Raw genomic sequence first — 72,089 nt, forward strand, 5'->3', positions numbered from 1 at the left:
CATGGCCTTTCCCAACCATTTAAATTTTTCTCTTACAGGTCTAACACTTCCGAAAAACCAATACAACGCCCACCCGGAACAATATATAAAGCTAAACGAACCGTTCACTGGGTACTTATCCGTACGAAAATCCCTATTGTTTTACCTGTTTTTACAAGGAAATAAAATGTGAAAAAAATATTTCTACATCCCATGGCCTTTCCCAACCATTTAAATTTTTCTCTTACAATTCTAACACTTCCGAAAAACCAATACAACGCCCACCCGGAACAATATATAAAGCTAAACGAACCGTTCACTGGGCACTTATCCGTACGAAAATCCCTATTGATTTACCTGATTTTACAAGGAAATAAAATGTGAAAAAAATATTTCTACATCCCATGGCCTTTCCCAACCATTTAAATTTTTCTCTTACAGGTCTAACACTTCCGAAAAACCAATACAACGCCCACCCGGAACAATATATAAAGCTAAACGAACCGTTCACTGGGTACTTATCCGTACGAAAATCCCTATTGTTTTACCTGTTTTTACAAGGAAATAAAATGTGAAAAAAATATTTCTACATCCCATGGCCTTTCCCAACCATTTAAATTTTTCTCTTATAGGTCTAACACTTCCGAAAAACCAATACAACGCCCTCCCAGAACAATTTATAAAGCTAAACGAACCGTTCACTGGGCACTTATCCGTACGAAAATCCCTATTGATTTACCTGATTTTACAAGGAAATAAAATGTGAAAAAAATATTTCTACATCCCGTGGCCTTTCCCAACCATATAAATTTTTCTCTTACAGGTCTAACCCTTCCAAAAAACCAATACAACGCCCACCCGGAACAATATATAAAGCTAAACGAACCGTTCACTGGGCACTTATCCGTACGAAAATCCCTATTGATTTACCTGTTTTTACAAGGAAATAAAATGTGAAAAAAATATTTCTACATCCCATGGCCTTTCCCAACCATTTAAATTTTTCTCTTACAATTCTAACACTTCCGAAAAACCAATACAACGCCCACCCGGATCAATACATAAAGCTAAACGAACCGTAAACTGGGCACTTATCCGTACGAAAATCCCTGTTGATTTACCTGATTTTACAAGGAAATAAAATGTGAAAAAAATATTTCTACATCCCATGGCCTTTCCCAACCATTAAAATTTTTCTCTTACAGGTCTAACACTTCCGAAAAACCAATACAACGCCCACCCGGAACAATATATAAAGCTAAACGAACCGTTCACTGGGTACTTATCCGTACGAAAATCCCTATTGTTTTACCTGTTTTTACAAGGAAATAAAATGTGAAAAAAATATTTCTACATCCCATGGCCTTTCCCAACCATTTAAATTTTTCTCTTATAGGTCTAACACTTCCGAAAAACCAATACAACGCCCTCCCAGAACAATTTATAAAGCTAAACGAACCGTTCACTGGGCACTTATCCGTACGAAAATCCCTATTGATTTACCTGATTTTACAAGGAAATAAAATGTGAAAAAAATATTTCTACATCCCATGGCCTTTCCCAACCATTTAAATTTTTCTCTTACAGGTCTAACACTTCCGAAAAACCAATACAACGCCCTCCCAGAACAATATATAAAGCTAAACGAACCGTTCACTGGGCACTTATCCGTACGAAAATCCCTATTGATTTACCTGATTTTACAAGGAAATAAAATGTGAAAAAAATATTTCTACATCCCATGGCCTTTCCCAACCATTTAAATTTTTCTCTTACAGGTCTAACACTTCCGAAAAACCAATACAACGCCCTCCCGGAACAATATATAAAGCTAAAAAAACCGTTCACTGGGCACTTATCCATACGAAAATCCCTATTGATTTACCTGATTTTACAAGGAAATAAAATGTGAAAAAAATATTTCTACATCCCATGGCCTTTCCCAACCATTTACTTTTTTCTCTTACAGGTTTAACACTTCTGAAAAACCAATACAACGACGACCCGGAACAATATCTAAAACTAAACAAACCGTTCACTGGGTACTTATCCGTAAGAAAATCCCTATTGATTTACCTGTTTTTACAAGGAAATAAAATGTGAAAAAAATATTTCTACATCCCATGGCCTTTCCCAACCATTTAAATTTTTCTCTTACAGGTCTAACACTTCCAAAAAACCAATACAACGCCCACCCGGAACAATATATAAAGCTAAACGAACCGTTCACTGGGCACTTATCCGTACGAAAATCCCTATTGTTTTACCTGTTTTTACAAGGAAATAAAATGTGAAAAAAATATTTCTACATCCCATGGCCTTTCCCAACCATTTAAATTTTTCTCTTACAGGTCTAACACTTCCGAAAAACCAATACAACGCCCACCCGGAACAATATATAAAGCTAAACGAACCGTTCACTGGGCACTTATCCGTACGAAAATCCCTATTAATTTACCTGTTTTTACAAGGAAATAAAATGTGAAAAAAATATTTCTACATCCCATGGCCTTTCCCAACCATTTAAATTTTTCTCTTACAGGTCTAACACTTCCGAAAAACCAATACAACGACCACCCGGAACAATATCTAAAGTTAAACGAACCGTTCACTGGGTACTTATCCGTAAGAAAATCCCTATTGATTTACCAGTTTTTACAAGGAAATAAAATGTGAAAAAATATTTCTACATCTCATGGCCTTTCCCAACCATTTAAATTTTTCTCTTACAGGTCTAATACTTCCGAAAAACCAATACAATGCCCACCCGGAACAATATATAAAGCTAAACGAACCGTTCACTGGGTACTTACACGTACGAAAATCCCTATTGATTTACCTGATTTTACAAGGAAATAAAATGTGAAAAAAATATTTCTACATCCCATGGCCTTTCCCAACCATTTAAATTTTTCTCTTACAGGTCTAACACTTCCGAAAAATCAATACAATGCCCTCCCGGAACAATATATAAAGCTAAATGAACCGTTCACTGGGCACTTATCCATACGAAAATCCCTATTGATTTACCTGTTTTTACAAGGAAATAAAATGAGAAAAAATATTTCTACATCCCATGGCCTTTCCCAACCATTTAAAGTTTTCTCTTACAGGTCTAATACTTCCGAAAAACCAATACAACGCCCACCCGGAACAATATATAAAGCTAAACGAACCGTTCACTGGGCACTTATCCGTACGAAAATCCCTATTGATTTACCTGTTTTAACAAGGAAATAAAATGTGAAAAAAATATTTCTACATCCCATGGCCTTTCCCAACCATTAAAATTTTTCTCTTACAGGGCTAACACTTCCGAAAAACCAATACAACACCCACCCGGAACAATATATAAAGCTAAACGAACCGTTCACTTGGTACTTATCCGTAAGAAAATCCCTATTGATTTATCTGTTTTTACAAGGAAGTAAAATGTGAAAAAAATATTTCTACATTCCATGGCCTTTCCCAACCATTTAAATTTTTCTCTTACAGGTCTAACACTTCCGAAAAACCAATACAACGCCCACCCGGAACAATATATAAAGCTAAACGAACCGTTCACTGGGGACTTATCCGTACGAAAATCCCTATTGATTTACCTGTTTTTACAAGGAAATAAAATGTGAAAAAAATATTTCTACATCCCATGGCTTTTCCCAACCGTTTAAATTTTTCTCTTACAGGTCTAACACTTCCGAAAAACCAATACAACGCCCACCCGGAACAATATATAAAGCTAAACGAACCGTTCACTGGGCACTTATCCGTACGAAAATCCCTATTGTTTTACCTGTTTTTACAAGGAAATAAAATGTGAAAAAAATATTTCTACATCCCATGGCCTTTCCAAACCATTTAAATTTTTCTCTTATAGGTCTAACACTTCTGAAAAACCAATACAACGCCCTCCCAGAACAATTTATAAAGCTAAACGAACCGTTCACTGGGCACTTATCCGTACGAAAATCCCTATTGATTTACCTGTTTTTACAAGGAAATAAAATGTGAAAAAAATATTTCTACATCCCATGGCCTTTCCCAACCATTTAAATTTTTCTCTTACAATTCTAACACTTCCGAAAAACCAATACAACGCCCACCCGGAACAATATATAAAGCTAAACGAACCGTTCACTGGGCACTTATCCGTACGAAAATCCCTATTGATTTACCTGATTTTACAAGGAAATAAAATGTGAAAAAAATATTTCTACATCCCATGGCCTTTCCCAACCATTTAAATTTTTCTCTTACAGGTCTAACACTTCCGAAAAACCAATACAACGCCCACCCGGAACAATATATAAAGCTAAACGAACCGTTCACTGGGTACTTATCCGTACGAAAATCCCTATTGTTTTACCTGTTTTTACAAGGAAATAAAATGTGAAAAAAATATTTCTACATCCCATGGCCTTTCCCAACCATTTAAATTTTTCTCTTACAATTCTAACACTTCCGAAAAACCAATACAACGCCCACCCGGAACAATATATAAAGTTAAACGAACCGTTCACTGGGCACTTATCCGTACGAAAATCCCTATTGATTTACCTGATTTTACAAGGAAATAAAATGTGAAAAAAATATTTCTACATCCCATGGCCTTTCCCAACCATTTAAATTTTTCTCTTACAGGTCTAACACTTCCGAAAAACCAATACAACGCCCACCCGGAACAATATATAAAGCTAAACGAACCGTTCACTGGGTACTTATCCGTACGAAAATCCCTATTGTTTTACCTGTTTTTACAAGGAAATAAAATGTGAAAAAAATATTTCTACATCCCATGGCCTTTCCCAACCAATTAAATTTTTCTCTTATAGGTCTAACACTTCCGAAAAACCAATACAACGCCCTCCCAGAACAATTTATAAAGCTAAACGAACCGTTCACTGGGCACTTATCCGTACGAAAATCCCTATTGATTTACCTGATTTTACAAGGAAATAAAATGTGAAAAATATATTTCTACATCCCATGGCCTTTCCCAACCATTTAAATTTTTCTCTTACAGGTCTAACACTTCCGAAAAACCAATACAACGCCCTCCCAGAACAATATATAAAGCTAAACGAACCGTTCACTGGGCACTTATCCGTACGAAAATCCCTATTGATTTACCTGATTTTACAAGGAAATAAAATGTGAAAAAAATATTTCTACATCCCATGGCCTTTCCCAACCATTTAAATTTTTCTCTTACAGGTCTAACACTTCCGAAAAACCAATATAACGCCCTCCCGGAACAATATATAAAGCTAAAAAAACCGTTCACTGGGCACTTATCCATACGAAAATCCCTATTGATTTACCTGTTTTTACAAGGAAATAAAATGTGAAAAAAATATTTCTACATCCCATGGCCTTTCCCAACCATTTAAATTTTTCTCTTACAATTCTAACACTTCCGAAAAACCAATACAACGCCCACCCGGAACAATATATAAAGCTAAACGAACCGTTCACTGGGCACTTATCCGTACGAAAATCCCTATTGATTTACCTGATTTTACAAGGAAATAAAATGTGAAAAAAATATTTCTACATCCCATGGCCTTTCCCAACCATTTAAATTTTTCTCTTACAGGTCTAACACTTCCGAAAAACCAATACAACGCCCACCCGGAACAATATATAAAGCTAAACGAACCGTTCACTGGGTACTTATCCGTACGAAAATCCCTATTGTTTTACCTGTTTTTACAAGGAAATAAAATGTGAAAAAAATATTTCTACATCCCATGGCCTTTCCCAACCATTTAAATTTTTCTCTTACAATTCTAACACTTCCGAAAAACCAATACAACGCCCACCCGGAACAATATATAAAGCTAAACGAACCGTTCACTGGGCACTTATCCGTACGAAAATCCCTATTGATTTACCTGATTTTACAAGGAAATAAAATGTGAAAAAAATATTTCTACATCCCATGGCCTTTCCCAACCATTTAAATTTTTCTCTTACAGGTCTAACACTTCCGAAAAACCAATACAACGCCCACCCGGAACAATATATAAAGCTAAACGAACCGTTCACTGGGTACTTATCCGTACGAAAATCCCTATTGTTTTACCTGTTTTTACAAGGAAATAAAATGTGAAAAAATATTTCTACATCCCATGGCCTTTCCCAACCAATTAAATTTTTCTCTTATAGGTCTAACACTTCCGAAAAACCAATACAACGCCCTCCCAGAACAATTTATAAAGCTAAACGAACCGTTCACTGGGCACTTATCCGTACGAAAATCCCTATTGATTTACCTGATTTTACAAGGAAATAAAATGTGAAAAAAATATTTCTACATCCCATGGCCTTTCCCAACCATTTAAATTTTTCTCTTACAGGTCTAACACTTCCGAAAAACCAATACAACGCCCTCCCAGAACAATATATAAAGCTAAACGAACCGTTCACTGGGCACTTATCCGTACGAAAATCCCTATTGATTTACCTGATTTTACAAGGAAATAAAATGTGAAAAAAATATTTCTACATCCCATGGCCTTTCCCAACCATTTAAATTTTTCTCTTACAGGTCTAACACTTCCGAAAAACCAATATAACGCCCTCCCGGAACAATATATAAAGCTAAAAAAACCGTTCACTGGGCACTTATCCATACGAAAATCCCTATTGATTTACCTGTTTTTACAAGGAAATAAAATGTGAAAAAAATATTTCTACATCCCATGGCCTTTCCCAACCATTTAAATTTTTCTCTTACAATTCTAACACTTCCGAAAAACCAATACAACGCCCACCCGGAACAATATATAAAGCTAAACGAACCGTTCACTGGGCACTTATCCGTACGAAAATCCCTATTGATTTACCTGATTTTACAAGGAAATAAAATGTGAAAAAAATATTTCTACATCCCATGGCCTTTCCCAACCATTTAAATTTTTCTCTTACAGGTCTAACACTTCCGAAAAACCAATACAACGCCCACCCGGAACAATATATAAAGCTAAACGAACCGTTCACTGGGTACTTATCCGTACGAAAATCCCTATTGTTTTACCTGTTTTTACAAGGAAATAAAATGTGAAAAAAATATTTCTACATCCCATGGCCTTTCCCAACCATTTAAATTTTTCTCTTATAGGTCTAACACTTCCGAAAAACCAATACAACGCCCTCCCAGAACAATTTATAAAGCTAAACGAACCGTTCACTGGGCACTTATCCGTACGAAAATCCCTATTGATTTACCTGATTTTACAAGGAAATAAAATGTGAAAAAAATATTTCTACATCCCATGGCCTTTCCCAACCATTTAAATTTTTCTCTTACAGGTCTTACACTTCCGAAAAACCAATACAACGCCCTCCCAGAACAATATATAAAGCTAAACGAACCGTTCACTGGGCACTTATCCGTACGAAAATCCCTATTGATTTACCTGATTTTACAAGGAAATAAAATGTGAAAAAAATATTTCTACATCCCATGGCCTTTCCCAACCATTTAAATTTTTCTCTTACAGGTCTAACACTTCCGAAAAACCAATACAACGCCCTCCCGGAACAATATATAAAGCTAAAAAAACCGTTCACTGGGCACTTATCCATACGAAAATCCCTATTGATTTACCTGATTTTACAAGGAAATAAAATGTGAAAAAAATATTTCTACATCCCATGGCCTTTCCCAACCTTTTACTTTTTTCTCTTACAGGTCTAACACTTCTGAAAAACCAATACAACGACGACCCGGAACAATATCTAAAACTAAACGAACCGTTCACTGGGCACTTATCCGTACGAAAATCCCTATTGTTTTACCTGTTTTTACAAGGAAATAAAATGTGAAAAAAATATTTCTACATCCCATGGCCTTTCCCAACCATTTAAATTTTTCTCTTACAGGTCTAACACTTCCGAAAAACCAATACAACGCCCACCCGGAACAATATATAAAGCTAAACGAACCGTTCACTGGGTACTTATCCGTACGAAAATCCCTATTGTTTTACCTGTTTTTACAAGGAAATAAAATGTGAAAAAAATATTTCTACATCCCATGGCCTTTCCCAACCATTTAAATTTTTCTCTTATAGGTCTAACACTTCCGAAAAACCAATACAACGCCCTCCCAGAACAATTTATAAAGCTAAACGAACCGTTCACTGGGCACTTATCCGTACGAAAATCCCTATTGATTTACCTGATTTTACAAGGAAATAAAATGTGAAAAAAATATTTCTACATCCCATGGCCTTTCCCAACCATTTAAATTTTTCTCTTACAGGTCTAACACTTCCGAAAAACCAATACAAAGCCCACCCGGAACAATATATAAAGCTAAACGAACCGTTCACTGGGTACTTATCCGTACGAAAATCCCTATTGTTTTACCTGTTTTTACAAGGAAATAAAATGTGAAAAAAATATTTCTACATCCCATGGCCTTTCCCAACCATTTAAATTTTTCTCTTATAGGTCTAACACTTCCGAAAAACCAATACAACGCCCTCCCAGAACAATTTATAAAGCTAAACGAACCGTTCACTGGGCACTTATCCGTACGAAAATCCCTATTGATTTACCTGATTTTACAAGGAAATAAAATGTGAAAAAAATATTTCTACATCCCATGGCCTTTCCCAACCATTTAAATTTTTCTCTTACAGGTCTTACACTTCCGAAAAACCAATACAACGCCCTCCCAGAACAATATATAAAGCTAAACGAACCGTTCACTGGGCACTTATCCGTACGAAAATCCCTATTGATTTACCTGATTTTACAAGGAAATAAAATGTGAAAAAAATATTTCTACATCCCATGGCCTTTCCCAACCATTTAAATTTTTCTCTTACAGGTCTAACACTTCCGAAAAACCAATACAACGCCCTCCCGGAACAATATATAAAGCTAAAAAAACCGTTCACTGGGCACTTATCCATACGAAAATCCCTATTGATTTACCTGATTTTACAAGGAAATAAAATGTGAAAAAAATATTTCTACATCCCATGGCCTTTCCCAACCATTTACTTTTTTCTCTTACAGGTCTAACACTTCTGAAAAACCAATACAACGACGACCCGGAACAATATCTAAAACTAAACGAACCGTTCACTGGGCACTTATCCGTACGAAAATCCCTATTGTTTTACCTGTTTTTACAAGGAAATAAAATGTGAAAAAAATATTTCTACATCCCATGGCCTTTCCCAACCATTTAAATTTTTCTCTTACAGGTCTAACACTTCCGAAAAACCAATACAACGCCCACCCGGAACAATATATAAAGCTAAATGAACCGTTCACTGGGCACTTATCCATACGAAAATCCCTATTGATTTACCTGATTTTACAAGGAAATAAAAAGTGAAAAAAATATTTCTACATCCCATGGCCTTCCCCAACCATTTAATTTTTTCTCTTACAGGTCTAACACTTCTGAAAAACCAATACAACGACGACCCGGAACAATATCTAAAACTAAACAAACCGTTCACTGGGTACTTATCCGTAAGAAAATCCCTATTGATTTACCTGTTTTTACAAGGAAATAAAATGAGAAAAAATATTTCTACATCCCATGGCCTTTCCCAACCATTTAAAGTTTTCTCTTACAGGTCTAATACTTCCGAAAAACCAATACAACGCCCACCCGGAACAATATATAAAGCTATACGAACCGTTCACTGGGTACTTACACGAACGAAAATCCCTATTGATTTACCTGTTTTTACAAGGAAATAAAATGTGAAAAAAAAATTTCTACATCCCATGGCCTTTCCCAACCATTTAAATTTTTCTCTTACAGGTCTAACACTTCCAAAAAACCAATACAACGCCCACCCGGAACAATATATAAAGCTAAACGAACCGTTCACTGGGTACTTATCCGTAAGAAAATCCCTATTGATTTACCACTTTTTACAAGGAAATAAAATGTGAAAAAATATTTCTACATCCCATGGCCTTTCCCAACCATTTAAATTTTTCTCTTACAGGTCTAATACTTCCGAAAAACCAATACAACGCCCACCCGGAACAATATATAAAGCTAAACGAACCGTTCACTGGGTACTTACACGTACGAAAATCCCTATTGATTTACCTGATTTTACAAGGAAATAAAATGTGAAAAAAATATTTCTACATCCCATGGCCTTTCCCAACCATTTAAATTTTTCTCTTACAGGTCTAACACTTCCGAAAAACCAATACAAAGCCCTCCCGGAACAATATATAAAGCTAAACGAACCGTTCACTGGGCACTTATCCATACAAAAATCCCTATTGATTTACCTGATTTTACAAGGAAATAAAATGTGAAAAAAATATTTCTACATCCCATGGCCTTTCCCAACCATTTAATTTTTTCTCTTACAGGTCTAACACTTCTGAAAAACCAATACAACGACGACCCGGAACAATATCTAAAACTAAACAAACCGTTCATTGGGTACTTATCCGTAAGAAAATCCCTATTGGTTTACCTGTTTTTACAAGGAAATAAAATGAGAAAAAATATTTCTACATCCCATGGCCTTTCCCAACCATTTAAAGTTTTCTCTTACAGGTCTAATACTTCCGAAAAACCAATACAACGCCCACCCGGAACAATATATAAAGCTAAACGAACCGTTCACTGGGTACTTACACGTACGAAAATCCCTATTGATTTACCTGTTTTTACAAGGAAATAAAATGTGAAAAAAATATTTCTACATCCCATGGCCTTTCCCAACCATTTAAATTTTTCTCTTACTGGTCTATCACTTCCGAAAAACCAATACAACGCCCACCCGGAACAATATATAAAGCTAAACGAACCGTTCACTGGGTACTTACACGTACGAAAATCCCTATTGATTTACCTGATTTTACAAGGAAATAAAATGTGAAAGAAATATTTCTACATCCCATGGCCTTTCCCAACCAAATAAACTTTTCTCTTACAGGTCTAATACTTCCGAAAAACCAATACAACGCCCACCCGGAACAATATATAAAGCTAAATGAACCGTTCACTGGGCACTTATCCGTACGAAAATCCCTATTGATTTACCTGATTTTACAAGGAAATATAATGTGAAAAAAATATTTCTACATCCCATGGCCTTTCCCAACCATTTAAATTTTTCTCTTACAGGTCTAACACTTCCGAAAAACCAATACAACGACCACCCGGAACAATATCTAAAGCTAAACGAACCGTTCACTGGGTACTTATCCGTAAGAAAATCCCTATTGATTTACCACTTTTTACAAGGAAATAAAATGTGAAAAAATATTTCTACATCCCATGGCCTTTCCCAACCATTTAAATTTTTCTCTTACAGGTCTAATACTTCCGAAAAACCAATACAACGCCCACCCGGAACAATATATAAAGCTAAACGAACCGTTCACTGGGTACTTACACGAACGAAAATCCCTATTGATTTACCTGATTTTACAAGGAAATAAAATGTGAAAAAAATATTTCTACATCCCATGGCCTTTCCCAACCATTTAAATTTTTCTCTTACAGGTCTAACACTTCCGAAAAACCAATACAATGCCCTCCCGGAACAATATATAAAGCTAAACGAACCGTTCACTGGGCACTTATCCATACGAAAATCCCTATTGATTTACCTGATTTTACAAGGAAATAAAATGTGAAAAAAATATTTCTACATCCCATGGCCTTTCCCAACCATTTAATTTTTTCTCTTACAGGTCTAACACTTCTGAAAAACCAATACAACGACGACCCGGAACAATATCTAAAACTAAACAAACCGTTCACTGGGTACTTATCCGTAAGAAAATCCCTATTGATTTACCTGTTTTTACAAGGAAATAAAATGAGAAAAAATATTTCTATATCCCATGGCCTTTCCCAACCATTTAAAGTTTTCTCTTACAGGTCTAATACTTCCGAAAAACCAATACAACGCCCACCCGGAACAATATATAAAGCTAAACGAACCGTTCACTGGGTACTTACACGTACGAAAATCCCTATTGATTTACCTGATTTTACAAGGAAATAAAATGTGAAAAAATATTTCTACATCCCATGGCCTTTCCCAACCATTTAAATTTTTCTCTTACAGGGCTAACTCTTCCGAAAAACCAATACAACGCCCAGCCGGAACAATATATAAAGCTAAACGAACCGTTCACTTGGTACTTATCCGTAAGAAAATCCCTATTGATTTATCTGTTTTTACAAGGAAGTAAAATGTCAAAAAAAATATTTCTACATCCCATGGCCTTTCCCAACCATTTAAATTTTTCTCTTACAGGTCTAACACTTCCGAAAACCCAATACAACGCCCCCCCGGAACAATATATAAAGCTAAACGAACCGTTCACTGGGTACTTATCCGTACGAAAATCCCTATTGATTTACCTGTTTTAACTAGGAAATAATATGTGAAAAAAATATTTCTACATCCCATGGCCTTTCCCAACCATTTAAATTTTTCTCTTACAGGTCTAACACTTCCGAAAAACCAATACAATGCCCACCCGGAACAACATATAAAGCTAAACGAACCGTTCACTGGGCACTTATCCGTACGAAAATCCCTATTGTTTTACCTCTTTTTACAAGGAAATGAAATGTGAATAAAATATTTCTACATCCCATGGCCTTTCCCAACCATTTAAATTTTTCTCTTACAGGTCTAACACTTCCGAAAAACCCATACAACGCCCACCCGGAACAATATATAAAGCTAAACGAACCGTTCACTGGATACTTATGCGTACGAAAATCCCTATTGTTTTACCTGTTTTTACAAGGAAATAAAATGTGAAAAAAAATTTCTACATCCCATGGCCTTTCCCAACCATTTAAATTTTTCTCTTACAGGTCTAACACTTCCGAGAAACCAATACAATGCCCACCCGGAACAATATATGAAGCTAAACGATCCGTTCACTGTGTACTTAGCCGTACGAAAATCCCTATTGATTTACCTGTTTTTACAAGGAAATAAAATGTGAAAAAAATATTTCAACATCCCATGGCCTTTCCCAACCATTTAAATTTTTCTCTTACAGGTCTAAGACTTCTGAAAAACCAATACAACGCCCACCCGGAACAATATATAAAGCTAAACGAACCGTTCACTGGGCACTTATCCGTACGAAAATTCCTATTGTTTTACCTGTTTTTACAAGGAAATAAAATGTGAAAAAAATATTTCTACATCCCATGGCCTTTCCCAACCATTTAAATTTTTCTCTTACAGGTCTAACACTACCGAAAAACCAATACAACGCCCACCTGGAACAATATATAAAGTTAAACGAACCGTTCACTGGATACTTATGCGTACGAAAATCCCTATTGATTTACATCTTTTTACAAGGAAATAAAATATGAAAAAAATATTTCTACATCCCATGGCCTTTCCCAACCATTTAAATTTTTCTCTTACAGGTCTAACACTTCCGAAAAACCAATACAACGCCCACCCGGAACAACATATAAAGCTAAACGAACCGTTCACTGGGCACTTATCCGTACGAAAATCCCTATTGTTTTACCTGTTTTTACAAGGAAATAAAATGTGAAAAAAATATTTCTACATCCCATGGCCTTTCCCAACCATTTAAATTTTTCTCTTACAGGTCTAACACTTCCGAGAAACCAATACAACGTCCACCCGGAACAATATATGAAGCTAAACGAACCGTTCACTGGGTACTTAGCCGTATGAAAATCCCTATTGATTTACCTGATTTTACAAGGAAATAAAATGTGAAAAAATATTTCTACATCCCATGGCCTTTCCCAACCATTTAAATTTTTCTCTTACAGGGCTAACACTTCCGAAAAACCAATACAACGCCCAGCCAGAACAATATATAAAGCTAAACGAACCGTTCACTTGGTACTTATCCGTAAGAAAATCCCTATTGATTTACCTGATTTTACAAGGAAATAAAATGTGAAAAAAATATTTCTACATCCCATGGCCTTTCCCAACCATTTAATTTTTTCTCTTACAGGTCTAACACTTCTGAAAAACCAATACAACGACGACCCGGAACAATATCTAAAACTAAACAAACCGTTCATTGGGTACTTATCCGTAAGAAAATCCCTATTGATTTACCTGTTTTTACAAGGAAATAAAATGAGAAAAAATATTTCTACATCCCATGGCCTTTCCCAACCATTTAAAGTTTTCTCTTACAGGTCTAATACTTCCGAAAAACCAATACAACGCCCACCCGGAACAATATATAAAGCTAAACGAACCGTTCACTGGGTACTTACACGTACGAAAATCCCTATTGATTTACCTGTTTTTACAAGGAAATAAAATGTGAAAAAAATATTTCTACATCCCATGGCCTTTCCCAACCATTTAAATTTTTCTCTTACTGGTCTATCACTTCCGAAAAACCAATACAACGCCCACCCGGAACAATATATAAAGCTAAACGAACCGTTCACTGGGTACTTACACGTACGAAAATCCCTATTGATTTACCTGATTTTACAAGGAAATAAAATGTGAAAGAAATATTTCTACATCCCATGGCCTTTCCCAACCAAATAAACTTTTCTCTTACAGGTCTAATACTTCCGAAAAACCAATACAACGCCCACCCGGAACAATATATAAAGCTAAATGAACCGTTCACTGGGCACTTATCCGTACGAAAATCCCTATTGATTTACCTGATTTTACAAGGAAATATAATGTGAAAAAAATATTTCTACATCCCATGGCCTTTCCCAACCATTTAAATTTTTCTCTTACAGGTCTAACACTTCCGAAAAACCAATACAACGACCACCCGGAACAATATCTAAAGCTAAACGAACCGTTCACTGGGTACTTATCCGTAAGAAAATCCCTATTGATTTACCACTTTTTACAAGGAAATAAAATGTGAAAAAATATTTCTACATCCCATGGCCTTTCCCAACCATTTAAATTTTTCTCTTACAGGTCTAATACTTCCGAAAAACCAATACAACGCCCACCCGGAACAATATATAAAGCTAAACGAACCGTTCACTGGGTACTTACACGAACGAAAATCCCTATTGATTTACCTGATTTTACAAGGAAATAAAATGTGAAAAAAATATTTCTACATCCCATGGCCTTTCCCAACCATTTAAATTTTTCTCTTACAGGTCTAACACTTCCGAAAAACCAATACAATGCCCTCCCGGAACAATATATAAAGCTAAACGAACCGTTCACTGGGCACTTATCCATACGAAAATCCCTATTGATTTACCTGATTTTACAAGGAAATAAAATGTGAAAAAAATATTTCTACATCCCATGGCCTTTCCCAACCATTTAATTTTTTCTCTTACAGGTCTAACACTTCTGAAAAACCAATACAACGACGACCCGGAACAATATCTAAAACTAAACAAACCGTTCACTGGGTACTTATCCGTAAGAAAATCCCTATTGATTTACCTGTTTTTACAAGGAAATAAAATGAGAAAAAATATTTCTACATCCCATGGCCTTTCCCAACCATTTAAAGTTTTCTCTTACAGGTCTAATACTTCCGAAAAACCAATACAACGCCCACCCGGAACAATATATAAAGCTAAACGAACCGTTCACTGGGTACTTACACGTACGAAAATCCCTATTGATTTACCTGATTTTACAAGGAAATAAAATGTGAAAAAATATTTCTACATCCCATGGCCTTTCCCAACCATTTAAATTTTTCTCTTACAGGGCTAACTCTTCCGAAAAACCAATACAACGCCCAGCCGGAACAATATATAAAGCTAAACGAACCGTTCACTTGGTACTTATCCGTAAGAAAATCCCTATTGATTTATCTGTTTTTACAAGGAAGTAAAATGTCAAAAAAAATATTTCTACATCCCATGGCCTTTCCCAACCATTTAAATTTTTCTCTTACAGGTCTAACACTTCCGAAAACCCAATACAACGCCCCCCCGGAACAATATATAAAGCTAAACGAACCGTTCACTGGGTACTTATCCGTACGAAAATCCCTATTGATTTACCTGTTTTAACTAGGAAATAATATGTGAAAAAAATATTTCTACATCCCATGGCCTTTCCCAACCATTTAAATTTTTCTCTTACAGGTCTAACACTTCCGAAAAACCAATACAATGCCCACCCGGAACAACATATAAAGCTAAACGAACCGTTCACTGGGCACTTATCCGTACGAAAATCCCTATTGTTTTACCTCTTTTTACAAGGAAATGAAATGTGAATAAAATATTTCTACATCCCATGGCCTTTCCCAACCATTTAAATTTTTCTCTTACAGGTCTAACACTTCCGAAAAACCAATACAACGCCCACCCGGAACAATATATAAAGCTAAACGAACCGTTCACTGGATACTTATGCGTACGAAAATCCCTATTGTTTTACCTGTTTTTACAAGGAAATAAAATGTGAAAAAAAATTTCTACATCCCATGGCCTTTCCCAACCATTTAAATTTTTCTCTTACAGGTCTAACACTTCCGAGAAACCAATACAATGCCCACCCGGAACAATATATGAAGCTAAACGATCCGTTCACTGTGTACTTAGCCGTACGAAAATCCCTATTGATTTACCTGTTTTTACAAGGAAATAAAATGTGAAAAAAATATTTCAACATCCCATGGCCTTTCCCAACCATTTAAATTTTTCTCTTACAGGTCTAACACTTCTGAAAAACCAATACAACGCCCACCCGGAACAATATATAAAGCTAAACGAACCGTTCACTGGGCACTTATCCGTACGAAAATTCCTATTGTTTTACCTGTTTTTACAAGGAAATAAAATGTGAAAAAAATATTTCTACATCCCATGGCCTTTCCCAACCATTTAAATTTTTCTCTTACAGGTCTAACACTACCGAAAAACCAATACAACGCCCACCTGGAACAATATATAAAGTTAAACGAACCGTTCACTGGATACTTATGCGTACGAAAATCCCTATTGATTTACATCTTTTTACAAGGAAATAAAATATGAAAAAAATATTTCTACATCCCATGGCCTTTCCCAACCATTTAAATTTTTCTCTTACAGGTCTAACACTTCCGAAAAACCAATACAACGCCCACCCGGAACAACATATAAAGCTAAACGAACCGTTCACTGGGCACTTATCCGTACGAAAATCCCTATTGTTTTACCTGTTTTTACAAGGAAATAAAATGTGAAAAAAATATTTCTACATCCCATGGCCTTTCCCAACCATTTAAATTTTTCTCTTACAGGTCTAACACTTCCGAGAAACCAATACAACGTCCACCCGGAACAATATATGAAGCTAAACGAACCGTTCACTGGGTACTTAGCCGTATGAAAATCCCTATTGATTTACCTGATTTTACAAGGAAATAAAATGTGAAAAAATATTTCTACATCCCATGGCCTTTCCCAACCATTTAAATTTTTCTCTTACAGGGCTAACACTTCCGAAAAACCAATACAACGCCCAGCCAGAACAATATATAAAGCTAAACGAACCGTTCACTTGGTACTTATCCGTAAGAAAATCCCTATTGATTTACCTGATTTTACAAGGAAATAAAATGTGAAAAAAATATTTCTACATCCCATGGCCTTTCCCAACCATTTAAATTTTTCTCTTACAGGTCTAACACTTCCGAAAAACCAATACAACGACCACCCGGAACAATATCTAAAGCTAAACGAACCGTTCACTGGGTACTTATCCGTACGAAAATCCCTATTGATTTACCAGTTTTTACAAGGAAATAAAATGTGAAAAAATATTTCTACATCCCATGGCCTTTCCCAACCATTTAAATTTTTCTCTTACAGGTCTAATACTTCCGAAAAACCAATACAACGCCCACCCGGAACAATATATAAAGCTAAACGAACCGTTCACTGGGTACTTACACGTACGAAAATCCCTATTGATTTACCTGATTTTACAAGGAAATAAAATGTGAAAAAAATATTTCTACATCCCATGGCCTTTCCCAACCATTTAAATTTTTCTCTTACAGGTCTAACACTTCCGAAAAACCAATACAATGCCCTCCCGGAACAATATATAAAGCTAAACGAACCGTTCACTGGGCACTTATCCATACGAAAATCCCTATTGATTTACCTGTTTTTACAAGGAAATAAAATGTGAAAAAAATATTTCAACATCCCATGGCCTTTCCCAACCATTTAAATTTTTCTCTTACAGGTCTAACACTTCTGAAAAACCAATACAACGCCCACCCGGAACAATATATAAAGCTAAACGAACCGTTCACTGGGCACTTATCCGTACGAAAATTCCTATTGTTTTACCTGTTTTTACAAGGAAATAAAATGTGAAAAAAATATTTCTACATCCCATGGCCTTTCCCAACCATTTAAATTTTTCTCTTACAGGTCTAACACTACCGAAAAACCAATACAACGCCCACCTGGAACAATATATAAAGTTAAACGAACCGTTCACTGGATACTTATGCGTACGAAAATCCCTATTGATTTACCTCTTTTTACAAGGAAATAAAATATGAAAAAAATATTTCTACATCCCATGGCCTTTCCCAACCATTTAAATTTTTCTCTTACAGGTCTAACACTTCCGAAAAACCAATACAACGCCCACCCGGAACAACATATAAAGCTAAACGAACCGTTCACTGGGCACTTATCCGTACGAAAATCCCTATTGTTTTACCTGTTTTTACAAGGAAATAAAATGTGAAAAAAATATTTCTACATCCCATGGCCTTTCCCAACCATTTAAATTTTTCTCTTACAGGTCTAACACTTCCGAGAAACCAATACAACGTCCACCCGGAACAATATATGAAGCTAAACGAACCGTTCACTGGGTACTTAGCCGTATGAAAATCCCTATTGATTTACCTGATTTTACAAGGAAATAAAATGTGAAAAAATATTTCTACATCCCATGGCCTTTCCCAACCATTTAAATTTTTCTCTTACAGGGCTAACACTTCCGAAAAACCAATACAACGCCCAGCCAGAACAATATATAAAGCTAAACGAACCGTTCACTTGGTACTTATCCGTAAGAAAATCCCTATTGATTTACCTGATTTTACAAGGAAATAAAATGTGAAAAAAATATTTCTACATCCCATGGCCTTTCCCAACCATTTAAATTTTTCTCTTACAGGTCTAACACTTCCGAAAAACCAATACAACGACCACCCGGAACAATATCTAAAGCTAAACGAACCGTTCACTGGGTACTTATCCGTACGAAAATCCCTATTGATTTACCAGTTTTTACAAGGAAATAAAATGTGAAAAAATATTTCTACATCCCATGGCCTTTCCCAACCATTTAAATTTTTCTCTTACAGGTCTAATACTTCCGAAAAACCAATACAACGCCCACCCGGAACAATATATAAAGCTAAACGAACCGTTCACTGGGTACTTACACGTACGAAAATCCCTATTGATTTACCTGATTTTACAAGGAAATAAAATGTGAAAAAAATATTTCTACATCCCATGGCCTTTCCCAACCATTTAAATTTTTCTCTTACAGGTCTAACACTTCCGAAAAACCAATACAATGCCCTCCCGGAACAATATATAAAGCTAAACGAACCGTTCACTGGGCACTTATCCATACGAAAATCCCTATTGATTTACCTGATTTTACAAGGAAATAAAATGTAAAAAAAATATTTCTACATCCCATGGCCTTTCCCAACCATTTAATTTTTTCTCTTACAGGTCTAACACTTCTGAAAAACCAATACAACGACGAACCGGAACAATATCTAAAACTAAACAAACCGTTCACTGGGTACTTATCCGTAAGAAAATCCCTATTGATTTACCTGTTTTTACAAGGAAATAAAATGAGAAAAAATATTTCTACATCCCATGGCCTTTCCCAACCATTTAAAGTTTTCTCTTACAGGTCTAATACTTCCGAAAAACCAATACAACGCCCAGCCGGAACAATATATAAAGCTAAACGAACCGTTCACTTGGTACTTATCCGTAAGAAAATCCCTATTAATTTATCTGTTTTTACAAGGAAGTAAAATGTCAAAAAAAATATTTCTACATCCTATGGCCTTTCCCAACCATTTAAATTTTTCTCTTACAGGTCTAACACTTCCGAGAAACCAATACAATGCCCACCCGGAACAATATATGAAGCTAAACGATCCGTTCACTGTGTACTTAGCCGTACGAAAATCCCTATTGATTTACCTGTTTTTACAAGGAAATAAAATGTGAAAAAAATATTTCAACATCCCATGGCCTTTCCCAACCATTTAAATTTTTCTCTTACAGGTCTAACACTTCTGAAAAACCAATACAACGCCCACCCGGAACAATATATAAAGCTAAACGAACCGTTCACTGGGCACTTATCCGTATGAAAATTCCTATTGTTTTACCTGTTTTTACAAGGAAATAAAATGTGAAAAAAATATTTCTACATCCCATGGCCTTTCCCAACCATTTAAATTTTTCTCTTACAGGTCTAACACTACCGAAAAACCAATACAACGCCCACCTGGAACAATATATAAAGTTAAACGAACCGTTCACTGGATACTTATGCGTACGAAAATCCCTATTGATTTACCTCTTTTTACAAGGAAATAAAATATGAAAAAAATATTTCTACATCCCATGGCCTTTCCCAACCATTTAAATTTTTCTCTTACAGGTCTAACACTTCCGAAAAACCAATACAACGCCCACCCGGAACAACATATAAAGCTAAACGAACCGTTCACTGGGCACTTATCCGTACGAAAATCCCTATTGTTTTACCTGTTTTTACAAGGAAATAAAATGTGAAAAAAATATTTCTACATCCCATGGCCTTTCCCAACCATTTAAATTTTTCTCTTACAGGTCTAACACTTCCGAGAAACCAATACAACGTCCACCCGGAACAATATATGAAGCTAAACGAACCGTTCACTGGGTACTTAGCCGTACGAAAATCCCTATTGATTTACCTGATTTTACAAGGAAATAAAATGTGAAAAAATATTTCTACATCCCATGGCCTTTCCCAACCATTTAAATTTTTCTCTTACAGGGCTAACACTTCCGAAAAACCAATACAACGCCCAGCCAGAACAATATATAAAGCTAAACGAACCGTTCACTTGGTACTTATCCGTAAGAAAATCCCTATTGATTTACCTGATTTTACAAGGAAATAAAATGTGAAAAAAATATTTCTACATCCCATGGCCTTTCCCAACCATTTAAATTTTTCTCTTACAGGTCTAACACTTCCGAAAAACCAATACAACGACCACCCGGAACAATATCTAAAGCTAAACGAACCGTTCACTGGGTACTTATCCGTACGAAAATCCCTATTGATTTACCAGTTTTTACAAGGAAATAAAATGTGAAAAAATATTTCTACATCCCATGGCCTTTCCCAACCATTTAAATTTTTCTCTTACAGGTCTAACACTTCCGAAAAACCAATACAACGACCACCCGGAACAATATCTAAAGCTAAACGAACCGTTCACTGGGTACTTATCCGTACGAAAATCCCTATTGATTTACCAGTTTTTACAAGGAAATAAAATGTGAAAAAATATTTCTACATCCCATGGCCTTTCCCAACCATTTAAATTTTTCTCTTACAGGTCTAATACTTCCGAAAAACCAATACAACGCCCACCCGGAACAATATATAAAGCTAAACGAACCGTTCACTGGGTACTTACACGTACGAAAATCCCTATTGATTTACCTGATTTTACAAGGAAATAAAATGTGAAAAAAATATTTCTACATCCCATGGCCTTTCCCAACCATTTAAATTTTTCTCTTACAGGTCTAACACTTCCGAAAAACCAATACAATGCCCTCCCGGAACAATATATAAAGCTAAACGAACCGTTCACTGGGCACTTATCCATACGAAAATCCCTATTGATTTACCTGATTTTACAAGGAAATAAAATGTAAAAAAAATATTTCTACATCCCATGGCCTTTCCCAACCATTTAATTTTTTCTCTTACAGGTCTAACACTTCTGAAAAACCAATACAACGACGAACCGGAACAATATCTAAAACTAAACAAACCGTTCACTGGGTACTTATCCGTAAGAAAATCCCTATTGATTTACCTGTTTTTACAAGGAAATAAAATGAGAAAAAATATTTCTACATCCCATGGCCTTTCCCAACCATTTAAAGTTTTCTCTTACAGGTCTAATACTTCCGAAAAACCAATACAACGCCCAGCCGGAACAATATATAAAGCTAAACGAACCGTTCACTTGGTACTTATCCGTAAGAAAATCCCTATTAATTTATCTGTTTTTACAAGGAAGTAAAATGTCAAAAAAAATATTTCTACATCCTATGGCCTTTCCCAACCATTTAAATTTTTCTCTTACAGGTCTAACACTTCCGAAAAACCAATACAACGCCCACCCGGAACAATATATAAAGCTAAACGAACCGTTCACTGGGGACTAATCCGTACGAAAATCCCTATTGATTTACCTGTTTTTACAAGGAAATAAAATGTGAAAAAAATATTTCTACATCCCATGGCGTTTCCCAACCATTTAAATTTTTCTCTTACAGGTCTAACACTTCCAAAAAACCAATACAACGCCCACCCGGAACAATATATAAAGCTAAATGAACCGTTCACTGGGCACTTATCCGTACGAAAATCCCTATTGTTTTACCTGTTTTTACAAGGAAATAAAATGTGAAAAAAATATTTCTACATCCCATGGCCTTTCCCAACCATTTAAATTTTTCTCTTACAGGTCTAACACTTCCGAAAAACCAATACAACGCCCACCCGGAACAATATATAAAGCTAAACGAACCGTTCACTGGGCACTTATCCTTACGAAAATCCCTATTAATTTACCTGTTTTTACAAGGAAATAAAATGTGAAAAAATATTTCTACATCCCATGGCCTTTCCCAACCATTTAAATTTTTCTCTTACAGGTCTAACACTTCCGAAAAACCAATACAACGCCCACCCGGAACAATATATAAAGCTAAACGAACCGTTCACTGGGTACTTACACGTACGAAAATCCCTATTGATTTACCTGATTTTACAAGGAAATAAAATGTGAAAAAAATATTTCTACATCCCATGGCCTTTCCCAACCATTTAAACTTTTCTCTTACAGGTCTAATACTTCCGAAAAACCAATACAACGACCACCCGGAACAATATCTAAAGCTAAACTAACCGTTCACTGGGTACATATCTGTAAGAAAATCCCTATTGATTTACCAGTTTTTACAAGGAAATAAAATGTGAAAAAATATTTCTACATCCCATGGCCTTTCCCAACCATTTAAATTTTTCTCTTACAGGTCTAATAATTCCGAAAAACCAATACAACGACCACCCGGAACAATATCTAAAGCTAAACTAACTGTTCACTGGGTACATATCTGTAAGAAAATCCCTATTGATTTACCAGTTTGTACAAGGAAATAAAATGTGAAAAAATATTTCTACATCCCATGGCCTTTCCCAACCATTTAAATTTTTCTCTTACAGGTCTAATACTTCCGAAAAACCAATACAACGCCCACCCGGAACAATATCTAAAACTAAACAAACCGTTCACTGGGTACTTATCCGTAAGAAAATCCCTATTGATTTACCTGTTTTTACAAGGAAATAAAATGAGAAAAAATATTTCTACATCCCATGGCCTTTCCCAACCATTTAAACTTTTCTCTTACAGGTCTAATACTTCCGAAAAACCAATACAACGACCACCCGGAACAATATCTAAAGCTAAACGAACCGTTCACTGGGTACTTACACGTACGAAAATCCCTATTGATTTACCTGATTTTACAAGGAAATAAAATGTGAAAAAATATTTCTACATCCCATGGCCTTTCCCAACCATTTAAATTTTTCTCTTACAGGGCTAACTCTTCCGAAAAACCAATACAACGCCCAGCCGGAACAATATATAAAGCTAAACGAACCGTTCACTTGGTACTTATCCGTAAGAAAATCCCTATTGATTTATCTGTTTTTACAAGGAAGTAAAATGTCAAAAAAAATATTTCTACATCCCATGGCCTTTCCCAACCATTTAAATTTTTCTCTTACAGGTCTAACACTTCCGAAAACCCAATACAACGCCCCCCCGGAACAATATATAAAGCTAAACGAACCGTTCACTGGGTACTTACACGTACGAAAATCCCTATTGATTTACCTGATTTTACAAGGAAATAAAATGTGAAAAAAATATTTCTACATCCCATGGCCTTTCCCAACCATTTAAATTTTTCTCTTACAGGTCTAATACTTCCGAAAAACCAATACAACGCCCACCCGGAACAATATCTAAAACTAAACAAACCGTTCACTGGGTACTTATCCGTAAGAAAATCCCTATTGATTTACCTGTTTTTACAAGGAAATAAAATGAGAAAAAATATTTCTACATCCCATGGCCTTTCCCAACCATTTAAAGTTTTCTCTTACAGGTCTAATACTTCCGAAAAACCAATACAACGCCCACCCGGAACAATATATAAAGCTAAACGAACCGTTCACTGGGTACTTACACGTACGAAAATCCCTATTGATTTACCTGATTTTACAAGGAAATAAAATGTGAAAAAATATTTCTACATCCCATGGCCTTTCCCAACCATTTAAATTTTTCTCTTACAGGGCTAACTCTTCCGAAAAACCCATACAACGCCCAGCCGGAACAATATATAAAGCTAAACGAACCGTTCACTTGGTACTTATCCGTAAGAAAATCCCTATTGATTTATCTGTTTTTACAAGGAAGTAAAATGTCAAAAAAAATATTTCTACATCCCATGGCCTTTCCCAACCATTTAAAATTTTCTCTTACAGGTCTAACACTTCCGAAAACCCAATACAACGCCCCCCCGGAACAATATATAAAGCTAAACGAACCGTTCACTGGGTACTTATCCGTACGAAAATCCCTATTGATTTGCCTGTTTTAACTAGGAAATAAAATGTGAAAAAAATATTTCTACATCCCATGGCCTTTCCCAACCATTTAAATTTTTCTCTTACAGGTCTAACACTTCCGAAAAACCAATACAACGCCCACCCGGAACAATATATAAAGCTAAACGAACCGTTCACTGGGCACTTATCCTTACGAAAATCCCTATTAATTTACCTGTTTTTACAAGGAAATAAAATGTGAAAAAATATTTCTACATCCCATGGCCTTTCCCAACCATTTAAATTTTTCTCTTACAGGTCTAACACTTCCGAAAAACCAATACAACGACCACCCGGAACAATATCTAAAGCTAAACTAACCGTTCACTGGGTACATATCTGTAAGAAAATCCCTATTGATTTACCAGTTTTTACAAGGAAATAAAATGTGAAAAAAATATTTCTACATCCCATGGCCTTTCCCAACCATTTAAATTTTTCTCTTACAGGTCTAATACTTCCGAAAAACCAATACAACGCCCACCCGGAACAATATCTAAAACTAAACAAACCGTTCACTGGGTACTTATCCGTAAGAAAATCCCTATTGATTTACCAGTTTGTACAAGGAAATAAAATGTGAAAAAATATTTCTACATCCCATGGCCTTTCCCAACCATTTAAATTTTTCTCTTACAGGTCTAATACTTCCGAAAAACCAATACAACGCCCACCCGGAACAATATCTAAAACTAAACAAACCGTTCACTGGGTACTTATCCGTAAGAAAATCCCTATTGATTTACCTGTTTTTACAAGGAAATAAAATGAGAAAAAATATTTCTACATCCCATGGCCTTTCCCAACCATTTAAACTTTTCTCTTACAGTTCTAATACTTCCGAAAAACCAATACAACGACCACCCGGAACAATATCTAAAGCTAAACGAACCGTTCACTGGGTACTTACACGTACGAAAATCCCTATTGATTTACCTGATTTTACAAGGAAATAAAATGTGAAAAAATATTTCTACATCCCATGGCCTTTCCCAACCATTTAAATTTTTCTCTTACAGGGCTAACTCTTCCGAAAAACCAATACAACGCCCAGCCGGAACAATATATAAAGCTAAACGAACCGTTCACTTGGTACTTATCCGTAAGAAAATCCCTATTGATTTATCTGTTTTTACAAGGAAGTAAAATGTCAAAAAAAATATTTCTACATCCCATGGCCTTTCCCAACCATTTAAATTTTTCTCTTACAGGTCTAACACTTCCGAAAACCCAATACAACGCCCCCCCGGAACAATATATAAAGCTAAACGAACCGTTCACTGGGTACTTACACGTACGAAAATCCCTATTGATTTACCTGATTTTACAAGGAAATAAAATGTGAAAAAAATATTTCTACATCCCATGGCCTTTCCCAACCATTTAAATTTTTCTCTTACAGGTCTAATACTTCCGAAAAACCAATACAACGCCCACCCGGAACAATATCTAAAACTAAACAAACCGTTCACTGGGTACTTATCCGTAAGAAAATCCCTATTGATTTACCTGTTTTTACAAGGAAATAAAATGAGAAAAAATATTTCTACATCCCATGGCCTTTCCCAACCATTTAAAGTTTTCTCTTACAGGTCTAATACTTCCGAAAAACCAATACAACGCCCACCCGGAACAATATATAAAGCTAAACGAACCGTTCACTGGGTACTTACACGTACGAAAATCCCTATTGATTTACCTGATTTTACAAGGAAATAAAATGTGAAAAAATATTTCTACATCCCATGGCCTTTCCCAACCATTTAAATTTTTCTCTTACAGGGCTAACTCTTCCGAAAAACCCATACAACGCCCAGCCGGAACAATATATAAAGCTAAACGAACCGTTCACTTGGTACTTATCCGTAAGAAAATCCCTATTGATTTATCTGTTTTTACAAGGAAGTAAAATGTCAAAAAAAATATTTCTACATCCCATGGCCTTTCCCAACCATTTAAATTTTTCTCTTACAGGTCTAACACTTCCGAAAACCCAATACAACGCCCCCCCGGAACAATATATAAAGCTAAACGAACCATTCACTGGGTACTTAACCGTACGAAAATCCCTATTGATTTACCTGTTTTAACTAGGAAATAAAATGTGAAAAAAATATTTCTACATCCCATGGCCTTTCCCAACCATTTAAATTTTTCTCTTACAGGTCTAACACTTCCAAAAAACCAATACAACCCCCACCCGGAACAATATATAAAGCTAAACGAACCGTTCACTGGGTACTTATCCGTACGAAAATCCCTATTGATTTACCAGTTTTTACAAGGAAATAAAATGTGAAAAAATATTTCTACATCCCATGGCCTTTCCCAACCATTTAAATTTTTCTCTTACAGGTCTAATACTTCCGAAAAACCAATACAACGCCCACCCGGAACAATATATAAAGCTAAACGAACCGTTCACTGGGTACTTACACGTACGAAAATCCCTATTGATTTACCTGATTTTACAAGGAAATAAAATGTGAAAAAAATATTTCTACATCCCATGGCCTTTCCCAACCATTTAAATTTTTCTCTTACAGGTCTAACACTTCCGAAAAACCAATACAATGCCCTCCCGGAACAATATATAAAGCTAAACGAACAGTTCACTGGGCACTTATCCATACGAAAATCCCTATTGATTTACCTGATTTTACAAGGAAATAAAATGTAAAAAAAATATTTCTACATCCCATGGCCTTTCCCAACCATTTAATTTTTTCTCTTACAGGTCTAACACTTCTGAAAAACCAATACAACGACGAACCGGAACAATATCTAAAACTAAACAAACCGTTCACTGGGTACTTATCCGTAAGAAAATCCCTATTGATTTACCTGTTTTTACAAGGAAATAAAATGAGAAAAAATATTTCTACATCCCATGGCCTTTCCCAACCATTTAAAGTTTTCTCTTACAGGTCTAATACTTCCGAAAAACCAATACAACGCCCAGCCGGAACAATATATAAAGCTAAACGAACCGTTCACTTGGTACTTATCCGTAAGAAAATCCCTATTAATTTATCTGTTTTTACAAGGAAGTAAAATGTCAAAAAAAATATTTCTACATCCTATGGCCTTTCCCAACCATTTAAATTTTTCTCTTACAGGTCTAACACTTCCGAAAAACCAATACAACGCCCACCCGGAACAATATATAAAGCTAAACGAACCGTTCACTGGGGACTTATCCGTACGAAAATCCCTATTGATTTACCTGTTTTTACAAGGAAATAAAATGTGAAAAAATATTTCTACATCCCATGGCCTTTCCCAACCATTTAAATTTTTCTCTTACAGGTCTAACACTTCCGAAAAACCAATACAACGCCCACCCGGAACAATATATAAAGCTAAACGAACCGTTCACTGGGTACTTACACGTACGAAAATCCCTATTGATTTACCTGATTTTACAAGGAAATAAAATGTGAAAAAAATATTTCTACATCCCATGGCCTTTCCCAACCATTTAAACTTTTCTCTTACAGGTCTAATACTTCCGAAAAACCAATACAACGACCACCCGGAACAATATCTAAAGCTAAACTAACCGTTCACTGGGTACATATCTGTAAGAAAATCCCTATTGATTTACCAGTTTTTACAAGGAAATAAAATGTGAAAAAATATTTCTACATCCCATGGCCTTTCCCAACCATTTAAATTTTTCTCTTACAGGTCTAATAATTCCGAAAAACCAATACAACGACCACCCGGAACAATATCTAAAGCTAAACTAACTGTTCACTGGGTACATATCTGTAAGAAAATCCCTATTGATTTACCAGTTTGTACAAGGAAATAAAATGTGAAAAAATATTTCTACATCCCATGGCCTTTCCCAACCATTTAAATTTTTCTCTTACAGGTCTAATACTTCCGAAAAACCAATACAACGCCCACCCGGAACAATATCTAAAACTAAACAAACCGTTCACTGGGTACTTATCCGTAAGAAAATCCCTATTGATTTACCTGTTTTTACAAGGAAATAAAATGAGAAAAAATATTTCTACATCCCATGGCCTTTCCCAACCATTTAAACTTTTCTCTTACAGGTCTAATACTTCCGAAAAACCAATACAACGACCACCCGGAACAATATCTAAAGCTAAACGAACCGTTCACTGGGTACTTACACGTACGAAAATCCCTATTGATTTACCTGATTTTACAAGGAAATAAAATGTGAAAAAATATTTCTACATCCCATGGCCTTTCCCAACCATTTAAATTTTTCTCTTACAGGGCTAACTCTTCCGAAAAACCAATACAACGCCCAGCCGGAACAATATATAAAGCTAAACGAACCGTTCACTTGGTACTTATCCGTAAGAAAATCCCTATTGATTTATCTGTTTTTACAAGGAAGTAAAATGTCAAAAAAAATATTTCTACATCCCATGGCCTTTCCCAACCATTTAAATTTTTCTCTTACAGGTCTAACACTTCCGAAAACCCAATACAACGCCCCCCCGGAACAATATATAAAGCTAAACGAACCGTTCACTGGGTACTTACACGTACGAAAATCCCTATTGATTTACCTGATTTTACAAGGAAATAAAATGTGAAAAAAATATTTCTACATCCCATGGCCTTTCCCAACCATTTAAATTTTTCTCTTACAGGTCTAATACTTCCGAAAAACCAATACAACGCCCACCCGGAACAATATCTAAAACTAAACAAACCGTTCACTGGGTACTTATCCGTAAGAAAATCCCTATTGATTTACCTGTTTTTACAAGGAAATAAAATGAGAAAAAATATTTCTACATCCCATGGCCTTTCCCAACCATTTAAAGTTTTCTCTTACAGGTCTAATACTTCCGAAAAACCAATACAACGCCCACCCGGAACAATATATAAAGCTAAACGAACCGTTCACTGGGTACTTACACGTACGAAAATCCCTATTGATTTACCTGATTTTACAAGGAAATAAAATGTGAAAAAATATTTCTACATCCCATGGCCTTTCCCAACCATTTAAATTTTTCTCTTACAGGGCTAACTCTTCCGAAAAACCCATACAACGCCCAGCCGGAACAATATATAAAGCTAAACGAACCGTTCACTTGGTACTTATCCGTAAGAAAATCCCTATTGATTTATCTGTTTTTACAAGGAAGTAAAATGTCAAAAAAAATATTTCTACATCCCATGGCCTTTCCCAACCATTTAAATTTTTCTCTTACAGGTCTAACACTTCCGAAAACCCAATACAACGCCCCCCCGGAACAATATATAAAGCTAAACGAACCATTCACTGGGTACTTAACCGTACGAAAATCCCTATTGATTTACCTGTTTTAACTAGGAAATAAAATGTGAAAAAAATATTTCTACATCCCATGGCCTTTCCCAACCATTTAAATTTTTCTCTTACAGGTCTAACACTTCCAAAAAACCAATACAACCCCCACCCGGAACAATATATAAAGCTAAACGAACCGTTCACTGGGTACTTATCCGTACGAAAATCCCTATTGATTTACCAGTTTTTACAAGGAAATAAAATGTGAAAAAATATTTCTACATCCCATGGCCTTTCCCAACCATTTAAATTTTTCTCTTACAGGTCTAATACTTCCGAAAAACCAATACAACGCCCACCCGGAACAATATATAAAGCTAAACGAACCGTTCACTGGGTACTTACACGTACGAAAATCCCTATTGATTTACCTGATTTTACAAGGAAATAAAATGTGAAAAAAATATTTCTACATCCCATGGCCTTTCCCAACCATTTAAATTTTTCTCTTACAGGTCTAACACTTCCGAAAAACCAATACAATGCCCTCCCGGAACAATATATAAAGCTAAACGAACAGTTCACTGGGCACTTATCCATACGAAAATCCCTATTGATTTACCTGATTTTACAAGGAAATAAAATGTAAAAAAAATATTTCTACATCCCATGGCCTTTCCCAACCATTTAATTTTTTCTCTTACAGGTCTAACACTTCTGAAAAACCAATACAACGACGAACCGGAACAATATCTAAAACTAAACAAACCGTTCACTGGGTACTTATCCGTAAGAAAATCCCTATTGATTTACCTGTTTTTACAAGGAAATAAAATGAGAAAAAATATTTCTACATCCCATGGCCTTTCCCAACCATTTAAAGTTTTCTCTTACAGGTCTAATACTTCCGAAAAACCAATACAACGCCCAGCCGGAACAATATATAAAGCTAAACGAACCGTTCACTTGGTACTTATCCGTAAGAAAATCCCTATTAATTTATCTGTTTTTACAAGGAAGTAAAATGTCAAAAAAAATATTTCTACATCCTATGGCCTTTCCCAACCATTTAAATTTTTCTCTTACAGGTCTAACACTTCCGAAAAACCAATACAACGCCCACCCGGAACAATATATAAAGCTAAACGAACCGTTCACTGGGGACTTATCCGTACGAAAATCCCTATTGATTTACCTGTTTTTACAAGGAAATAAAATGTGAAAAAATATTTCTACATCCCATGGCCTTTCCCAACCATTTAAATTTTTCTCTTACAGGTCTAACACTTCCGAAAAACCAATACAACGCCCACCCGGAACAATATATAAAGCTAAACGAACCGTTCACTGGGTACTTACACGTACGAAAATCCCTATTGATTTACCTGATTTTACAAGGAAATAAAATGTGAAAAAAATATTTCTACATCCCATGGCCTTTCCCAACCATTTAAACTTTTCTCTTACAGGTCTAATACTTCCGAAAAACCAATACAACGACCACCCGGAACAATATCTAAAGCTAAACTAACCGTTCACTGGGTACATATCTGTAAGAAAATCCCTATTGATTTACCAGTTTTTACAAGGAAATAAAATGTGAAAAAATATTTCTACATCCCATGGCCTTTCCCAACCATTTAAATTTTTCTCTTACAGGTCTAATAATTCCGAAAAACCAATACAACGACCACCCGGAACAATATCTAAAGCTAAACTAACTGTTCACTGGGTACATATCTGTAAGAAAATCCCTATTGATTTACCAGTTTGTACAAGGAAATAAAATGTGAAAAAATATTTCTACATCCCATGGCCTTTCCCAACCATTTAAATTTTTCTCTTACAGGTCTAATACTTCCGAAAAACCAATACAACGCCCACCCGGAACAATATCTAAAACTAAACAAACCGTTCACTGGGTACTTATCCGTAAGAAAATCCCTATTGATTTACCTGTTTTTACAAGGAAATAAAATGAGAAAAAATATTTCTACATCCCATGGCCTTTCCCAACCATTTAAACTTTTCTCTTACAGGTCTAATACTTCCGAAAAACCAATACAACGACCACCCGGAACAATATCTAAAGCTAAACGAACCGTTCACTGGGTACTTACACGTACGAAAATCCCTATTGATTTACCTGATTTTACAAGGAAATAAAATGTGAAAAAATATTTCTACATCCCATGGCCTTTCCCAACCATTTAAATTTTTCTCTTACAGGGCTAACTCTTCCGAAAAACCAATACAACGCCCAGCCGGAACAATATATAAAGCTAAACGAACCGTTCACTTGGTACTTATCCGTAAGAAAATCCCTATTGATTTATCTGTTTTTACAAGGAAGTAAAATGTCAAAAAAAATATTTCTACATCCCATGGCCTTTCCCAACCATTTAAATTTTTCTCTTACAGGTCTAACACTTCCGAAAACCCAATACAACGCCCCCCCGGAACAATATATAAAGCTAAACGAACCGTTCACTGGGTACTTACACGTACGAAAATCCCTATTGATTTACCTGATTTTACAAGGAAATAAAATGTGAAAAAAATATTTCTACATCCCATGGCCTTTCCCAACCATTTAAATTTTTCTCTTACAGGTCTAATACTTCCGAAAAACCAATACAACGCCCACCCGGAACAATATCTAAAACTAAACAAACCGTTCACTGGGTACTTATCCGTAAGAAAATCCCTATTGATTTACCTGTTTTTACAAGGAAATAAAATGAGAAAAAATATTTCTACATCCCATGGCCTTTCCCAACCATTTAAAGTTTTCTCTTACAGGTCTAATACTTCCGAAAAACCAATACAACGCCCACCCGGAACAATATATAAAGCTAAACGAACCGTTCACTGGGTACTTACACGTACGAAAATCCCTATTGATTTACCTGATTTTACAAGGAAATAAAATGTGAAAAAATATTTCTACATCCCATGGCCTTTCCCAACCATTTAAATTTTTCTCTTACAGGGCTAACTCTTCCGAAAAACCCATACAACGCCCAGCCGGAACAATATATAAAGCTAAACGAACCGTTCACTTGGTACTTATCCGTAAGAAAATCCCTATTGATTTATCTGTTTTTACAAGGAAGTAAAATGTCAAAAAAAATATTTCTACATCCCATGGCCTTTCCCAACCATTTAAATTTTTCTCTTACAGGTCTAACACTTCCGAAAACCCAATACAACGCCCCCCCGGAACAATATATAAAGCTAAACGAACCATTCACTGGGTACTTAACCGTACGAAAATCCCTATTGATTTACCTGTTTTAACTAGGAAATAAAATGTGAAAAAAATATTTCTACATCCCATGGCCTTTCCCAACCATTTAAATTTTTCTCTTACAGGTCTAACACTTCCAAAAAACCAATACAACCCCCACCCGGAACAATATATAAAGCTAAACGAACCGTTCACTGGGTACTTATCCGTACGAAAATCCCTATTGATTTACCAGTTTTTACAAGGAAATAAAATGTGAAAAAATATTTCTACATCCCATGGCCTTTCCCAACCATTTAAATTTTTCTCTTACAGGTCTAATACTTCCGAAAAACCAATACAACGCCCACCCGGAACAATATATAAAGCTAAACGAACCGTTCACTGGGTACTTACACGTACGAAAATCCCTATTGATTTACCTGATTTTACAAGGAAATAAAATGTGAAAAAAATATTTCTACATCCCATGGCCTTTCCCAACCATTTAAATTTTTCTCTTACAGGTCTAACACTTCCGAAAAACCAATACAATGCCCTCCCGGAACAATATATAAAGCTAAACGAACAGTTCACTGGGCACTTATCCATACGAAAATCCCTATTGATTTACCTGATTTTACAAGGAAATAAAATGTAAAAAAAATATTTCTACATCCCATGGCCTTTCCCAACCATTTAATTTTTTCTCTTACAGGTCTAACACTTCTGAAAAACCAATACAACGACGAACCGGAACAATATCTAAAACTAAACAAACCGTTCACTGGGTACTTATCCGTAAGAAAATCCCTATTGATTTACCTGTTTTTACAAGGAAATAAAATGAGAAAAAATATTTCTACATCCCATGGCCTTTCCCAACCATTTAAAGTTTTCTCTTACAGGTCTAATACTTCCGAAAAACCAATACAACGCCCAGCCGGAACAATATATAAAGCTAAACGAACCGTTCACTTGGTACTTATCCGTAAGAAAATCCCTATTAATTTATCTGTTTTTACAAGGAAGTAAAATGTCAAAAAAAATATTTCTACATCCTATGGCCTTTCCCAACCATTTAAATTTTTCTCTTACAGGTCTAACACTTCCGAAAAACCAATACAACGCCCACCCGGAACAATATATAAAGCTAAACGAACCGTTCACTGGGGACTTATCCGTACGAAAATCCCTATTGATTTACCTGTTTTTACAAGGAAATAAAATGTGAAAAAATATTTCTACATCCCATGGCCTTTCCCAACAATTTAAATTTTTCTCTTACAGGTCTAACACTTCCGAAAAACCAATACAACGCCCACCCGGAACAATATATAAAGCTAAACGAACCGTTCACTGGGTACTTACACGTACGAAAATCCCTATTGATTTACCTGATTTTACAAGGAAATAAAATGTGAAAAAAATATTTCTACATCCCATGGCCTTTCCCAACCATTTAAACTTTTCTCTTACAGGTCTAATACTTCCGAAAAACCAATACAACGACCACCCGGAACAATATCTAAAGCTAAACTAACCGTTCACTGGGTACATATCTGTAAGAAAATCCCTATTGATTTACCAGTTTTTACAAGGAAATAAAATGTGAAAAAATATTTCTACATCCCATGGCCTTTCCCAACCATTTAAATTTTTCTCTTACAGGTCTAATAATTCCGAAAAACCAATACAACGACCACCCGGAACAATATCTAAAGCTAAACTAACTGTTCACTGGGTACATATCTGTAAGAAAATCCCTATTGATTTACCAGTTTGTACAAGGAAATAAAATGTGAAAAAATATTTCTACATCCCATGGCCTTTCCCAACCATTTAAATTTTTCTCTTACAGGTCTAATACTTCCGAAAAACCAATACAACGCCCACCCGGAACAATATCTAAAACTAAACAAACCGTTCACTGGGTACTTATCCGTAAGAAAATCCCTATTGATTTACCTGTTTTTACAAGGAAATAAAATGAGAAAAAATATTTCTACATCCCATGGCCTTTCCCAACCATTTAAACTTTTCTCTTACAGGTCTAATACTTCCGAAAAACCAATACAACGACCACCCGGAACAATATCTAAAGCTAAACGAACCGTTCACTGGGTACTTACACGTACGAAAATCCCTATTGATTTACCTGATTTTACAAGGAAATAAAATGTGAAAAAATATTTCTACATCCCATGGCCTTTCCCAACCATTTAAATTTTTCTCTTACAGGGCTAACTCTTCCGAAAAACCAATACAACGCCCAGCCGGAACAATATATAAAGCTAAACGAACCGTTCACTTGGTACTTATCCGTAAGAAAATCCCTATTGATTTATCTGTTTTTACAAGGAAGTAAAATGTCAAAAAAAATATTTCTACATCCCATGGCCTTTCCCAACCATTTAAATTTTTCTCTTACAGGTCTAACACTTCCGAAAACCCAATACAACGCCCCCCCGGAACAATATATAAAGCTAAACGAACCGTTCACTGGGTACTTACACGTACGAAAATCCCTATTGATTTACCTGATTTTACAAGGAAATAAAATGTGAAAAAAATATTTCTACATCCCATGGCCTTTCCCAACCATTTAAATTTTTCTCTTACAGGTCTAATACTTCCGAAAAACCAATACAACGCCCACCCGGAACAATATCTAAAACTAAACAAACCGTTCACTGGGTACTTATCCGTAAGAAAATCCCTATTGATTTACCTGTTTTTACAAGGAAATAAAATGAGAAAAAATATTTCTACATCCCATGGCCTTTCCCAACCATTTAAAGTTTTCTCTTACAGGTCTAATACTTCCGAAAAACCAATACAACGCCCACCCGGAACAATATATAAAGCTAAACGAACCGTTCACTGGGTACTTACACGTACGAAAATCCCTATTGATTTACCTGATTTTACAAGGAAATAAAATGTGAAAAAATATTTCTACATCCCATGGCCTTTCCCAACCATTTAAATTTTTCTCTTACAGGGCTAACTCTTCCGAAAAACCCATACAACGCCCAGCCGGAACAATATATAAAGCTAAACGAACCGTTCACTTGGTACTTATCCGTAAGAAAATCCCTATAGATTTATCTGTTTTTACAAGGAAGTAAAATGTCAAAAAAAATATTTCTACATCCCATGGCCTTTCCCAACCATTTAAAATTTTCTCTTACAGGTCTAACACTTCCGAAAACCCAATACAACGCCCCCCCGGAACAATATATAAAGCTAAACGAACCGTTCACTGGGTACTTATCCGTACGAAAATCCCTATTGATTTGCCTGTTTTAACTAGGAAATAAAATGTGAAAAAAATATTTCTACATCCCATGGCCTTTCCCAACCATTTAAATTTTTCTCTTACAGGTCTAACACTTCTGAAAAACCAATACAACGCCCACCCGGAACAATATATAAAGCTAAACGAACCGTTCACTGGGCACTTATCCTTACGAAAATCCCTATTAATTTACCTGTTTTTACAAGGAAATAAAATGTGAAAAAATATTTCTACATCCCATGGCCTTTCCCAACCATTTAAATTTTTCTCTTACAGGTCTAACACTTCCGAAAAACCAATACAACGACCACCCGGAACAATATCTAAAGCTAAACTAACCGTTCACTGGGTACATATCTGTAAGAAAATCCCTATTGATTTACCAGTTTTTACAAGGAAATAAAATGTGAAAAAAATATTTCTACATCCCATGGCCTTTCCCAACCATTTAAATTTTTCTCTTACAGGTCTAATACTTCCGAAAAACCAATACAACGCCCACCCGGAACAATATCTAAAACTAAACAAACCGTTCACTGGGTACTTATCCGTAAGAAAATCCCTATTGATTTACCTGTTTTTACAAGGAAATTAAATGAGAAAAAATATTTCTACATCCCATGGCCTTTCCCAACCATTTAAAATTTCTCTTACAGGTCTAATACTTCCGAAAAACCAATACAACGACCACGCAGAACAATATCTAAAGTTAAACGAACCGTTCACTGGGTACTTACACGTACGAAAATCCCTATTGATTTACCTGATTTTACAAGGAAATAAAATGTGAAAAAATATTTCTACATCCCATGGCCTTTCCCAACCATTTAAATTTTTCTCTTACAGGGCTAACTCTTCCGAAAAACCAATACAACGCCCAGCCGGAACAATATATAAAGCTAAACGAACCGTTCACTTGGTACTTATCCGTAAGAAAATCCCTATTGATTTATCTGTTTTTACAAGGAAGTAAAATGTCAAAAAAAATATTTCTACATCCCATGGCCTTTCCCAACCATTTAAATTTTTCTCTTACAGGTCTAACACTTCCGAAAACCCAATACAACGCCCCCCCGGAACAATATATAAAGCTAAACGAACCATTCACTGGGTACTTAACCGTACGAAAATCCCTATTGATTTACCTGTTTTAACTAGGAAATAAAATGTGAAAAAAATATTTCTACATCCCATGGCCTTTCCCAACCATTTAAATTTTTCTCTTACAGGTCTAACACTTCCAAAAAACCAATACAACCCCCACCCGGAACAATATATAAAGCTAAACGAACCGTTCACTGGGTACTTATCCGTACGAAAATCCCTATTGATTTACCAGTTTTTACAAGGAAATAAAATGTGAAAAAATATTTCTACATCCCATGGCCTTTCCCAACCATTTAAATTTTTCTCTTACAGGTCTAATACTTCCGAAAAACCAATACAACGCCCACCCGGAACAATATATAAAGCTAAACGAACCGTTCACTGGGTACTTACACGTACGAAAATCCCTATTGATTTACCTGATTTTACAAGGAAATAAAATGTGAAAAAAATATTTCTACATCCCATGGCCTTTCCCAACCATTTAAATTTTTCTCTTACAGGTCTAACACTTCCGAAAAACCAATACAATGCCCTCCCGGAACAATATATAAAGCTAAACGAACAGTTCACTGGGCACTTATCCATACGAAAATCCCTATTGATTTACCTGATTTTACAAGGAAATAAAATGTAAAAAAAATATTTCTACATCCCATGGCCTTTCCCAACCATTTAATTTTTTCTCTTACAGGTCTAACACTTCTGAAAAACCAATACAACGACGAACCGGAACAATATCTAAAACTAAACAAACCGTTCACTGGGTACTTATCCGTAAGAAAATCCCTATTGATTTACCTGTTTTTACAAGGAAATAAAATGAGAAAAAATATTTCTACATCCCATGGCCTTTCCCAACCATTTAAAGTTTTCTCTTACAGGTCTAATACTTCCGAAAAACCAATACAACGCCCAGCCGGAACAATATATAAAGCTAAACGAACCGTTCACTTGGTACTTATCCGTAAGAAAATCCCTATTATTTTATCTGTTTTTACAAGGAAGTAAAATGTCAAAAAAAATATTTCTACATCCTATGGCCTTTCCCAACCATTTAAATTTTTCTCTTACAGGTCTAACACTTCCGAAAAACCAATACAACGCCCACCCGGAACAATATATAAAGCTAAACGAACCGTTCACTGGGGACTTATCCGTACGAAAATCCCTATTGATTTACCTGTTTTTACAAGGAAATAAAATGTGAAAAAAATATTTCTACATCCCATGGCCTTTCCCAACCATTTAAATTTTTCTCTTACAGGTCTAACACTTCCGAAAAACCAATACAACGCCCACCCGGAACAATATATAAAGCTAAACGAACCGTTCACTGGGCACTTATCCTTACGAAAATCCCTATTAATTTACCTGTTTTTACAAGGAAATAAAATGTGAAAAAATATTTCTACATCCCATGGCCTTTCCCAACCATTTAAATTTTTCTCTTACAGGTCTAACACTTCCGAAAAACCAATACAACGCCCACCCGGAACAATATATAAAGCTAAACGAACCGTTCACTGGGTACTTACACGTACGAAAATCCCTATTGATTTACCTGATTTTACAAGGAAATAAAATGTGAAAAAAATATTTCTACATCCCATGGCCTTTCCCAACCATTTAAACTTTTCTCTTACAGGTCTAATACTTCCGAAAAACCAATACAACGACCACCCGGAACAATATCTAAAGCTAAACTAACCGTTCACTGGGTACATATCTGTAAGAAAATCCCTATTGATTTACCAGTTTTTACAAGGAAATAAAATGTGAAAAAATATTTCTACATCCCATGGCCTTTCCCAACCATTTAAATTTTTCTCTTACAGGTCTAATAATTCCGAAAAACCAATACAACGACCACCCGGAACAATATATAAAGCTAAACGAACCGTTCACTGGGCACTTATCCTTACGAAAATCCCTATTAATTTACCTGTTTTTACAAGGAAATAAAATGTGAAAAAATATTTCTACATCCCATGGCCTTTCCCAACCATTTAAATTTTTCTCTTACAGGTCTAACACTTCCGAAAAACCAATACAACGACCACCCGGAACAATATCTAAAGCTAAACTAACCGTTCACTGGGTACATATCTGTAAGAAAATCCCTATTGATTTACCAGTTTTTACAAGGAAATAAAATGTGAAAAAAATATTTCTACATCCCATGGCCTTTCCCAACCATTTAAATTTTTCTCTTACAGGTCTAATACTTCCGAAAAACCAATACAACGCCCACCCGGAACAATATCTAAAACTAAACAAACAGTTCACTGGGTACTTATCCATACGAAAATCCCTATTGATTTACCTGATTTTACAAGGAAATAAAATGTAAAAAAAATATTTCTACATCCCATGGCCTTTCCCAACCATTTAATTTTTTCTCTTACAGGTCTAACACTTTTGAAAAACCAATACAACGACGAACCGGAACAATATCTAAAACTAAACAAACCGTTCACTGGGTACTTATCCGTAAGAAAATCCCTATTGATTTACCTGTTTTTACAAGGCAATAAAATGAGAAAAAATATTTCTACATCCCATGGCCTTTCCCAACCATTTAAAGTTTTCTCTTACAGGTCTAATACTTCCGAAAAACCAATACAACGCCCAGCCGGAACAATATATAAAGCTAAACGAACCGTTCACTTGGTACTTATCCGTAAGAAAATCCCTATTATTTTATCTGTTTTTACAAGGAAGTAAAATGTCAAAAAAAATATTTCTACATCCTATGGCCTTTCCCAACCATTTAAATTTTTCTCTTACAGGTCTAACACTTCCGAAAAACCAATACAACGCCCACCCGGAACAATATATAAAGCTAAACGAACCGTTCACTGGGGACTTATCCGTACGAAAATCCCTATTGATTTACCTGTTTTTACAAGGAAATAAAATGTGAAAAAAATATTTCTACATCCCATGGCCTTTCCCAACCATTTAAATTTTTCTCTTACAGGTCTAACACTTCCGAAAAACCAATACAACGCCCACCCGGAACAATATATAAAGCTAAACGAACCGTTCACTGGGCACTTATCCTTACGAAAATCCCTATTAATTTACCTGTTTTTACAAGGAAATAAAATGTGAAAAAATATTTCTACATCCCATGGCCTTTCCCAACCATTTAAATTTTTCTCTTACAGGTCTAACACTTCCGAAAAACCAATACAACGCCCACCCGGAACAATATATAAAGCTAAACGAACCGTTCACTGGGTACTTACACGTACGAAAATCCCTATTGATTTACCTGATTTTACAAGGAAATAAAATGTGAAAAAAATATTTCTACATCCCATGGCCTTTCCCAACCATTTAAACTTTTCTCTTACAGGTCTAATACTTCCGAAAAACCAATACAACGACCACCCGGAACAATATCTAAAGCTAAACTAACCGTTCACTGGGTACATATCTGTAAGAAAATCCCTATTGATTTACCAGTTTTTACAAGGAAATAAAATGTGAAAAAATATTTCTACATCCCATGGCCTTTCCCAACCATTTAAATTTTTCTCTTACAGGTCTAATAATTCCGAAAAACCAATACAACGACCACCCGGAACAATATCTAAAGCTAAACTAACTGTTCACTGGGTACATATCTGTAAGAAAATCCCTATTGATTTACCAGTTTGTACAAGGAAATAAAATGTGAAAAAATATTTCTACATCCCATGGCCTTTCCCAACCATTTAAATTTTTCTCTTACAGGTCTAATACTTCCGAAAAACCAATACAACGCCCACCCGGAACAATATCTAAAACTAAACAAACCGTTCACTGGGTACTTATCCGTAAGAAAATCCCTATTGATTTACCTGTTTTTACAAGGAAATAAAATGAGAAAAAATATTTCTACATCCCATGGCCTTTCCCAACCATTTAAACTTTTCTCTTACAGGTCTAATACTTCCGAAAAACCAATACAACGACCACCCGGAACAATATCTAAAGCTAAACGAACCGTTCACTGGGTACTTACACGTACGAAAATCCCTATTGATTTACCTGATTTTACAAGGAAATAAAATGTGAAAAAATATTTCTACATCCCATGGCCTTTCCCAACCATTTAAATTTTTCTCTTACAGGGCTAACTCTTCCGAAAAACCAATACAACGCCCAGCCAGAACAATATATAAAGCTAAACGAACCGTTCACTTGGTACTTATCCGTAAGAAAATCCCTATTGATTTATCATTTTTTACAAGGAAGTAAAATGTCAAAAAAAATATTTCTACATCCCATGGCCTTTCCCAACCATTTAAATTTTTCTCTTACAGGTCTAACACTTCCGAAAACCCAATACAACGCCCCCCCGGAACAATATATAAAGCTAAACGAACCGTTCACTGGGTACTTACCCGTACGAAAATCCCTATTGATTTACCTGATTTTACAAGGAAATAAAATGTGAAAAAAATATTTCTACATCCCATGGCCTTTCCCAACCATTTAAATTTTTCTCTTACAGGTCTAATACTTCCGAAAAACCAATACAACGCCCACCCGGAACAATATCTAAAACTAAACAAACCGTTCACTGGGTACTTATCCGTAAGAAAATCCCTATTGATTTACCTGTTTTTACAAGGAAATAAAATGAGAAAAAATATTTCTACATCCCATGGCCTTTCCCAACCATTTAAAGTTTTCTCTTACAGGTCTAATACTTCCGAAAAACCAATACAACGCCCACCCGGAACAATATATAAAGCTAAACGAACCGTTCACTGGGTACTTACACGTACGAAAATCCCTATTGATTTACCTGATTTTACAAGGAAATAAAATGTGAAAAAATATTTCTACATCCCATGGCCTTTCCCAACCATTTAAATTTTTCTCTTACAGGGCTAACTCTTCCGAAAAACCCATACAACGCCCAGCCGGAACAATATATAAAGCTAAACGAACCGTTCACTTGGTACTTATCCGTAAGAAAATCCCTATTGATTTATCTGTTTTTACAAGGAAGTAAAATGTCAAAAAAAATATTTCTACATCCCATGGCCTTTCCCAACCATTTAAAATTTTCTCTTACAGGTCTAACACTTCCGAAAACCCAATACAACGCCCCCCCGGAACAATATATAAAGCTAAACGAACCGTTCACTGGGTACTTATCCGTACGAAAATCCCTATTGATTTGCCTGTTTTAACTAGGAAATAAAATGTGAAAAAAATATTTCTACATCCCATGGCCTTTCCCAACCATTTAAATTTTTCTCTTACAGGTCTAACACTTCCGAAAAACCAATACAACGCCCACCCGGAACAATATATAAAGCTAAACGAACCGTTCACTGGGCACTTCTCCTTACGAAAATCCCTATTAATTTACCTGTTTTTACAAGGAAATAAAATGTGAAAAAATATTTCTACATCCCATGGCCTTTCCCAACCATTTAAATTTTTCTCTTACAGGTCTAACACTTCCGAAAAACCAATACAACGACCACCCGGAACAATATCTAAAGCTAAACTAACCGTTCACTGGGTACATATCTGTAAGAAAATCCCTATTGATTTACCAGTTTTTACAAGGAAATAAAATGTGAAAAAAATATTTCTACATCCCATGGCCTTTCCCAACCATTTAAATTTTTCTCTTACAGGTCTAATACTTCCGAAAAACCAATACAACGCCCACCCGGAACAATATCTAAAACTAAACAAACCGTTCACTGGGTACTTATCCGTAAGAAAATCCCTATTGATTTACCTGTTTTTACAAGGAAATAAAATGAGAAAAAATATTTCTACATCCCATGGCCTTTCCCAACCATTTAAAATTTCTCTTACAGGTCTAATACTTCCGAAAAACCAATACAACGACCACGCGGAACAATATCTAAAGTTAAACGAACCGTTCACTGGGTACTTACACGTACGAAAATCCCTATTGATTTACCTGATTTTACAAGGAAATAAAATGTGAAAAAATATTTCTACATCCCATGGCCTTTCCCAACCATTTAAATTTTTCTCTTACAGGGCTAACTCTTCCGAAAAACCAATACAACGCCCAGCCGGAACAATATATAAAGCTAAACGAACCGTTCACTTGGTACTTATCCGTAAGAAAATCCCTATTGATTTATCTGTTTTTACAAGGAAGTAAAATGTCAAAAAAAATATTTCTACATCCCATGGCCTTTCCCAACCATTTAAATTTTTCTCTTACAGGTCTAACACTTCCGAAAACCCAATACAACGCCCCCCCGGAACAATATATAAAGCTAAACGAACCATTCACTGGGTACTTAACCGTACGAAAATCCCTATTGATTTACCTGTTTTAACTAGGAAATAAAATGTGAAAAAAATATTTCTACATCCCATGGCCTTTCCCAACCATTTAAATTTTTCTCTTACAGGTCTAACACTTCCAAAAAACCAATACAACGCCCACCCGGACCAATATATAAAGCTAAATGAACCGTTCACTGGGCACTTATCCGTACGAAAATCCCTATTGTTTTACCTGTTTTTACAAGGAAATAAAATGTGAAAAAAATATTTCTACATCCCATGGCCTTTCCCAACCATTTAAATTTTTCTCTTACAGGTCTAACACTTCCGAAAAACCAATACAACGCCCACCCGGAACAATATCTAAAGCTAAACGAACCGTTCACTGGGCACTTATCCTTACGAAAATCCCTATTAATTTACCTGTTTTTACAAGGAAATAAAATGTGAAAAAATATTTCTACATCCCATGGCCTTTCCCAACCATTTAAATTTTTCTCTTACAGGTCTAACACTTCCGAAAAACCAATACAACGCCCACCCGGAACAATATATAAAGCTAAACGAACCGTTTACTGGGTACTTACACGTACGAAAATCCCTATTGATTTACCTGATTTTACAAGGAAATAAAATGTGAAAAAAATATTTCTACATCCCATGGCCTTTCCCAACCATTTAAACTTTTCTCTTACAGGTCTAATACTTCCGAAAAACCAATACAACGACCACCCGGAACAATATCTAAAGCTAAACTAACCGTTCACTGGGTACATATCTGTAAGAAAATCCCTATTGATTTACCAGTTTTTACAAGGAAATAAAATGTGAAAAAATATTTCTACATCCCATGGCCTTTCCCAACCATTTAAATTTTTCTCTTACAGGTATAATACTTCCGAAAAACCAATACAACAACCAACCGGAACAATATCTAAAACTAAACAAACCGTTCACTGGGTACTTATCCGTAAGAAAATCCCTATTGATTTACCTGTTTTTACAAGGAAATAAAATGAGAAAAAATATTTCTACATCCCATGGCCTTTCCCAACCATTTAAATTTTTCTCTTACAGGTCTAACACTTCCGAAAAACCAATACAACGCCCACCCGGAACAATATATAAAGCTAAACTAACCGTTCACTGGATACTTATGAGTACGAAAATCCCTATTGTTTTACCTGTTTTTACAAGGAAATAAAATGTGAAAAAAAAATTTCTACATCCCATGGCCTTTCCCAACCATTTAAATTTTTCTCTTACAGGTCTAACAATACCAAAAAACCAATACAACGCCCACCTGGAACAATATATAAAGCTAAACGGACCGTTCACTGGGCACTTATCCTTATGAAAATTCCTATTGATTTACCTGTTTTTACAAGGAAATAAAATGTGAAAAAAATATTTCTATATCCCATGGCCTTTCCCAACCATTTAAATTTTTCTCTTACAGGGCTAACACTTCTGAAAAACCAATACAATACCCACCCGGAAAAATGTATAAAGCTAAACGAACCGTTCACTTGGTACTTATCTGTAAGAAAATCCCTATTGATTTATCTGTTTTTATAAGGAAGTAAAATGTGAAAAAAATATTTCTACATTCCATGGCCTTTCCCAACCATTTAAATTTTTCTCTTACAGGTCTAACACTTCCAAAAAACCAATACAACGCCAACCCGGAACAATATATAAAGCTAAACGAACCGTTCACTGGGTACATATCTGTAAGAAAATCCCTATTGATTTACCAGTTTTTACAAGGAAATAAAATGTGAAAAAAATATTTCTACATCCCATGGCCTTTCCCAACTATTTAAATTTTTCTCTTACAGGTCTAATACTTCCGAAAAACCAATACAACGACCACGCGGAACAATATCTAAAGTTAAACGAACCGTTCACTGGGTACTTACACGTACGAAAATCCCTATTGATTTACCTGATTTTACAAGGAAATAAAATGTGAAAAAATATTTCTACATCCCATGGCCTTTCCCAACCATTTAAATTTTTCTCTTACAGGGCTAACTCTTCCGAAAAACCAATACAACGCCCAGCCGGAACAATATATAAAGCTAAACGAACCGTTCACTTGGTACTTATCCGTAAGAAAATCCCTATTGATTTATCTGTTTTTACAAGGAAGTAAAATGTCAAAAAAAATATTTCTACATCCCATGGCCTTTCCCAACCATTTAAATTTTTCTCTTACAGGTCTAACACTTCCGAAAACCCAATACAACGCCCCCCCGGAACAATATATAAAGCTAAACGAACCATTCACTGGGTACTTAACCGTACGAAAATCCCTATTGATTTACCTGTTTTAACTAGGAAATAAAATGTGAAAAAAATATTTCTACATCCCATGGCCTTTCCCAACCATTTAAATTTTTCTCTTACAGGTCTAACACTTCCAAAAAACCAATACAACGCCCACCCGGAACAATATATAAATCTAAATGAACCGTTCACTGGGCACTTATCCGTACGAAAATCCCTATTGTTTTACCTGTTTTTACAAGGAAATAAAATGTGAAAAAAATATTTCTACATCCCATGGCCTTTCCCAACCATTTAAATTTTTCTCTTACAGGTCTAACACTTCCGAAAAACCAATACAACGCCCACCCGGAACAATATCTAAAGCTAAACGAACCGTTCACTGGGCACTTATCCTTACGAAAATCCCTATTAATTTACCTGTTTTTACAAGGAAATAAAATGTGAAAAAATATTTCTACATCCCATGGCCTTTCCCAACCATTTAAATTTTTCTCTTACAGGTCTAACACTTCCGAAAAACCAATACAACGCCCACCCGGAACAATATATAAAGCTAAACGAACCGTTCACTGGGTACTTACACGTACGAAAATCCCTATTGATTTACCTGATTTTACAAGGAAATAAAATGTGAAAAAAATATTTCTACATCCCATGGCCTTTCCCAACCATTTAAACTTTTCTCTTACAGGTCTAATACTTCCGAAAAACCAATACAACGACCACCCGGAACAATATCTAAAGCTAAACTAACCGTTCACTGGGTACATATCTGTAAGAAAATCCCTATTGATTTACCAGTTTTTACAAGGAAATAAAATGTGAAAAAATATTTCTACATCCCATGGCCTTTCCCAACCATTTAAATTTTTCTCTTACAGGTATAATACTTCCGAAAAACCAATACAACAACCACCCGGAACAATATCTAAAACTAAACAAACCGTTCACTGGGTACTTATCCGTAAGAAAATCCCTATTGATTTACCTGTTTTTACAAGGAAATAAAATGAGAAAAAATATTTCTACATCCCATGGCCTTTCCCAACCATTTAAATTTTTCTCTTACAGGTCTAACACTTCCGAAAAACCAATACAACGCCCACCCGGAACAATATATAAAGCTAAACTAACCGTTCACTGGATACATATGAGTACGAAAATCCCAATTGTTTTACCTGTTTTTACAAGGAAATAAAATGTGAAAAAAAAATTTCTACATCCCATGGCCTTTCCCAACCATTTAAATTTTTCTCTTACAGGTCTAACAATACCAAAAAACCAATACAACGCCCACCTGGAACAATATATAAAGCTAAACGAACCGTTCACTGGGCACTTATCCTTATGAAAATTCCTATTGATTTACCTGTTTTTACAAGGAAATAAAATGTGAAAAAAATATTTCTATATCCCATGGCCTTTCCCAACCATTTAAATTTTTCTCTTACAGGTCTAATACTTCCGAAAAACCAATACAACGCCCACCCGGAACAATATATAAAGCTAAACAAACCGTTCACTGGATACTTACACGTACGAAAATCCCTATTGATTTACCTGATTTTACAAGGAAATAAAATGTGAAAAAAATATTTCTACATCCCATGGCCTTTCCCAACCATTTAAATTTTTCTCTTACAGGTCTAACACTTCCGAAAAACCAATACAATGCCCGCCCGGAACAATATATAAAGCTAAACGAACCGTTCACTGGGCACTTATCCATACGAAAATCCCTATTGATTTACCTGATTTTACAAGGAAATAAAATGTAAAAAAAATATTTCTACATCCCATGGCCTTTCCCAACCATTTAATTTTTTCTCTTACAGGTCTAACACTTCTGAAAAACCAATACAACGACGACCCGGAACAATATCTAAAACTAAACAAACCGTTCACTGGGTACTTATCCGTAAGAAAATCCCTATTGATTTACCTGTTTTTACAAGGAAATAAAATGAGAAAAAATATTTCTACATCCCATGGCCTTTCCCAACCATTTAAAGTTTTCTCTTACAGGTCTAATACTTCCGAAAAACCAATACAACGCCCAGCTGTAACAATATATAAAGCTAAACGAACCGTACACTTGGTACTTATCCGTAAGAAAATCCCTATTGATTTATCTGTTTTTACAAGGAAGTAAAATGTCAAAAAAAATATTTCTACATCCTATGGCCTTTCCCAACCGTTTAAATTTTTCTCTTACAGGTCTAACACTTCCGAAAAACCAATACAACGCCCACCCGGAACAATATATAAAGCTAAACGAACCATTCACTGGGGACTTATCCGTACGAAAATCCCTATTGATTTACCTGTTTTTACAAGGAAATAAAATGTGAAAAAAATATTTCTACATCCCATGGCCTTTCCCAACCATTTAAATTTTTCTCTTACATGTCTAACACTTCCAAAAAACCAATACAACGCCCACCCGGAACAATATATAAAGCTAAATGAACCGTTCACTGGGCACTTATCCGTACGAAAATCCCTATTGATTTACCTGTTTTTACAAGGAAATAAAATGTGAAAAAAATATTTCTACATCCCATGGCCTTTCCCAACCATTTAAATTTTTCTCTTACAGGTCTAACACTTCCGAAAAACCAATACAACGCCCACCCGGAACAATATATAAAGCTAAACGAACCGTTCACTGGGCACTTATCCTTACGAAAATCCCTATTAATTTACCTGTTTTTACAAGGAAATAAAATGTGAAAAAATATTTCTACATCCCATGGCCTTTCCCAACCATTTAAATTTTTCTCTTACAGGTCTAACACTTCCGAAAAACCAATACAACGCCCACCCGGAACAATATATAAAGCTAAACGAACCGTTCACTGGGTACTTACACGTACGAAAATCCCTATTGATTTACCTGATTTTACAAGGAAATAAAATGTGAAAAAAATATTTCTACATCCCATGGCCTTTCCCAACCATTTAAACTTTTCTCTTACAGGTCTAATACTTCCGAAAAACCAATACAACGACCACCCGGAACAATATCTAAAGCTAAACTAACCGTTCACTGGGTACTTATCCGTAAGAAAATCCCTATTGATTTAGCAGTTTTTACAAGGAAATAAAATGTGAAAAAATATTTCTACATCCCATGGCCTTTCCCAACCATTTAAATTTTTCTCTTACAGGTCTAACACTTCCGAAAAACCAATACAATGCCCTCCCGGAACAATATATAAAGCTAAACAAACCGTTCACTGGGCACTTATCCATACGAAAATCCCTATTGATTTACCTGATTTTACAAGGAAATAAAATGTGAAAAAAATATTTCTACATTCCATGGCCTTTCCCAACCATTTAATTTTTTCTCTTACAGGTCTAACACTTCTGAAAAACCAATACAACGACGACCCGGAACAATATCTAAAACTAAACAAACCGTTCACTGGGTACTTATCCGTAAGAATATCCCTATTGATTTACCTGTTTTTACAAGGAAATAAAATGAGAAAAAATATTTCTACATCCCATGGCCTTTCCCAACCATTTAAAGTTTTCTCTTACAGGTCTAATACTTCCGAAAAACCAATACAACGCCCACCCGGAACAATATATAAAGCTAAACGAACCGTTCACTGGGTACTTACACGTACGAAAATCCCTATTGATTTACCTTTTTTTACAAGGAAATAAAATGTGAAAAAAATATTTCTACATACCATGGCCTTTCCCAACCATTTAAATTTTTCTCTTACAGGTCTAACACTTCCAAAAAACCAATACAACGCCCACCCGGAACAATATATAAAGCTAAACGAACCGTTCACTGGGCACTTATCCGTACGAAAATCCCTATTGTTTTACCTGTTTTTACAAGGCAATAAAATGTGAAAAAAAAATATTTCTACATCCCATGGCCTTTCCCAACCATTTAAATTTTTCTCTTACAGGTCTAACACTTCCGAAAAACCAATACAACGCCCACCCGGAACAATATATAAAGCTAAACGAACCGTTCACTGGGCACTTATCCTTACGAAAATCCCTATTAATTTACCTGTTTTTACAAGGAAATAAAATGTGAAAAAAATATTTCTACATCCCATGGCCTTTCCCAACCATTTAAATTTTTCTCTTACAGGTCTAACACTTCCGAAAAACCAATACAACGCCCACCCGGAACAATATATAAAGCTAAACGAACCGTTCACTGGGTACTTACACGTACGAAAATCCCTATTGATTTACCTGATTTTACAAGGAAATAAAATGTGAAAAAAATATTTCTACATCCCATGGCCTTTCCCAACCATTTAAACTTTTCTCTTACAGGTCTAATACTTCCGAAAAACCAATACAACGACCACCAGGAACAATATCTAAAGCTAACCTAACCGTTCACTGGGTACTTATCCGTAAGAAAATCCCTATTGATTTACCAGTTTTTACAAGGAAATAAAATGTGAAAAAAATATTTCTACATCCCATGGCCTTTCCCAACCATTTAAATTTTTCTCTTACAGGTCTAACACTTCCGAAAAACCAATACAATGCCCTCCCGGAACAATATATAAAGCTAAACGAACCGTTCACTGGGCACTTATCCATACGAAAATCCCTATTGATTTACCTGATTTTACAAGGAAATAAAATGTGAAAAAAATATTTCTACATCCCATGGCCTTTCCCAACCATTTAATTTTTTCTCTTACAGGTCTAACACTTCTGAAAAACCAATACAACGACGACCCGGAACAATATCTAAAACTAAACAAACCGTTCACTGGGTACTTATCCGTAAGAATATCCCTATTGATTTACCTGTTTTTACAAGGAAATAAAATGAGAAAAAATATTTCTACATCCCATGGCCTTTCCCAACCATTTAAAGTTTTCTCTTACAGGTCTAATACTTCCGAAAAACCAATACAACGCCCACCCGGAACAATATATAAAGCTAAACGAACCGTTCACTGGGTACTTACACGTACGAAAATCCCTATTGATTTACCTTTTTTTACAAGGAAATAAAATGTGAAAAAAATATTTCTACATCCCATGGCCTTTCCCAACCGTTTAAATTTTTCTCTTACAGGTCTAACACTTCCAAAAAACCAATACAACGCCCACCCGGAACAATATATAAAGCTAAACGAACCGTTCACTGGGCACTTATCCGTACGAAAATCCCTATTGTTTTACCTGTTTTTACAAGGCAATAAAATGTGAAAAAAAAATATTTCTACATCCCATGGCCTTTCCCAACCATTTAAATTTTTCTCTTACAGGTCTAACACTTCCGAAAAACCAATACAACGCCCACCCGGAACAATATATAAAGCTAAACGAACCGTTCACTGGGCACTTATCCTTACGAAAATCCCTATTAATTTACCTGTTTTTACAAGGAAATAAAATGTGAAAAAAATATTTCTACATCCCATGGCCTTTCCCAACCATTTAAATTTTTCTCTTACAGGTCTAACACTTCCGAAAAACCAATACAACGCCCACCCGGAACAATATATAAAGCTAAACGAACCGTTCACTGGGTACTTACACGTACGAAAATCCCTATTGATTTACCTGATTTTACAAGGAAATAAAATGTGAAAAAAATATTTCTACATCCCATGGCCTTTCCCAACCATTTAAACTTTTCTCTTACAGGTCTAATACTTCCGAAAAACCAATACAACGACCACCCGGAACAATATCTAAAGCTAACCTAACCGTTCACTGGGTACTTATCCGTAAGAAAATCCCTATTGATTTACCAGTTTTTACAAGGAAATAAAATGTGAAAAAAATATTTCTACATCCCATGGCCTTTCCCAACCATTTAAATTTTTCTCTTACAGGTCTAACACTTCCGAAAAACCAATACAATGCCCTCCCGGAACAATATATAAAGCTAAACGAACCGTTCACTGGGCACTTATCCATACGAAAATCCCTATTGATTTACCTGATTTTACAAGGAAATAAAATGTGAAAAAAATATTTCTACATCCCATGGCCTTTCCCAACCATTTAATTTTTTCTCTTACAGGTCTAACACTTCTGAAAAACCAATACAACGACGACCCGGAACAATATCTAAAACTAAACAAACCGTTCACTGGGTACTTATCCGTAAGAATATCCCTATTGATTTACCTGTTTTTACAAGGAAATAAAATGAGAAAAAATATTTCTACATCCCATGGCCTTTCCCAACCATTTAAAGTTTTCTCTTACAGGTCTAATACTTCCGAAAAACCAATACAACGCCCACCCGGAACAATATATAAAGCTAAACGAACCGTTCACTGGGTACTTACACGTACGAAAATCCCTATTGATTTACCTGTTTTTACAAGGCAATAAAATTTGAAAAAAATATTTCTACATCCCATGGCCTTTCCCAACCATTTAAATTTTTCTCTTACAGGTCTAACACTTCCGAAAAACCAATACAATGCCCACCCGGAACAATATATAAAGCTCAACGAACCGTTCACTGGGCACTTATCCTTACGAAAATCCCTATTAATTTACCTGTTTTTACAAGGAAATAAAATGTGAAAAAAATATTTCTACATCCCATGGCCTTTCCCAACCATTTAAATTTTTCTCTTACAGGTCTAACACTTCCGAAAAACCAATACAACGCCCACCCGGAACAATATATAAAGCTAAACGAACCGTTCACTGGGTACTTACACGTACGAAAATCCCTATTGATTTACCTGATTTTACAAGGAAATAAAATGTGAAAAAAATATTTCTACATCCCATGGCCTTTCCCAACCATTTAAACTTTTCTCTTACAGGTCTAATACTTCCGAAAAACCAATACAACGCCCACCCGGAACAATATATAAAGCTAAATGAACCGTTCACTGGGCACTTATCCGTACGAAAATCCCTATTGATTTACCTGATTTTACAAGGAAATAAAATGTGAAAAAAATATTTCTACATCCCATGGCCTTTCCCAACCATTTAAATTTTTCTCTTACAGGTCTAACACTTCTGAAAAACCAATACAACGACGACCCGGAACAATATCTAAAACTAAACAAACCGTTCACTGGGTACTTATCCGTAAGAAAATCCCTATTGATTTACCTGTTTTTACAAGGAAATAAAATGAGAAAAAATATTTCTACATCCCATGGCCTTTCCCAACCATTTAAATTTTTCTCTTACAGGTCTAACACTTCCGAAAAACCAAAACAACGCCCACCTGGAACAATATATAAAGCTAAACGAACCGTTCACTGGGTACTTACACGTACAAAAATCCCTATTGATTTACCTGTTTTAACAAGGAAATAAAATGTGAAAAAAATATTTCTACATCCCATGGCCTTTCCCAACCATTTAAAGTTTTCTCTTACAGGGCTAACACTTCCGAAAAACCAATACAACACCCACCCGGAACAATATATAAAGCTAAACGAACCGTTCACTTGGTACTTATCCGTAAGAAAATCCCTATTGATTTATCTGTTTTTACAAGGAAGTAAAATGTGAAAAAAATATTTCTACATTCCATGGCCATTCCCAACCATTTAAATTTTTCTCTTACAGGTCTAACACTTCCGAAAAACCAATACAACGCCCACCCGGAACAATATATAAAGCTAAACGAACCATTCACTGGGGACTTATCCGTACGAAAATCCCTATTGATTTATCTGTTTTTACAAGGAAATAAAATGTGAAAAAAATATTTCTACATCCCATGGCTTTTCCCAACCGTTTAAATTTTTCTCTTACAGGTCTAACACTTCCGAAAAACCAATACAACGCCCACCCGGAACAATATATAAAGCTAAACGAACCGTTCACTGGGCACTTATCCGTACGAAAATCCCTATTGTTTTACCTGTTTTTACAAGGAAATAAAATGTGAAAAAAATATTTCTGCATCCCATGGCCTTTCCAAACCATTTAAATTTTTCTCTTATAGGTCTAACACTTGCGAAAAACCAATACAACGCCCTCCCAGAACAATTTATAAATCTAAACGAACCGTTCACTGGGCACTTATCCGTACGAAAATCCCTATTGATTTACCTGATTTTACAAGGAAATAAAATGTGAAAAAAATATTTCTACATCCCATGGCCTTTCCCAACCATTTAAATTTTTCTCTTACAGGTCTAACACTTCCGAAAAACCGATACAACGCCCTCCCAGAACAATATATAAAGCTAAACGAACCGTTCACTGGGCACTTATCCGTACGAAAATCCCTATTGATTTACCTGATTTTACAAGGAAATAAAATGTGAAAAAAATATTTCTACATCCCATGGCCTTTCCCAACCATTTAAATTTTTCTCTTACAGGTCTAACACTTCCAAAAAACCAATACAACGCCCACCCGAAACAATATATAAAGATAAACAAACCGTTCACTGGGCACTTATCCGTACGAAAATCCCTATTGATTTACCTGATTTTACAAGGAAATAAAATGTGAAAAAAATATTTCTACATCCCATGGCCTTTCCCAACCATTTAAATTTTTCTCTTACAGGTCTAACACTTCCGAAAAACCGATACAACGCCCTCCCAGAACAATATATAAAGCTAAACGAACCGTTCACTGGGCACTTATCCGTACGAAAATCCCTATTGATTTACCTGATTTTACAAGGAAATAAAATGTGAAAAAAATATTTCTACATCCCATGGCCTTTCCCAACCATTTAAATTTTTCTCTTACAGGTCTAACACTTCCAAAAAACCAATACAACGCCCACCCGAAACAATATATAAAGATAAACAAACCGTTCACTGGGCACTTATCCGTACGAAAATCCCTATTGATTTACCTGTTTTTACAAGGAAATAAAATGTGAAAAAAATATTTCTACATCCCATGGCCTTTCCCAACCATTTAAATTTTTCTCTTACAGGTCTAACACTTCCAAAAAACCAATACAACGACCACCCGGAACAATATCTAAAGCTAAATGAACCATTCACTGGGTACATATCTGTAAGAAAATCCCTATTGATTTACCAGTTTTTACAAGGAAATAAAATGTGAAAAAATATTTCTACATCCCATGGCCTTTCCCAACCATTTAAATTTTTCTCTTGCAGGTCTAATACTTCCGAAAAACTAATACAACGCCCACCCGGAACAATATCTAAAACTAAACAAACCGTTCACTGGGTACTTATCCGTAAGAAAATCCCTATTGATTTACCTGTTTTTACAAGGAAATAAAATGAGAAAAAATATTTCTACATCCCATGGCCTTTCCCAACCATTTAAATTTTTCTCTTACAGGTCTAACACTTCCGAAAAACCAAAACAACGCCCACCCGGAACAATATATAAAGCTAAACGAACCGTTCACTGGGCACTTATCCGTAAGAAAATCCCTATTGATTTACCTGTTTTAACAAGGAAATAAAATGTGAAAAAAATATTTCTACATCCCATGGCCTTTCCCAACCATTAAAAGTTTTCTCTTACAGGGCTAACACTTCCGAAAAACCAATACAACGCCCACCCGGAACAATATATAAAGCTAAACGAACCGTTCACTGGGGACTTATCCGTACGAAAATCCCTATTGATTTACCTGTTTTTACAAGGAAATAAAATGTGAAAAAAATATTTCTACATCCCATGGCTTTTCCCAACCGTTTAAATTTTTCTCTTACAGGTCTAACACTTCCGAAAAACCAATACAACGCCCACCCGGAACAATATATAAAGCTAAACGAACCGTTCACTGGGCACTTATCCATCCGAAAATCCCTATTGTTTTACCTGTTTTTACAAGGAAATAAAATGTGAAAAAAATATTTCTACATCCCATGGCCTTTCCAAACCATTTAAATTTTTCTCTTATAGGTCTAACACTTCTGAAAAACCAATACAACGCCCTCCCAGAACAATTTATAAAGCTAAACGAACCGTTCACTGGGCACTTATCCGTACGAAAATCCCTATTGATTTACCTGATTTTACAAGGAAATAAAATGTGAAAAAAATATTTCTACATCCCGTGGCCTTTCCCAACCATATAAATTTTTCTCTTACAGGTCTAACCCTTCCAAAAAACCAATACAACGCCCACCCTGAACAATATATAAAGCTAAACAAACCGTTCACTGGGCACTTATCCGTACGAAAATCCCTATTGATTTACCTGTTTTTACAAGGAAATAAAATGTGAAAAAAATATTTCTACATCCCATGGCCTTTCCCAACCATTTAAATTTTTCTCTTACAATTCTAACACTTCCGAAAAACCAATACAACGCCCACCCGGAACAATATATAAAGCTAAACGAACCGTTCACTGGGCACTTATCCGTACGAAAATCCCTATTGATTTACCTGATTTTACAAGGAAATAAAATGTGAAAAAAATATTTCTACATCCCATGGCCTTTCCCAACCATTTAAATTTTTCTCTTACAGGTCTAACACTTCCAAAAAACCAATACAACGACCACCCGGAACAATATCTAAAGCTAAATGAACCATTCACTGGGTACATATCTGTAAGAAAATCCCTATTGATTTACCAGTTTTTACAAGGAAATAAAATGTGAAAAAATATTTCTACATCCCATGGCCTTTCCCAACCATTTAAATTTTTCTCTTGCAGGTCTAATACTTCCGAAAAACTAATACAACGCCCACCCGGAACAATATCTAAAACTAAACAAACCGTTCACTGGGTATTTATCCGTAAGAAAATCCCTATTGATTTACCTGTTTTTACAAGGAAATAAAATGAGAAAAAATATTTCTACATCCCATGGCCTTTCCCAACCATTTAAATTTTTCTCTTACAGGTCTAACACTTCCGAAAAACCAAAACAACGCCCACCCGGAACAATATATAAAGCTAAACGAACCGTTCACTGGGCACTTATCCGTAAGAAAATCCCTATTGATTTACCTGTTTTAACAAGGAAATAAAATGTGAAAAAAATATTTCTACATCCCATGGCCTTTGCCAACCATTAAAAGTTTTCTCTTACAGGGCTAACACTTCCGAAAAACCAATACAACGCCCACCCGGAACAATATATAAAGCTAAACGAACCGTTCACTGGGGACTTATCCGTACGAAAATCCCTATTGATTTACCTGTTTTTACAAGGAAATAAAATGTGAAAAAAATATTTCTACATCCCATGGCTTTTCCCAACCGTTTAAATTTTTCTCTTACAGGTCTAACACTTCCGAAAAACCAATACAACGCCCACCCGGAACAATATATAAAGCTAAACGAACCGTTCACTGGGCACTTATCCATCCGAAAATCCCTATTGTTTTACCTGTTTTTACAAGGAAATAAAATGTGAAAAAAATATTTCTACATCCCATGGCCTTTCCAAACCATTTAAATTTTTCTCTTATACGTCTAACACTTCTGAAAAACCAATACAACGCCCTCCCAGAACAATTTATAAAGCTAAACGAACCGTTCACTGGGCACTTATCCGTACGAAAATCCCTATTGATTTACCTGATTTTACAAGGAAATAAAATGTGAAAAAAATATTTCTACATCCCGTGGCCTTTCCCAACCATATAAATTTTTCTCTTACAGGTCTAACCCTTCCAAAAAACCAATACAACGCCCACCCTGAACAATATATAAAGCTAAACAAACCGTTCACTGGGCACTTATCCGTACGAAAATCCCTATTGATTTACCTGTTTTTACAAGGAAATAAAATGTGAAAAAAATATTTCTACATCCCATGGCCTTTCCCAACCATTTAAATTTTTCTCTTACAATTCTAACACTTCCGAAAAACCAATACAACGCCCACCCGGAACAATATATAAAGCTAAACGAACCGTTCACTGGGCACTTATCCGTACGAAAATCCCTATTGATTTACCTGATTTTACAAGGAAATAAAATGTGAAAAAAATATTTCTACATCCCATGGCCTTTCCCAACCATTTAAATTTTTCTCTTACAGGTCTAACACTTCCGAAAAACCAATACAACGACCACCCGGAACAATATCTAAAGCTAAATTAACCGTTCACTGGGTACATATCTGTAAGAAAATCCCTATTGATTTACCAGTTTTTACAAGGAAATAAAATATGAAAAAATATTTCTAAATCCCATGGCCTTTCCCAACCATTTAAATTTTTCTCTTACAGGTCTAATACTTCCGAAAAACCAATACAACGACCACCCGGAACAATATCTAAAGCTAAATGAACCGTTCACTGGGTACATATCTGTAAGAAAATCCCTATTGATTTACCAGTTTTTACAAGGAAATAAAATGTGAAAAAATATTTCTACATCCCATGGCCTTTCCCAACCATTTAAATTTTTCTCTTACAGGTCTAATACTTCCGAAAAACCAATACAACGACCACCCGGAACAATATCTAAAGCTAAATGAACCGTTCACTGGGTACATATCTGTAAGAAAATCCCTATTGATTTACCAGTTTTTACAAGGAAATAAAATGTGAAAAAATATTTCTACATCCCATGGCCTTTCCCAACCATTTAAATTTTTCTCTTACAGGTCTAATACTTCCGAAAAACTAATACAACGCCCACCCGGAACAATATCTAAAACTAAACAAACCGTTCACTGGGTACTTATCCGTAAGAAAATCCCTATTGATTTACCTGTTTTTACAAGGAAATAAAATGAGAAAAAATATTTCTACATCCCATGGCCTTTCCCAACCATTTAAATTTTTCTCTTACAGGTCTAACACTTCCGAAAAACCAAAACAACGCCCACCCGGAACAATATATAAAGCTAAACGAACCGTTCACTGGGCACTTATCCGTAAGAAAATCCCTATTGATTTACCTGTTTTAACAAGGAAATAAAATGTGAAAAAAATATTTCTACATCCCATGGCCTTTCCCAACCATTAAAATTTTTCTCTTACAGGGCTAACACTTCCGAAAAACCAATACAACACCCACCCGGAACAATATATAAAGCTAAACGAACCGTTCACTTGGTACTTATCCGTAAGAAAATCCCTATTGATTTATCTGTTTTTACAAGGAAGTAAAATGTGAAAAAAATATTTCTACATTCCATGGCCTTTCCCAACCATTTAAATTTTTCTCTTACAGGTCTAACACTTCCGAAAAACCAATACAACGCCCACCCGGAACAATATATAAAGCTAAACGAACCGTTCACTGGGGACTTATCCGTACGAAAATCCCTATTGATTTACCTGTTTTTACAAGGAAATAAAATGTGAAAAAAATATTTCTACATCCCATGGCTTTTCCCAACCGTTTAAATTTTTCTCTTACAGGTCTAACACTTCCGAAAAACCAATACAACGCCCACCCGGAACAATATATAAAGCTAAACGAACCGTTCACTGGGCACTTATCCGTACGAAAATCCCTATTGTTTTACCTGTTTTTACAAGGAAATAAAATGTGAAAAAAATATTTCTACATCCCATGGCCTTTCCAAACCATTTAAATTTTTCTCTTATAGGTCTAACACTTCTGAAAAACCAATACAACGCCCTCCCAGAACAATTTATAAAGCTAAACGAACCGTTCACTGGGCACTTATCCGTACGAAAATCCCTATTGATTTACCTGATTTTACAAGGAAATAAAATGTGAAAAAAATATTTCTACATCCCGTGGCCTTTCCCAACCATATAAATTTTTCTCTTACAGGTCTAACACTTCCAAAAAACCAATACAACGCCCACCCTGAACAATATATAAAGCTAAACAAACCGTTCACTGGGCACTTATCCGTACGAAAATCCCTATTGATTTACCTGTTTTTACAAGGAAATAAAATGTGAAAAAAATATTTCTACATCCCATGGCCTTTCCCAACCATTTAAATTTTTCTCTTACAATTCTAACACTTCCGAAAAACCAATACAACGCCCACCCGGAACAATATATAAAGCTAAACGAACCGTTCACTGGGCACTTATCCGTACGAAAATCCCTATTGATTTACCTGATTTTACAAGGAAATAAAATGTGAAAAAAATATTTCTACATCCCATGGCCTTTCCCAACCATTTAAATTTTTCTCTTACAGGTCTAACACTTCCGAAAAACCAATACAACGCCCACCCGGAACAATATATAAAGCTAAACGAACCGTTCACTGGGTACTTATCCGTACGAAAATCCCTATTGTTTTACCTGTTTTTACAAGGAAATAAAATGTGAAAAAAATATTTCTACATCCCATGGCCTTTCCAAACCATTTAAATTTTTCTCTTATAGGTCTAACACTTCCGAAAAACCAATACAACGCCCTCCCAGAACAATTTATAAAGCTAAACGAACCGTTCACCTGGCACTTATCCGTACGAAAATCCCTATTGATTTACCTGATTTTACAAGGAAATAAAATGTGAAAAAAATATTTCTACATCCCATGGCCTTTCCCAACCATTTAATTTTTTCTCTTACAGGTCTAACACTTCTGAAAAACCAATACAACGACGACCCGGAACAATATCTAAAACTAAACAAACCGTTCACTGGGTACTTATCCGTAAGAAAATCCCTATTGATTTACCTGTTTTTACAAGGAAATAAAATGAGAAAAAATATTTCTACATCCCATGGCCTTTCCCAACCATTTAAATTTTTCTCTTACAGGTCTAACACTTCCGAAAAACCAATACAACGCCCTCCCAGAACAATTTATAAAGCTAAACGAACCGTTCACTGGGCACTTATCCGTACGAAAATCCCTATTGATTTACCTGATTTTACAAGGAAATAAAATGTGAAAAAAATATTTCTACATCCCGTGGCCTTTCCCAACCATATAAATTTTTCTCTTACAGGTCTAACCCTTCCAAAAAACCAATACAACGCCCACCCTGAACAATATATAAAGCTAAACAAACCGTTCACTGGGCACTTATCCGTACGAAAATTCCTATTGATTTACCTGTTTTTACAAGGAAATAAAATGTGAAAAAAATATTTCTACATCCCATGGCCTTTCCCAACCATTTAAATTTTTCTCTTACAATTCTAACACTTCCGAAAAACCAATACAACGCCCACCCGGAACAATATATAAAGCTAAACGAATCGTTCACTGGGCACTTATCCGTACGAAAATCCCTATTGATTTACCTGATTTTACAAGGAAATAAAATGTGAAAAAAATATTTCTACATCCCATGGCCTTTCCCAACCATTTAAATTTTTCTCTTACAGGTCTAACACTTCTGAAAAACCAATACAACGCCCACCCGCAACAATATATAAAGCTAAACGAACCGTTCACTGGGTACTTATCCGTACGAAAATCCCTATTGTTTTACCTGTTTTTACAAGGAAATAAAATGTGAAAAAAATATTTCTACATCCCATGGCCTTTCCAAACCATTTAAATTTTTCTCTTATAGGTCTAACACTTCCGAAAAACCAATACAACGCCCTCCCAGAACAATTTATAAAGCTAAACGAACCGTTCACTGGGCACTTATCCGTACGAAAATCCCTATTGATTTACCTGATTTTACAAGGAAATAAAATGTGAAAAAAATATTTCTACATCCCATGGCCTTTCCCAACCATTTAAATTTTTCTCTTACAGGTCTAACACTTCCGAAAAACCAATACAACGCCCTCCCAGAACAATATATAAAGCTAAACGAACCGTTCACTAGGCACTTATCCGTACGAAAATCCCTATTGATTTACCTGATTTTACAAGGAAATAAAATGTGAAAAAAATATTTCTACATCCCATGGCCTTTCCCAACCATTTAAATTTTTCTCTTACAGGTCTAACACTTCCGAAAAACCAATACAACGCCCTCCCGGAACAATATATAAAGCTAAAAAAACCGTTCACTGGGAACTTATCCATACGAAAATTCCTATTGATTTACCTGATTTTACAAGGAAATAAAATGTGAAAAAAATATTTCTACATCCCATGGCCTTTCCCAACCATTTAATTTTTTCTCTTACAGGTCTAACACTTCTGAAAAACCAATACAACGACGACCCGGAACAATATCTAAAACTAAACAAACCGTTCACTGGGTACTTATCCGTAAGAAAATCCCTATTGATTTACCTGTTTTTACAAGGAAATAAAATGTGAAAAAAAAATTTCTACATCCCATGGCCTTTCCCAACCATTTAAATTTTTCTCTTACAGGTCTAATACTTCCGAAAAACCAATACAACGCCCACCCGGAACAATATATAAAGCTAAACGAACCGTTCACTGGGCACTTATCCGTACGAAAATCCCTATTGATTTACCTGATTTCACAAGGAAATAAATTGTGAAAAAAATATTTCTACATCCCATGGCCTTTCCCAACCATTTAAATTTTTCTCTTACAGGTCTAACACTTCCGAAAAACCAATACAACGACCACCCGGAACAATATCTAAAGCTAAACGAACCGTTCACTGGGTACTTATCCGTAAGAAAATCCCTATTGATTTACCAGTTTTTACAAGGAAATAAAATTTGAAAAAAATATTTCTACATCCCATGGCCTTTCCCAACCATTTAAATTTTTCTCTTACAGGTCTAATACTTCCGAAAAACCAATACAACGCCCACCCGGAACAATATATAAAGCTAAACGAACCGTTCACTGGGTACTTACACGTACGAAAATCCCTATTGATTTACCTGATTTTGCAAGGAAATAAAATGTGAAAAAAATATTTCTACATCCCATGGCCTTTCCCAACCATTTAAATTTTTCTCTTACAGGTCTAACACTTCCGAAAAACCAATACAATGCCCTCCCGGAACAATATATAAAGCTAAACGAATCGTTCACTGGGCACTTATCCATACGAAAATCCCTATTGATTTACCTGATTTTACAAGGAAATAAAATGTGAAAAAAATATTTCTACATCCCATGGCCTTTCCCAACCATTTAATTTTTTCTCTTACAGGTCTAACACTTCTGAAAAACCAATAGAACGACGACCCGGAACAATATCTAAAACTAAACAAACCGTTCACTTGGCACTTATCCGTAAGAAAATCCCTATTGATTAATCTGTTTTTACAAGGAAGTAAAATGTCAAAAAAAATATTTCTACATCCCATGGCCTTTCCCAACCGTTTAAATTTTTCTCTTACAGGTCTAACACTTCCGAAAACCCAATACAACGCCCCCCCGGAACAATATATAAAGCTAAACGAACCGTTCACTGGGTACTTATCCGTACGAAAATCCCTATTGATTTACCTGTTTTAACTAGGAAATAAAATGTGAAAAAAATATTTCTACATCCCATGGCCTTTCCCAACCATTTAAATTTTTCTCTTACAGGTCTAACACTTCCGAAAAACCAATACAACGCCCTCCCGGAACAATATATAAAGCTAAAAAAACCGTTCACTGGGCACTTATCCATACGAAAATCCCTATTGATTTACCTGATTTTACAAGGAAATAAAATGTGAAAAAAATATTTCTACATCCCATGGCCTTTCCCAACCATTTAATTTTTTCTCTTATAGGTCTAACACTTCTGAAAAACCAATACAACGACGACCCGGAACAATATCTAAAACTAAACAAACCGTTCACTGGGTACTTATCCGTAAGAAAATCCCTATTGATTTACCTGTTTTTACAAGGAAATAAAATGTGAAAAAAATATTTCTACATCCCATGGCCTTTCCCAACCATTTAAATTTTTCTCTTACGGGTCTAACACTTCCAAAAAACCAATACAACGCCCACCCGGAACAATATATAAAGCTAAACGAACCGTTCACTGGGCACTTATCCGTACGAAAATCCCTATTGTTTTACCTGTTTTTACAAGGAAATAAAAAGTGAAAAAAATATTTCTACATCCCATGGCCTTTCCCAACCATTTAAATTTTTCTCTTACAGGTCTAACACTTCCGAAAAACCAATACAACGCCCACCCGGAACAATATATAAAGCTAAACGAACCGTTCACTGGGCACTTATCCTTACGAAAATCCCTATTAATTTACCTGTTTTTACAAGGAAATAAAATGTGAAAAAAATATTTCTACATCCCATGGCCTTTCCCAACCATTTAAATTTTTCTCTTACAGGTCTAACACTTCCGAAAAACCAATACAACGCCCACCCGGAACAATATATAAAGCTAAACGAACCGTTCACTGGGTACTTACACGTACGAAAATCCCTATTGATTTACCTGATTTTACAAGGAAATAAAATGTGAAAAAAATATTTCTACATCCCATGGCCTTTCCCAACCTTTTAAACTTTTCTCTTACAGGTCTAATACTTCCGAAAAACCAATACAACGCCCACCCGGAACAATATATAAAGCTAAACGAACCGTTCACTGGGCACTTATCCGTACGAAAATCCCTATTGATTTACCTGATTTTACAAGGAAATAAAATGTGAAAAAAATATTTCTACATCCCATGGCCTTTCCCAACCATTTAAATTTTTCTCTTACAGGTCTAACACTTCCGAAAAACCAATACAACGACCACCCGGAACAATATCTAAAGTTAAACGAACCGTTCACTGGGTACTTATCCGTAAGAAAATCCCTATTGATTTACCAGTTTTTACAAGGAAATAAAATGTGAAAAAATATTTCTACATCCCATGGCCTTTCCCAACCATTTAAATTTTTCTCTTACAGGTCTAATACTTCCGAAAAACCAATACAATGCCCACCCGGAACAATATATAAAGCTAAACGAACCGTTCACTGGGTACTTACACGTACGAAAATCCCTATTGATTTACCTGATTTTACAAGGAAATAAAATGTGAAAAAAATATTTCTACATCCCATGGCCTTTCCCAACCATTTAAATTTTTCTCTTACAGGTCTAACACTTCCGAAAAACCAATACAATGCCCTCCCGGAACAATATATAAAGCTAAATGAACCGTTCACTGGGCACTTATCCATACGAAAATCCCTATTGATTTACCTGATTTTACAAGGAAATAAAATGTGAAAAAAATATTTCTACATCCCATGGCCTTTCCCAACCATTTAATTTTTTCTCTTACAGGTCTAACACTTCTGAAAAACCAATACAACGACGACCCGGAACAATATCTAAAACTAAACAAACCGTTCACTGGGTACTTATCCGTAAGAAAATCCCTATTGATTTACCTGTTTTTACAAGGAAATAAAATGAGAAAAAATATTTCTACATCCCATGGCCTTTCCCAACCATTTAAAGTTTTCTCTTACAGGTCTAACACTTCCGAAAAACCAATACAACGCCCACCCGGAACAATATATAAAGCTAAACGAACCGTTCACTGGGTACTTACACGTACGAAAATCCCTATTGATTTACCTAATTTTACAAGGAAATAAAATGTGAAAAAAATATTTCTACATCCCATGGCCTTTCCCAACCATATAAACTTTTCTCTTACAGGTCTAATACTTCCGAAAAACAAATACAACGCCCACCCGGAACAATATATAAAGCTAAATGAACCGTTCACTGGGCACTTATCCGTACGAAAATCCCTATTGATTTACCTGATTTTACAAGGAAATATAATGTGAAAAAAATATTTCTACATCCCATGGCCTTTCCCAACCATTTAAATTTTTCTCTTACAGGTCTAACACTTCCGAAAAACCAATACAACGACCACCCGGAACAATATCTAAAGCTAAACGAACCGTTCACTGGGTACTTATCCGTAAGAAAATCCCTATTGATTTACCAGTCTTTACAAGGAAATAAAATGTGAAAAAATATTTCTACATCCCATGGCCTTTCCCAACCATTTAAATTTTTCTCTTACAGGTCTAATACTTCCGAAAAACCAATACAACGCCCACCCGGAACAATATATAAAGCTAAACGAACCGTTCACTGGGTACTTACACGTATGAAAATCCCTATTGATTTACCTGATTTTACAAGGAAATAAAATGTGAAAAAAATATTTCTACATCCCATGGCCTTTCCCAACCTTTTAAACTTTTCTCTTACAGGTCTAATACTTCCGAAAAACCAATACAACGCCCACCCGGAACAATATATAAAGCTAAACGAACCGTTCACTGGGCACTTATCCGTACGAAAATCCCTATTGATTTACCTGATTTTACAAGGAAATAAAATGTGAAAAAAATATTTCTACATCCCATGGCCTTTCCCAACCATTTAAATTTTTCTCTTACAGGTCTAACACTTCCGAAAAACCAATACAACGACCACCCGGAACAATATCTAAAGTTAAACGAACCGTTCACTGGGTACTTATCCGTAAGAAAATCCCTATTGATTTACCAGTTTTTACAAGGAAATAAAATGTGAAAAAATATTTCTACATCCCATGGCCTTTCCCAACCATTTAAATTTTTCTCTTACAGGTCTAATACTTCCGAAAAACCAATACAAAGCCCACCCGGAACAATATATAAAGCTAAACGAACCGTTCACTGGGTACTTACACGTACGAAAATCCCTATTGATTTACCTGATTTTACAAGGAAATAAAATGTGAAAAAAATATTTCTACATCCCATGGCCTTTCCCAACCATTTAAATTTTTCTCTTACAGGTCTAACACTTCCGAAAAACCAATACAATGCCCTCCCGGAACAATATATAAAGCTAAATGAACCGTTCACTGGGCACTTATCCATACGAAAATCCCTATTGATTTACCTGATTTTACAAGGAAATAAAATGTGAAAAAAATATTTCTACATCCCATGGCCTTTCCCAACCATTTAATTTTTTCTCTTACAGGTCTAACACTTCTGAAAAACCAATACAACGACGACCCGGAACAATATCTAAAACTAAACAAACCGTTCACTGGGTACTTATCCGTAAGAAAATCCCTATTGATTTACCTGTTTTTACAAGGAAATAAAATGAGAAAAAATATTTCTACATCCCATGGCCTTTCCCAACCATTTAAAGTTTTCTCTTACAGGTCTAACACTTCCGAAAAACCAATACAACGCCCACCCGGAACAATATATAAAGCTAAACGAACCGTTCACTGGGTACTTACACGTACGAAAATCCCTATTGATTTACCTAATTTTACAAGGAAATAAAATGTGAAAAAAATATTTCTACATCCCATGGCCTTTCCCAACCATATAAACTTTTCTCTTACAGGTCTAATACTTCCGAAAAACAAATACAACGCCCACCCGGAACAATATATAAAGCTAAATGAACCGTTCACTGGGCACTTATCCGTACGAAAATCCCTATTGATTTACCTGATTTTACAAGGAAATATAATGTGAAAAAAATATTTCTACATCCCATGGCCTTTCCCAACCATTTAAATTTTTCTCTTACAGGTCTAACACTTCCGAAAAACCAATACAACGACCACCCGGAACAATATCTAAAGCTAAACGAACCGTTCACTGGGTACTTATCCGTAAGAAAATCCCTATTGATTTACCAGTCTTTACAAGGAAATAAAATGTGAAAAAATATTTCTACATCCCATGGCCTTTCCCAACCATTTAAATTTTTCTCTTACAGGTCTAATACTTCCGAAAAACCAATACAACGCCCACCCGGAACAATATATAAAGCTAAACGAACCGTTCACTGGGTACTTACACGTACGAAAATCCCTATTGATTTACCTGATTTTGCAAGGAAATAAAATGTGAAAAAAATATTTCTACATCCCATGGCCTTTCCCAACCATTTAAATTTTTCTCTTACAGGTCTAACACTTCCGAAAAACCAATACAATGCCCTCCCGGAACAATATATAAAGCTAAACGAACCGTTCACTGGGCAATTATCCATACGAAAATCCCTATTGATTTACCTGATTTTACAAGGAAATAAAATGTGAAAAAAATATTTCTACATCCCATGGCCTTTCCCAACCATTTAATTTTTTCTCTTACAGGTCTAACACTTCTGAAAAACCAATACAACGACGACCCGGAACAATATCTAAAACTAAACAAACCGTTCACTTGGTACTTATCCGTAAGAAAATCCCTATTGATTTATCTGTTTTTACAAGGAAGTAAAATGTCAAAAAAAATATTTCTACATCCCATGGCCTTTCCCAACCATTTAAATTTTTCTCTTACAGGTCTAACACTTCCGAAAACCCAATACAACGCCCCCCCGGAACAATATATAAAGCTAAACGAACCGTTCACTGGGTACTTATCCGTACGAAAATCCCTATTGATTTACCTGTTTTAACTAGGAAATAAAATGTGAAAAAAATATTTCTACATCCCATGGCCTTTCCCAACCATTTAAATTTTTCTCTTACAGGTCTAACACTTCCGAAAAACCAATACAATGCCCACCAGGAACAACATATAAAGCTAAACGAACCGTTCACTGGGCACTTATCCGTACGAAAATCCCTATTGTTTTACCTGTTTTTACAAGGAAATAAAATGTGAATAAAATATTTCTACATCCCATGGCCTTTCCCAACCATTTAAATTTTTCTCTTACAGGTCTAACACTTCCGAAAAACCAATACAACGCCCACCCGGAACAATATATAAAGCTAAACGAACCGTTCACTGGATACTTATGCGTACGAAAATCCCTATTGTTTTACCTGTTTTTACAAGGAAATAAAATGTGAAAAAAAAAATTCTACATCCCATGGCCTTTCCCAACCATTTAAATTTTTCTCTTACAAGTCTAACACTTCCGAAAAACCAATACAACGCCCACCCGGAACAATATATGAAGCTAAACGAACCGTTCACTGTGTACTTAGCCGTACGAAAATCCCTATTGATTTACCTGTTTTTACAAGGAAATAAAATGTGAAAAAAATATTTCTACATCCCATGGCCTTTCCCAACCATTTAAATTTTTCTCTTACAGGTCTAACACTTCTGAAAAACCAATACAACGCCCACCCGGAACAATATATAAAGCTAAACGAACCGTTCACTGGGCACTTATCCGTACGAAAATTCCTATTGTTTTACCTGTTTTTACAAGGAAATAAAATGTGAAAAAAATATTTCTACATCCCATGGCCTTTCCCAACCATTTAAATTTTTCTCTTACAGGTCTAACACTACCGAAAAACCAATACAACGCCCACCTGGAACAATATATAAAGCTAAACGAACCGTTCACTGGATACTTATGCGTACGAAAATCCCTATTGATTTACCTCTTTTTACAAGGAAATAAAATATGAAAAAAATAAATCTACATCCCATGGCCTTTCCCAACCATTTAAATTTTTCTCTTACAGGTCTAACACTTCCGAAAAACCAATACAACGCCCACCCGGAACAACATATAAAGCTAAACGAACCGTTCACTGAGCACTTATCCGTACGAAAATCCCTATTGTTTTACCTGTTTTTACAAGGAAATAAAATGTGAAAAAAATATTTCTACATCCCATGGCCTTTCCCAACCATTTAAATTTTTCTCTTACAGGTCTAACACTTCCGAGAAACCAATACAACGTACACCCGGAACAATATATGAAGCTAAACGAACCGTTCACTGGGTACTTAGCCGTACGAAAATCCCTATTGATTTACCTGATTTTACAAGGAAATAAAATGTGAAAAAATATTTCTACATCCCATGGCCTTTCCCAACCATTTAAATTTTTCTCTTACAGGGCTAACACTTCCGAAAAACCAATACAACGCCCAGCCAGAACAATATATAAAGCTAAACGAACCGTTCACTTGGTACTTATCCGTAAGAAAATCCCTATTGATTTACCTGATTTTACAAGGAAATAAAATGTGAAAAAAATATTTCTACATCCCATGGCCTTTCCCAACCATTTAAATTTTTCTCTTACAGGTCTAACACTTCCGAAAAACCAATACAACGACCACCCGGAACAATATCTAAAGCTAAACGAACCGTTCACTGGGTACTTACACGTACAAAAATCCCTATTGATTTACCTGATTTTACAAGGAAATAAAATGTGAAAAAAATATTTCTACATCCCATGGCCTTTCCCAACCATTTAAATTTTTCTCTTACAGGTCTAACACTTCCGAAAAACCAATACAATGCCCTCCCGGAACAATATATAAAGCTAAACGAACCGTTCCCTGGGCACTTATCCATACGAAAATCCCTATTGATTTACCTGATTTTACAAGGAAATAAAATGTAAAAAAAATATTTCTACATCCCATGGCCTTTCCCAACCATTTAATTTTTTCTCTTACAGGTCTAACACTTCCGAAAAACCAATACAACGACGACCCGGAACAATATCTAAAACTAAACAAACCGTTCACTGGGTACTTATCCGTAAGAAAATCCCTATTGATTTACCTGATTTTACAAGGAAATAAAATGTGAAAAAAATATTTCTACATCCCATGGCCTTTCCCAACCATTTAAATTTTTCTCTTACAGGTCTAACACTTCCGAAAAACCAATACAACGACCACCCGGAACAATATCTAAAGCTAAACGAACCGTTCACTGGGTACTTACACGTACAAAAATCCCTATTGATTTACCTGATTTTACAAGGAAATAAAATGTGAAAAAAATATTTCTACATCCCATGGCCTTTCCCAACCATTTAAATTTTTCTCTTACAGGTCTAACACTTCCGAAAAACCAATACAATGCCCTCCCGGAACAATATATAAAGCTAAACGAACCGTTCCCTGGGCACTTATCCATACGAAAATCCCTATTGATTTACCTGATTTTACAAGGAAATAAAATGTAAAAAAAATATTTCTACATCCCATGGCCTTTCCCAACCATTTAATTTTTTCTCTTACAGGTCTAACACTTCCGAAAAACCAATACAACGACGACCCGGAACAATATCTAAAACTAAACAAACCGTTCACTGGGTACTTATCCGTAAGAAAATCCCTATTGATTTACCTGTTTTTACAAGGAAATAAAATGTGAAAAAATATTTCTACATCCCATGGCCTTTCCCAACCATTTAAATTTTTCTCTTACAGGGCTAACACTTCCGAAAAACCCATACAACGCCCAGCCAGAACAATATATAAAGCTAAACGAACCGTTCACTTGGTACTTATCCGTAAGAAAATCCCTATTGATTTACCTGATTTTACAAGGAAATAAAATGTGAAAAAAATATTTCTACATCCCATGGCCTTTCCCAACCATTTAAATTTTTCTCTTACAGGTCTAACACTTCCGAAAAACCAATACAACGACCACCCGGAACAATATCTAAAGCTAAACGAACCGTTCAGTGGGTACTTACACGTACGAAAATCCCTATTGATTTACCTGATTTTACAAGGAAATAAAATGTGAAAAAAATATTTCTACATCCCATGGCCTTTCCCAACCATTTAAATTTTTCTCTTACAGGTCTAACACTTCCGAAAAACCAATACAATGCCCTCCCGCAACACAATATAAAACTAAACGAACCGTTCACTGGGCACTTATCCATACGAAAATCCCTATTGATTTACCGGATTTTACAAGGAAATAAAATGTAAAAAAAATATTTCTACATCCCATGGCCTTTCCCAACCATTTAATTTTTTCTCTTACAGGTCTAACACTTCTGAAAAACCAATACAACGACAACCCGGAACAATATCTAAAACTAAACAAACCGTTCACTGGGTACTTATCCGTAAGAAAATCCCTATTGATTTACCTGTTTTTACAAGGAAATAAAAT

This window comes from Paroedura picta, chromosome 4 (assembly GCF_049243985.1).
Source record: "Paroedura picta isolate Pp20150507F chromosome 4, Ppicta_v3.0, whole genome shotgun sequence".
Taxonomy (NCBI): Eukaryota; Metazoa; Chordata; class Lepidosauria; order Squamata; family Gekkonidae; genus Paroedura; species Paroedura picta.